This window comes from Carassius carassius, unplaced genomic scaffold (genome assembly GCF_963082965.1).
Source record: "Carassius carassius unplaced genomic scaffold, fCarCar2.1 SCAFFOLD_64, whole genome shotgun sequence".
Classification (NCBI taxonomy): Eukaryota; Metazoa; Chordata; class Actinopteri; order Cypriniformes; family Cyprinidae; genus Carassius; species Carassius carassius.
In genome coordinates this window covers 43,465-115,553 of record NW_026775161.1, presented here as the reverse complement: position 1 = coordinate 115,553, position 72,089 = coordinate 43,465, and the positions used below count along the sequence as shown (strand labels likewise).

Genomic DNA, 72,089 nt, shown 5'->3' with positions numbered 1-72,089 from the left:
TGTGATGTGATGATCTGAGATGTGATGATTGATTTGAGATGTGATGATTTGATTATATATGATGCAATGACTGATGTGATGTAATGATTTGTGATGTAATATTTGTGTTGTTGTGATCTGACACGTGATGATCGTGCAATGATTTAGGTGATGTGATGATTTGCGATGTGATATTTGTGATTTGATGACCTATGATGTGATGATCTGAGATGTGATGTGGTCAGATGGTGTGATACTCACCGTCTAGCTCTGGCTGAGACAGCTCTCGCTCCTGACAGAAAACACAGAGAGATCACATTAGTTGTGTATGTGGTTGTTATAAGTGCTGGTGATCTGATCCGAATCAATCAGGACACGTTCAGATTAAAGAAAGAAAAAAAAAGTTTTTTTTGGTTTTTCATTTTCCAATTTTACACAGTATAAATGTTGCTATTTTGCTATTTCATTGTGTTTTTACTCCATTTAACTCTTTTCATGTTGAAATTAGATACAATTAAAAATGTAAAAAAAAAAAAAAAAAAGACAAAAGGACTAAATTTCACTCAGTTAGTCGTAATATCACATCGGATGACAGCAACACAAAGAGAGACACTAAACTGAGTTCTGATGAGTTTTGCAAACACTCTTAACTGAGAATAGAGTACAGATAAAAGCCAGAAACTCTCAAAGACTGGAAATAGAGATGGTGACCCCCTAAATGTCAAACTGTGTATTAAATTAGCTCTTTAATCATCGTCAGTTGATCTTATTATAAAGTTTGCTAATTTCACTAACTGGGTAGAAATGAAAATATAGAGTTTGTCTATCAAAAAACATAAAACATTAAAATTTTAAATTATTTCCCAAGAATGGGAAAAGATTTAATATTTCATATAAAGTAATATGAAACATTTAAAACAGATAAAAACTCAAATTTCACATTTCATTTGTGTTTAACACTACAAGAAGGAATCAGAAATGAACGGCAGACAGGAAGCACACAGACACACGTTTAGAGCACGAGTCAGGTCATGAATCGAACAGCACCACTGTCCGTCCCATCCGCTTAAGCCCCGTTAAACCTCGTTAGAGTAAATGAAGAGTGACACTGAACTGCGTCATGGGCTATTATTACAGTCTGAGTGAGATTACAGGAGTTAACGAGCGTTTAACAGACCCACCACACACATCACGCTCTGAGACGCACAAAACACAATCATGAAATCAGCAGAAATACTGGTGTCATCAGTGCAACATCTCAGTTCAGACTTACTCTGCTGTGTCATACTGCGTGCACTGTCCCAAATAAACATTTCAGTACAATTAATCTCATCCCTTCGTTTAAGCATGGAAACTGCAGATATGTCACTAGGTTTGACTTCAGTGATGTTATTGATGTCTGAAGGTTGTTGTCTATTTAGTGATCATCATGAAGGGATGATTATCATTATAAACGACGACTTCAGTTCGGATCTGTTCATCACTCAGAGATATTAAATAACTTGGCATTTCATGGCCTTTTCTTTCTTTTTGAAGCCTGTCAGACAGTGATCACAATGAAGCGGTGTTAGAAAAGCAGAGTGAAAGAGGAAAATGCCTGTACGTAGTGGTCGTTCCTGCATGAATGATTGATTTAAGAGCTGAAGCAGGTGTAGTAAGAAGCTCTACACACAAGAGCAGAAGTGACGGAGTGTGAGATACCTGTCCGAAGACGCTGTTCAGCAGGTTAGTGTACACCTTGTTCATGGCATCCTCGTTGGATTTCTTGCATTTCTTCTTCTTGGTGGCGTCGCCGGATGCTGTCTTGCGGAGAGCAGATTTGGGGGCGGAGCCATCAGCTGTTAGGCTGGATTTGGTGGAGTTTAATGAAGAAAACACACAGATGTGTGAGAAACTAATCAGAACAGGAACATTTTCATATAACACTGTTTCAAATACAGATAAAGAATGACTGAATGAGTCTGGGTTAGGACATTCTGGATTATTCTTCACCGTTCTTCTTGGGTTGAGGTCTAGCATGAGTTACATCCCTCACCTGTCTGTAGATGGAGTTCTGTCTGCTTTCTGGGCCATTCTACAGCTGTTCATGAGAGACACAGTCAGAACATCAGTACACGTGTGACAACGATGGCATGCTCTTTAGAAAAGCATCACCTGATGTACAGAAATCAGTTCAAGCAATAACTTACAGACAAACACTTCAGAAGTGTTCATCTTGACTTGTTTAATAAACTACTGTCTCTGTATTTGCATAGTCTACATGTATTTCTTGGCCATTTTCTAAAAGTTAAAAGCATTAATATATATATTTGTCCTACATATTGATCAATCAAAAAAAAAAAAAAAAAAAAACATATTTATTTTACATGTTCAAAATAATGTTTCAAATCAAATCAAGGTTGAAACTAAATATTTTAAGCTTAATAAAAGTACTCAATTAAGCTTCACTCTTTACAACATATATTTAGCATATATTTAAATACATGTTTTGGACTGTTTTTTTTTCTTTTGCCATATAGGATTTCCCCCCAGAAACTACAGATTGAGTCTGAAACCACATTAAAGCTCAGTCTACACACTCAGACCCGGTTAAACTCGACACAAACCTCTACTTCACTGTCCGATCCCGAAGCAGTTGTTTCTCCAGACAGATGAAGATGAAGCTTCTCCAGCAGAGACGCTGAGGATCTGAAGCTCCTGCTCAGTCTGTGCCTCCGTCTCTGCGTCAGAAGACTTTAAAGGTGATTAAACGGCTAAACGTGTCCAGATTAAAACAGGAAACACGGGTGCAGCCAAAGAAAACACCAGAAAAACCTGCTCACGCAAGGGCTTTGCCTCAACACATGAAGAACAGAGAAGAGCAAACACGGGGACTGATTCAAACAGTTGCATATGGACCTGTTCATTTATTCGTTAATGATACTGGAGGTGTTAAAGTACACTAGAGTTCTCTCTCTGAACATCCTGGACAGAAAATCAATAGGTTTATAAGTCAGTGAAACAATGTCCTGACACTCCTCATTTCTCATGAACGTGTCTAATTAGGACAAAACTTTCTGTTTTTATTTTTTTATTTAGTGTTTTAGGTTGTAAGACTTCTGAGTTATTAATTGATTAATGGACATTAATGGACTGAATGTTTCCTTATCTGTCTGTAGATGGCGCTCTCTCAGATTTCTGTGCCATTCTGGAGTCACACAAAACACACTGTTCCCAAAGCTGACCATCAAACATGTATAGTGTGTATGATATACTATCATCAACATCTCATCATGCTAAACTCGTAATTAAATGTCTCGCAGTTCATCAATAAATACACTCTGCTCTTTCTCAATCATTCTTTAACAATCAAGAACATACCTGCTGAATAAACAAGACAAGATTTGGAACGGTTCTGCTGGTTATAGTGGGACTTGTATTGGTGTAATGGAAACTGTAATGGTCTCTATGGGTCTCCACTGGTCACCTTCTTTTGGTGGCTTGGTAAAACCACTAAATCAAAACCTGTCCAAAACACACTACAGAAAACCTTTTTTAAAATGGTTTTAATGGTCAAACGTTGATGGTTTGTAATGGTATTTGTAGTGGAAACCTGCAATGGGTTTTGTTGTTGTTTTTTTTCAGCAGGGATATGTAGAGCTACTGTATCTCTGATGACGGGTGTGTGTGTGTGTGTGTGTGTTATGGCAAGCCAAAAGGGTCAGAATTACGCTATGGATGAATCGCGTTTACAGCCATACGCCGTAAAATATCGTTTTGAACCGTTTTTGCGCCGCAAAATACACTGTTGTGATTGCAAACGCCGTAAAAAACGTGCGAAAATGTGTCAATGACGCCATATTTGACGGCGTTTTGGTGTCCATGAAAAACGCAGTTTTTTACGCCGTTCATGTTGCCATATGACGGCGTAAAAAACGCTGTTTTGGTTGCACAGAGCGCGCATCATTCACTGCGTTTTGCTAATAGTATAATTAGCCACGCCCACTGATTCCCACAGCCAGTATGTTTGAATGGTTTTCACCCAATCAATGGTAACTTAAAACAGACCAGACTAATTGAGCACAGATCATTCTAGCCAAATGAATTAATAGGATATTTAAGTACAATACCCCTTTCCTTTTTGGATATTTAATCTCTACTAACATTAAACAAAAAATTGCACCTCTTCATCATAGTGTAATGTAGGCTTATTGCTAAGATTATGTTCAACAATTATCCTACCTTCCCCATTTTATGTATTCAACTTACCACAGAGATACCTTTTACTACTGCGTTAGAAAATAAATGGACACAGCTTTGAGTAATGTTTCCAAACGAGAAAAAGTCCCTAGTTAGTGAGATAGTATTTAATAGTTGCACATCATATTATGGAGCCTGTTCAGGGCCGGATTAACCATACGGGCAACTGGGCAATTGCCCAGGGGCCCAAGACCTCTAAAGGGCCCAGGGAAGCAAAGGCACGAGCAAAATACTGTATCTGGTAATCTCCCGCTTTACATTAAACAAACTGTCAACACGGGCTTTTGCGCTGCACAGAGAGACGCTGCGCTGCCTATGACTTTGAACGTGAGTTGAGAGCGGTTGAGAGTCAGTCTCATGCAGAATGACCAATGAAGAGAGGGCCTCAAGTTAAGACCCTCTCCTCATTGGTCAGTCCGCATGAGGTGTGTCAAATGTTACGCCGAGCGGGTTACGTCAGGCGTTGCTACAACAGATAAAAATCTGACATGGAGAAGCTAAGTGGGAGCGCGAAGCGGAAATAAAAAAAGGAAAAGGACATCAGAAACGCAGAAAATGTAAAGTATATACCTAAAATAGGTCATTTCTTCACTCCTGTTAATGTTGCCGACAGTTCTGTTAAGTCAGCTTCCGTCAACGACGAGGACAACTCAGCTAACCAGGACTTTTCTACAAGATGCCAAATGAAAGCAAACATGCACTTCCTCATTATTTAGGATTAAAATTGTGTGTTTTGCCAGGTTTTGTAGTATTTATTTTTATCTTGTCTTCTAGAGAGAAATTGTGTCACAGACACGGCTCTGCACTTTCTATTTTAGCTATTGGACATGAACTTGTTAGTGGCCTTGATTTTGAAGATGTTATACTGTACACCAGTTTGCACAGTCAAAGTCCAGAAAAAAGCCATTGTAAGATGTGTTTGCCAAATGAAGGCATTTCAAATTCAAACATGCACTTCCTCATTATTTAGGACTAAAATTGTGTGTTTTGCCAGATTATGTAGCATTTATTTCTGTCTTGTCTTCTTCAGAGAAATTGACAGATTTCTAAATGTTTATGTAGCACTACAATGTTTAACTGGTTAATTGTGCTGTGATATGTTGTTGTTCTATTTTAAAACAAGTTAAAATGAGCTTAGGATAAAAATGTTTATGAGCAGATAACAGTGATACTGCATTTTATTTATTTATTTTTTCCTTGAGGTGCCAGCTTTATTAAAATGCTGTATATTGTTGTGGAGGGAAAACTGGCAGATTTCAAATTGTTTGTGTTGGACTAATAACTTGATTGCCTTGTTGAATTCTGAGGAAACAGGGTCACCCTGTCAGGGTGATTTCTGCTTAAAATGAGCTGAGGACCAAAATGTTTCTTGATGTGTTGTCTGTGGTCTTCTGTTATAGCTATATCAATTCAATACATTTCTATTGGGAATAAATGTTGTTAAATAAACAATGGTTTGAAAGTGGTTGCTTATTTATTCATTTTTGTGAAAATGGAGGATATTTCCCTCCCTTTCGATGTAGTGGGTCAATTTTACCAGATTAAACAGATGCTGATGTGTTTTGTTTTCATAGCATCATATGTGAGTGAATGTCTTTGATAGGGGACATAGTAGTGCATTTGTAGTTCTATGAGCATTTAAATATTTGTAAATCAAAATACACCTGATGACAGTTAGAATTTGAAGTATTGAGTATATTTACTGTATATTACAGTAATATATTCTGTATATGACCATATTATGGTTATCCTGGGGTCGTGATGATGGGGCCCTTGAATATTGTTGCCCAGGGTACAACAAAGTGTTAATCTGGCCCTGAGCCTGTTGATCACCTGCTTGTTAAAGTGCCAGACTCCCACCTCACCGAGCGCTGGTTCGTGTTCAGCACTTAGCAGGTCTAGCCAGCATTTTAGCGTTGATTAAACAGTGAATAGACGTCGGGTTCCATCATGTCCATAAGCCAGTCAACATTGAATTATGTTTAGATTTTGCAAATTGGATCAAGGTTAATATTTTGAAATTGTTTCACCGTCGTATACCTTTTCAACATGGGTGAATACACAACTGTACATTCAATTAGACCTAGTTTGCATTTAGATCAACCCTGTACATTCATAAAAGGTTAAAAAAAAATCTAATAACTGGCAGCAATGGCTTTACAATCAACCTCAAACTACCACATGCTAAAAATTTTTTAAACAAGTTTTATTTTTGTAATATTCTGTATAAAACTGATGAATATGATCCCAAACTTTAGCTTGCAGTGTTTGTGCATGGATGTATTGTTAAAAACCTGTAGAACAACAATCAAAAAAAAAAAAAAAACCTTGCACATTTTGCACTTGTACTTTGTACAAGGCACAGAAACCCTTGTACTTTTTTTGACTGAAACAAGTTGGTCTTTTATTTTGGTGAAAAAATATGGTTTATGTGAAAACATGTTATACTAATGGGTCTCATTACAAGAGATGCGTACATTTGTGCAGTGAAAATACTGAACTGTTTGAGAATGGAACCTGCAACAGAATCCGTGGTCCAAGACCAGTCTTGATTTTTGTCGACAGCCAGAGGTGGCCCTAAATTTGACAGTCACCTTAATTCTGTACGGAAGAACCCTACCTTGAATGAAATGCATTTAATATTTTAATTAGAACAGTTTCTTCAAATTGTGATAAAGTGTTACAACCAACAGCCTCGTTTTTGTGGTTGTGCTTTGGGTGATCCTTGAAAGAGTCCCAGCTCTAGGTCCTTTCTGATGCAGTCCTCTCCTCTCTCTCCCATGGGTGCGCTTTCTGTATGGTCCTTTACTAAATACTCAATATCAGCTCGTTAAATATCTTTAACTGAAAGCAAAACAAATCACATACAATATTTTCACTTTACACTTCAGTAACAGTGGGGTTCGGAAAAAGTGCACAAGGCTATTCATTAAACACTTAATGTATTCAGATGAAAGTTTGCCATATTAAATTATTCACAAGCAGTGTTTTCAGAGCCCCTGAAATCCTAACTATATAGTGTATTTTGTAAAACAAGTAAAATAAATTTTTTATTAAACTAGGTAAAATCAAAACATATAACAATTGGTCAATGCATCTCTACCAGAAGTGACAGTGGAATGTAGCAGATGTACAACTCCTTACCAATTTGCCAAGAATAAGCTAGATGTTTGATGACTCTACAAGGGGAAAGAAATGTTTACTGAAAAAGTTCTTAAAAAGTAGGATTTCATTTTATACCATTTCTTTAAACCAGTGGTTCTCAAACCTTTTATACCAACCACTTTAGAAAATATTTGGCTTTCCAAGTACTACCATAACGACCAACATTAAAATTTCAGCAGCATAGTTGGCATAACTATCCAGCTACAGCTCTGCACAGTTTTATACGAGCCAGTTTTATTCCTAATAAGAATATTTATTGTTGTCAGCCACTTCAACATTGTAAATACTCAGTTTTAACATTAACACTGTACTGTGTTTACATACTGTTAAATATTAAAAAAAACTTAAATTCAAATGTGTTGTACCATAAGTGAAACAATAACTGTACTGTATTTAAAATGGAAACACCAAAAAACAACTTTACTCAAAAGATCAAATTATAATGTATCAACATTCGTTTAGTGATTCCTCTGCGTACCACTAGAGGGAGCTAACTAACTAACTAACGTTAGTGCTACTCGTACCACACTTTGAGAACCACTGCTTTAAACAATCTTGAATTCATTCAAATTGTACTGACATTTGCAATTACTAAGAAAAACACAAACAGAGTATGTTATCTTTGAGACTATTGAACGATAAACAATATAACGCGCCTAATGCATGGCATTCAAATCAGAAAAATGTGCAAAGTCTCTAAAGGACAGACATTAACAAATTAGCAGCATCACACATCAGATGAGCTTCTAACTTTAGCTCCTGTGATACAAAATACAAATATACACACGGAAATATTTATCTTCTGCAGGTTACATGTCCTTTAGCCATTTACAAATTAACTATTTTGAAAGGTAAAGATAGCGATTTTCCTACCTGAATTTGCCCATTTATTTGCAGGACCTCACATCTGACCCATGTGCTTACATTCCATTCTAAAATTAAAACATTAACAGGTAAATATAAAATAATTCAGTTTTAGTGAGTAGTTTTAATGAGCAGCATTGCAATTGCCCGATTGGGTGAAAACCGTAGCTGTGGGAATCAGTGGGCGTGGCTCATTATACTATTAGCAAAACGCCGTGAATGACGTGCGTTCTGTGCAACCAAAACGGCGTTTTTTACGCCGTCATATGGCAACATGAACGGCGTAAAAACAGCGTTTTTCATGGACACCAAAACGCCGTCAAATACGGCGTCATTGACGCATTTTCGCACGTTTTTTACGGTGTTTGTAATCACAACAGCGTATTTTGCGTCGCAAATACTGCAAATGCTCTCTTCCTTTTTTCTTTCTTTTTTTTTGTTTAGAACTTAATTTAGTTATTTAAATAATGTATATTACATTTTATTTTATTTTAACCTCTAAAAAGTTTTAGCTAACAATACCAGCACTGCCATGCAATTGTATTACGTCACCCACATGCACTTCTCTCTGCTGTTTAAAAAAAAAAGTTTTTTATATTTTATTTGAGTGACTACAAAAAAGTAGTAAAGAGAAATGATAAACGGTTTGATTTTATAATTATTTGCCTGTTATTGTTGTTGTTATTTCGTTTTGTTTGAGAAACGGAAAAATGAAATTAAGCTAGGTTTTTTTCGTGGGTAAAAACAAATAAACTATGCATTAATAATTATTTTACATGCGTGGGCAGCATTAGGTCCAATTTAGTCTGATTATGATATATTATTGACTATAGATCACAGGTATCAGGTATCTTTACCTGAATCGTGTCCCACTTAACCATAATGTGAGCAAGCTAATGCTGCTGTCACCGCGGTCCTGACATAAAAGAACATCTGCACTCTGCTGAAATTATAAGAATACACTATTTTAAATGTATTGTAATATTTTTTACAATACCGACTCTGGGCTAGAAATGTTTCTTTATTTGAGTGACTCAAGTTTGATTTAACGACAAATCTAAATACGAACAAAAAGAAATAAAGATAAATTATAATTTGATTGTAGTATTATCACTATTATTATTATTATTATTATTATTTCGTTCTGTCTGAAGAACGGAAAAACGTTTTTTTTTTTGTATGTGGATCAAAAATGAGCTTAAGCATTTGTGCGTGAGCGCCCTGAAACGCCACTTTTCAACTCAGCATGTCTTTACTGTCTGTGCCATCAAGCAGAAAAAGAGTTCATCTGATGTACCGCTCTGCAAGTTAGACACAGCGTTTCTTCATATTGTTCGGCTATATTTCTTTTAAACATCTCATATAAAGAGCAACACTGCACTTCTCGGGTCGGGCAGTGTCTGATCTTCTTATCTGCATTGTCCTCGCCGCACACTCACGCTCAGCGCAGACTATTCCTTATAAAGCCTGGAATTTACCCCAGGCCCAAAAGAAGATTCCATGCGATGCGCGGCTCGATTCAGGTAAAGATAGATCTATACTCAATAATATATCATAATCAGACTAAAATGGGCCTAATGCTGCACACACATGTGAAAGAAATAAAGCATTGGCCTAGTCTAATTACTATTCACAAATGTGAAGTAGGCTAATTATTTAATATTTGTGACATTCTATTCAAGTCCGAAGTTAAATAGGCCTATTTTAGACAAGATCAGGAAATACGATTAAAACTAAACTTTGAACCTCTTATGCTGTACAACGTAAATTGAGCTCTTGGTTACATCCTAATTTGGTAGCAGATGGGTTGGGTTATATCGGGTTATTTGTCCCGCAGTGGATCTGGGCTGGATTTCCCGAATACTGAATACCCACTGGGCTTGCCCACAAAAAAAAGAAAGAAAAAAAAAAGAAAAAAGCCTTGTATGCATGTATGTATATTTGTATTTATATTTATATATTTACACACCCAGTCCACACCGTCCCCACACCCAGCCCACACTGTACCCATGCCCAGCCCACACTGTACCCATGCCCTCCCCACACTGTACCCACGCCCTCCCCACCGTCCCCACCCCTACCCACACCCAGCCCACACTTGAATGCATGCTCTCTCCACCGTGCCCACACCCAGCCCACACTGAACCCACGCCCTCCCCACCGTCCCCACGCCCAGCCCACAATGTACCCACGCCCTCCCCTCTGTCCCCATGCCCAGCCCACACTGTACCCACGCCCTCCCCACCGTCCCCACGCCCTAACCCACCGTCCCCACGCCCTCCCCACCGTCCACACACCCAGCCTACACCGTCGTCACACCCTCCACACCGTCCCCACAGTCCCAACACCCAGACCACATTGTACCCACGCCCTCCCAACCGTCCCCACGCCCAGCCCACACTGTACCCACGCCCAGACCACACTGTACCCATGCCCTCCCCACCGTCCCCACACCCAGCCCACACCCAGCCCACACCCAGCCCACACTGTACCCACGCCCTCCCCACCGTCCCCACAGTCCCCACACCCAGCCCACACTGTACCCACACCCTACCCACCGTCCACACAGTCCCAACATCCAGCCCACACTTTACCCACGCCCTCCACACCGTCCCCACAGTCGCAACACCCAGCCCACACTGTACCCACGCCCTACCCACCGTCCACACAGTCCCCACACCCAGCCCACACTGTACCCATGCCCTCCCCACCGTCCCCACAGTCCCCACACCCAGCCCACACTGTACCCACGCCCTCCACACCGTCCCCACAGTCCCAACACCCAGCCCACACTGTACCCACGCCCTCCACACCGTCCCCACAGTCCCAACACCCAGACCACATTGTACCCACGCCCTCCCAACCGTCCCCACGCCCAGCCCACACTGTACCCACGCCCAGACCACACTGTACCCACGCCCTACCCACCGTCCACACAGTCCCAACATCCAGCCCACACTGTACCCACGCCTTCCCCACCGTCCCCACATTCCCCACACCCAGCCCACACTTTACCCACGCCCTCCCCATGGTCCCCACAGTCCCCACACCCAGCCCACACTGTACCCACGCCCTCCACACCGTCCCCACAGTCCCAACACCCAGACCACATTGTACCCACGCCCTCCCAACCGTCCCCACGCTCAGCCCACACTGTACCCACGCCCAGACCACACTGTACCCACGCCCTCCCCACCGTCCCCACACCCAGCCCACACCCAGCCCACACTGTACCCACGCCCTCCCCACCGTCCCCACAGTCCCCACACCCAGCTCACACTGTACCCACGCCCTCCACACCGTCCCCACAGTCGCAACACCCAGCCCACACTGTACCCACGCCCTACCCACCGTCCACACAGTCCCAACACCCAGCCCACACTGTACCCACGCCCTACCCACCGTCCACACAGTCCCCACACCCAGCCCACACTGTACCCAAGCCCTCCCCACTGTCCCCACAGTCCCAACATCCAGCCCACACTTTACCCACGCCCTCCACACCGTCCCCACAGTCGCAACACCCAGCCCACACTGTACCCACGCCCTCCACACCGTCCCCACAGTCCCAACACCCAGCCCACACTGTACCCACGCCCTCCACACCGTCCCCACAGTCCCAACACCCAGCCCACACTGTACCCACGCCCTCCACACCATCCCCACAGTCCCAACACCCAGCCCACACTGTACCCACGCCCTACCCACCGTCCACACAGTCCCAACATCCAGCCCACACTGTACCCACGCCTTCCCCACCGTCCCCACAGTCCCCACACCCAGCCCACACTGTACCCACGCCCTCCCCATGGTCCCCACAGTCCCCACACCCAGCCCACACTGTACCCACGCCCTCCACACCGTCCCCACAGTCCCAACACCCAGACCACATTGTACCCACGCCCTCCCAACCGTCCCCACGCCCAGCCCACACTGTACCCACGCCCAGCCCACACTGTACCCACGCCCAGACCACACTGTACCCACGCCCTACCCACCGTCCCCACACCCAGCCTACACACAGCCCACACTGTACCCACGCCCTCCCCACCGTCCCCACAGTCCCCACACCCAGCTCACACTGTACCCACGCCCTCCCCACCGTCCCCACAGTCCCAACACCCAGCCCACACTGTACCCACACCCTACCCACCGTCCACACAGTCCCAACATCCAGCCCACACTTTATCCACGCCCTCCACACCGTCCCCACAGTCGCAACACCCAGCCCACACTGTACCCACACCCTCCACACCGTCCCCACAGTCCCAACACCCAGCCCACACTGTACCCACACCCTACCCACCGTCCACACAGTCCCAACATCCAGCCCACACTTTACCCACGCCCTCCACACCGTCCCCACAGTCGCAACACCCAGCCCACACTGTACCCACGCCCTACCCACCGTCCACACAGTCCCCACACCCAGCCCACACTGTATCCACACCCTACCCACCGTCCACACAGTCCCAACATCCAGCCCACACTTTACCCACGCCCTCCACACCGTCCCCACAGTCGCAACACCCAGCCCACACTTTACCCACGCCCTTCCCACCGTCCACACAGTCCCAACACCCAGCCCACACTGTACCCACGCCCTACCCACCGTCCACACAGTCCCCACACCCAGCCCACACTGTACCTAAGCCCTCCCCACCGTCCCCACAGTCCCCACACCCAGCCCACACTGTACCTAAGCCCTCCCCACCGTCCCCACAGTCCCCGCACCCAGCCCACACTGTACCCACGCCCTCCACACCGTCCACACAGTCCCAACATCCAGCCCACACTGTACCCACGCCTTCCCCACCGTCCACACAGTCCCAACATCCAGCCCACACTTTACCCACGCCCTCCACACCGTCCCCACAGTCGCAACACCCAGCCCACACTTTACCCACGCCCTACCCACCGTCCCCACAGTCCCAACATCCAGCCCACACTGTACCCACGCCTTCCCCACCGTCCCCACAGTCCCCACACCCAGCCCACACTGTACCCACGCCTTCCCCACCGTCCACACAGTCCCCACACCCAGCCCACAATGTACCCACGCCCTCCACACCGTCCACACAGTCCCCACACCCAGCCCACACCGTCCACACGCCTTCCCCACCTTCCCCACAGTCCCCACACCAGCCCACACTGTACCCACGCCCTCCACACCGTCCACACAGTCCCAACATCCAGCCCACACTGTACCCACGCCTTCCCCACCGTCCACACAGTCCCAACATCCAGCCCACACTGTACCCACGCCCTACCCACCGTCCACACAGTCCCAACATCCAGCCCACACTGTACCCACGCCCTCCACACCGTCCACACAGTCCCAACATCCAGCCCACACTGTACCCACGCCTTCCACACCGTCCACACAGTCCCCACACCCAGCCCACACTGTACCCACGCCCTCCACACCGTCCACACAGTCCCAACATCCAGCCCACACTGTACCCACGCCTTCCACACCGTCCACACAGTCCCAACATCCAGCCCACACTGTACCCACGCCTTCCACACCGTCCACACAGTCCCCACACCCAGCCCACACTGTACCCACGCCCTACCCACCGTCCACACAGTCCCAACATCCAGCCCACACTGTACCCACGCCCTCCACACCGTCCACACAGTCCCCACACCCAGCCCACACTGTACCCACGCCCTCCCCACCGTCCCCACAGTCCCCACACCCAGCCCACACTGTACCCACGCCCTCCCCATTACTTATTTTAACAAATAAAACTGCTTCCCAACTGCATTCCTCAAGTCCAATGCTGCTGCTGGGAAGTTGGTTATCACAGCATCTGCCAAATAATAATAATAAAAAAAGCTTTTTTATATTTTTTACTTTAATTACACTAAAAAAGGAATTTTCATTTTAGTACAAAATATATATAAAATATATATTCATATTTTTGTGTTTAACAGATGAAATGGAGGTGTTTAAATACACCTACCCAGCCCCTGCACCAAGGAACACAAGAACTACAGATGTTGAGGAATTTTGGCTTTAATCGCTCATTTATACCTTTAGTATTTTTTATAAAATGGATGTTCTTATGGAACATTTAAAAAAAAAAAAGGGCCAGTTCCAGTAAAGATTTTCTGGTGATGTACAACATCACAATGTAGGAACTTATTTTCAAGTTCGAAATGTGACCTTGCTATTTGCAGTGTTGGGAAGGTTACTTTGGAAATGTAATAGGTTACAGATTACAAGTTACCCTGTTTAAAATGTAATAGTAGTGTAACTTTTTCAATTACTTTATTAAAATAATGTAACTAATTACTTTTGAGTACTTTTTGATTACTTTTCTAAATTTGTGAAAATTAAAGAATAATAAATAAAAGCATATACATCAACTTAAATACAGTTATCTAATAAGCATGTGACGTATTCTGTGTAATAAACTCCTGAAACATTGGTGTTTTTTTTAACTGGTGTCTCTGTATATGATGATAGTTTTCTCAAAATAAGTAAAATGCACATGAAGTGACACAGAGCAGTTCTAGAAATTGTTTATGTGCTCGTGTACTCCTATATTGAGATGACAGAGGTTGAAAACACTGCGAGCTTCAGTAGGCCTATGTGTAGTAAATGAAACCATGTCTTTGCCATTAATTTACAGGAGGGAAGGACTGGGAAAAAAATTCAGACTGGAAAATCCAAACTCATACAAACAAATTCATGGACAAAACTAGTTTTTGTATGGACCTGACATAAAAAAGGTTTAAATCTTTAATTTGGGGACATGCAAAATAATTAAAAGTTCTCTCCTGAACTGCACCTTCACTTCCATTTTTCTCTTCAGTCTCTTTATTTTGCTCTGTTATCCATCTCTCTCATGACTTTAATACTCAAGATTGAACAAAACTATACTTTACAATACAATACTCTACAATACTACAATATCTTTATAGAAAAATCGTAATACTGTACACGAGTCATATTTTTCCCTTACAAAAGTTAAACATGCTTTTATTAGCCTATATAAAAGTAAAAAAAAAGTGAAAAAGTGAAAGTGACATGACATTCAGCCAAGTATGGTGACCCATACTCAGAATTTGTGCTCTGCATTTAACCCATCCGAAGTGCACACACTGAAGTGTATTTATTCATTTTTAAATAAATACATTTGTAAAATAATTTTATATTTTTGGTTACCACAGTTAAACAATAGTAACCATTTTCTCTGGATTTATAGTTAAATATTAAAATGTTAATTTTCGTAAGGGTTGTGTTGTTGTCTGTCGTAGCTCCCCCTAAACCTATGAAAAAATCTGAATTTTTTTCAGCTAAATTACTACTGTAACATTACAACAGATAATAATGATGTCCTTTATATAGTATTTTGAGTGATGACTGATGAGCAACGTGCTGCTGCTTGGTTAAATAAATAAAAAAACAAAGACAAAAAAAGCATCTTTACAGATGAAACTGACCCGAAACCCTGAACAGTAGTTCTGCTTCTGAAGATGGCGGACTGAGTAGTCAAGCTGTTTCGTGCTCTCACAAAATTTCCGAAGTTAGTTTAGCTTGATAAGTTTTTTTTCCACCTCCACCTGCTAATACACATACCCAAAGTTGTGGTGCCGATATGGAAGATCATTGTTAAGAAATGGAAATAGCTGTAGGTTCGAGCAAAAGGGAGAGAGGAGCTGATTCTGATCCACCCACACCGAGTAAACCCCAAAAAGGGAAAAAGTCTAAAAAACCAACAGAGAGTGAGGAAAACGAGGTGCCCAATTCGGCTATTCTGGATGCGATTAAAGCCCTTGGAACTAAGGTAGATTTAAAGCACGAAGAATTAAGCACGCAAATGAAGCAGCACAGTGCGATGATTGCAAGCGTTGCTAAGTCCGTCCAAATAAATGCGCAGGAGTTACGAGAATGCAAAGACAAAATTAAAATGATGGAGAAACAAATTGAAAATCTATCCGAAGTCAATAATGATCTGAAAATTCGTGTGCTGGAAGAGGAAAGATATAAGAGAAGGTGGTGTCTTCGCATAAAAGGTCTCAAGGAGAACTCAAACGAGCGCATAAGAGAGGATGTTATTCAACTTCTGGGCAAGATAACGCCTGAGTTTGCTTCTACTATGGAGGAGGCTGTGGATGTCGTGCATCGGGTGGGAAGAAAGGAGACCGGTCGTTCGAGAGAGGTGATCATTCTCTTTACCCGCAGATTGGTGCGGGACGAAGTATGGAAGAGAACCAAGTCGTCATCGGTGTGCAAAGAAGCTGGCATCCGTTTTGCCGAAGATCTGACGAAAGAAGATAGACTATTGAGACGTGAATTATGGCCAAGAATCGAACAAGCCAGGAAGGAAGGCAAGGCGGCTGGGTTTAGAGGTCCATTTGGATATATCGAGGGTAAACGTATCTCTTAAAAAGGGTATTGACTGCTTCTCTTTGATATGAGGTGAGGTGGGGTGATAAAGGAATGGGACTCTGTTTTTTCTATCCCACAAACTCTAAGCGTAGTCTACATCTTTATTTGGATTTACATTTTTAGTTTTTGTATTCAATTTTAAGTTTTATCTGTTTAATTGTTCATGTTCGTGTTAAAATCTGATATCTCATTTTCTTCTTTAAATTGTAGGGGTTTAAAGGACTCAGTTAAGAGAAAGGCAATTTTCTTATTTTGCAAAAGTCAAAAATCACATTGTTTTTTTCTACAAGAAACACATTCAGAGTTGGCAGATGTTACCTTTTGGAAAAAGCAGTGGGGGGATGTTATGTTATTTAGTCATGGTTCAAATCGGTCTGCAGGGGTCGCTATATGCATGAATAAATGCCCAGGCAAGATTATTACACATAAGGCTGATGTTAATGGCCATTGGCTTGCAGTGGTCCTACACTTAGACGAAATATTTTTCATTTTAGTTAATGTGTATGGGTATAATGTTCAAACCCAGAATAAAGGTCTGTTGGAGACATTAACAAATGTCATAAGTGACCTAAAAACTAGTTACCCTACAGATTATATTTTAATCGGTGGCGATTTTAACATGACACCAGATGAATACATGGATAGACAACCGTCTAAATTTGATATTTCTCATGTTAACAGTATTATTCAAAATTTCTGCTTATCCAATGGATTAATTGATATTTGGAGAAACTTAAACCCCACTGCCAGACACTTTTCGTGGTTCAAACCGAATGCCACTTCAAAGTCGAGAATTGATTATTGGCTCGGATCTGATTCTCTTTCAAGTAATGCGACTAAGTGTAATATTTCAGGTGCCCCCTTAACAGATCATTGTGTGATCAACTTAATCTTAGAACAAAGAAATAAATCTTGTAATACTAGAGGCTATTGGAAATTTAATGGAGACTTATTGAATCATACTGAATTTTGTACATATATTAAAAAAAATAATTGCTGAATTTAAAGTAAAAAAGATGCCAAGTGATATCAAATGGGAATATTTAAAACATAAATTAAGAGAATATTCAATGACCTTTAGCAAAAATCTGATGAAAAAGAAACGAAAAAAGAATTCCAGTTAATACAAGATATTAATAAATGCTGTTGTCAACCTAACATGTCAGATGAAGATAAAGAAAAACTTATTAAGCTTCATTCCATTCTAGATAATTCTATATTAAAAAGGCAAAAGGGGCATATGTGAGATCCAGAGCTAAGTGGCTGGAAGAGGGGGAAAAAATAGCTCATACTTCATTAATTTGGAGAAAAGACGACAAGAGAAAAATTCGATCAGTAGTTTAATTGTGGACCAAGTAGAACAATTAAATCATAACTTAATAGTAAAAGAGGTGTTTAAATTTTACTCCAATTTGTATTCCTCCTCTTTTTCCTCTGTTAATTCTAGGTAAACCTGGTAAATCACCGGGTCCTGATGGGTTAACAACAGATTTTTATAAATTTTTTTGGGATGACCTAAAATATCTTTTATTTGAAGCCTTACAAGAGTGTATAAATAATATTGAATTATTGCCAACTATGAAACAAGGGCTTATAATTTTGATACCAAAGCCAGGAAAAGATAAAAGGATATTAGATAATTTACGCCCCATAACACTACTTAATACTGATTACAAACTGTTTACTAAAGCACTGGCTTCCAGATTAAAAACAGGAATATCACAAATTATTAGTGTGACCCAATCAGGATTCTTAAAGGATAGGTCAATTCATAATAATATCAGGTTAGTTTTTGATTTGATTGAATATGGTCATTTAATTGAAGAGGATGGATTAATTTTATTTCTGGATTTCTATAAGGCCTTTGACATGGTGGAGCATTCTTTTATTTTTCAAACTCTTAAACACTTTGGTTTTGGTCCTAAATGTATTAGTATTGTTGGAATGCTTTATAAAGACATAAACAGTTCTGTAGCTCTTACTCAAGGTACATGTCCAAGATTCGAGGTTAGAAGAGGCATCAGGCAAGGTTGTGGATGTTCTCCTTTATTATTTATTATGGTAGCAGAAATGTTGTCTATTTTGCTCAAAATGGGAACCATATCTGGCATTGATTTTGAAGGTAATAATTTTATTGTCAGTCAATTTGCTGATGACACTACTCTTTTTTTAAGAAATGAACAGCAAATACCCCTAGCACTTCAATTAATTAAGTTTTTTTCAGAAGCTTCAGGTTTAAAGCTAAATATGTCAAAATGTGAGTTATTGGCCATTCACGACCATCCTAATGTAACATTATACAATATCCCAGCGAAAAATGAAGTCACATATTTAGGTATCTGGTTATCTAAGAGGATGGATAATTTAGAACATTAAAATTTTGATAAAACCTTGGATAATTGTAAATTAATAATGAATACTTGGCTACAGAGAGACATAACAATTTATGGAAGAATTTTATTGACAAAAGTAGAGAATCTTTCTAGATTCATCTATCCATGTTTCTCTTTATCAGTTTCTCCAAAAAGGATAAAGGCAGTTAACAAATTAAACTTTGATTTTATATGGAAAATGAAAAGTCATTATATACGTAAAAGTGATTAAAGATTATGAAGAAGGAGGTCTTAAAACGATTGACTTTGATATTATGAATGGGGTCATTAAACTTAGATGGTTGCAGTCTTTCATTAATGATAAGTCCTCTTTCTGGTTTGAGATTCCTACTATCGTATTCAATAAATGTGGTGGCTTAAGTTTTCTGCTGCAATGTGACTTTGAACTTTCCAAACTCCGTGTAACACTTTCTGCTTTCCATCAACAAGTATTATTATACTGGAAATTGATTTTCAAGCATAACATAATATGTCAATCTGGAACAGAAAATCTTTGTTTATTGATGAGTGGTGGCAGAAGGGCATATGGTCACTAACACATGTAGTGGACAATGGGGGAAACATACTGAGCCATGTTGCTTTTTGTGGTAAATACAATATAAGTTGCTCCTCTAAAATGTATGAAAAAATGATCAAGAATATTCCATTACAGATGCTTAAATTAGTAAGTGAACATCTGAAATATTCAAGTATAATACCTAAACTACAAGAACTTATTATAGAAAATGTAAGCATTGTTGACAGAAAATGTTCAAACAAATTCTTAAGAGACTGTTTAGTACATCAATGTTTCCCAGGACCGGTATTAAGGAATTATATTTTTCGTCATTATGAGAAGAAAGAAGTGTGTAAAATTAGGACCAATTTTCTTTCATTTCCTGTTAATCCTAAATGTAAAGAGATACACTTTAAAATTCTGAATCATATATATCCAACAAAAGAATTTTTAAGAATGAGATTTAATGTTGGGGATTCAAATTTATGTCAAATATGTAAGGTAGGGATAGAAACGGAACAAATTTTGGAATGATGCATTGAGATGGATGCAACAAAGAATACCTGTAAGGTTGATACTGTCGTGGGAATTTATTAAATTTGGGCTATTAATAAAGGATAAAAAGGTATCTTATGTAATTAATAATGTGTTGCTTTTGTTGAAATTTTATATACACAAATGTAAATCTTTCAAAATCCCTCCAAAATTAGTGGTTTTTAAGGAGGAATTTAAAGTATATTTGGAGACTGTGAGAAGGATGAAAAGTCCTAAAGCAGTGTATTTGTACTCCTTATTGGAAGACTTTGATTTTATTAATTGAATATTGTCCTACTCCCCTACTTTATATTTTTATTCGTTCATTTTTTCTTTTTTTTGTATTATTATTATTTATTTATTTATTTTTTATTTTTTATTTGCACCTTGGCTTCAATTTTTACTTGCCTGCTGATGAGAATATGTATATTGTAATGTAATATCTGTATGTACGCTCAGGTTTGTTTGTAAATCTGAAACTACGAATGCCTTTTTTGTTAATGTTCTATAAATATGGCAATAAAAAAAAAAAAGAAAAAAAAAAAAGTTCTGCTTCTCTGCTCCAGCTGTCCGCTCTATTCTTTCTTTCTCTTTCTCTTTCTCTTTCTCTTTCTCTTTCTCTTTCTCTTTCTCTTTCTCTTTCTCCCTCTCTCTCTCTCTCTCTCTCTCTCTCTCTCTCTCTCTCTCTCTCTCTCGCATTGATTACTCTGAGTCTGATCCAAAGCGTTTGGCGGAGGCGCGGAGAGCGCGCGAGTCATGACTTATTAGAGATTTAATTATCAAATGGCGGATTCACAAATGATCGCTTTAGTACATTCGGCAGGCAATTATACAACAATGATATTAAATAGTGGGGTAAAATCGGCTGCCAGGCCACCGGGAATTGTCCCGGTTCTCCCGGTGTCCAGTCCGCGCCTGATTTCCACAGACACGCAGAATGTGGAAGTCATATATTGCATTTTTGTGGCTTAATATTCACAGACACTAGTCCATGTCATGTTTTGATTCAAGTGTACTGACCTACTTTTGATTTAGTCATCCAAAATGTGGCATATTCCGTCCGCGTTAGGCATTCCGTTTTTATGACTGGATTCTACGAACCAGACTGTGTTTCCGCATCCCGGGAATTATTAGAGCGTATGTCTCAGAATAGTCAGTGCAATTTGGGAAAGAAATCAGTTAAATCTGTATGTGGATGTGTGTAAATATTCAAATGTAATCCCCTTTGTAATCGTTAAAAATTTCATAAGTAACTGTAATTTAATTACTCATTTTTTCGTAGTAACTGTAACTAATTACAGTTACAATAATTTTGTAATTAAATTACGTAACGCCGTTACATGTAACTAGTTACTCCCCAACACTGGCTATTTGTTATGTTACTTTAAAATGACACACCATCTTAAAGGGTTAGTTCACCCAAAAATCGAATTTGTAATTAATTACTCACCCTCATGATTTCCAAAACCTGTAAGACCTTAGTTAGACCTCAAAACACAAATTAAAATATTGTAGATTCAATTCGGGAGTAATTAGAAACAAATATCATTAAGAATCAAAGCTTCTTGAATCACGGTTCTGAGATGGTCCTTTACTAGATTGAAAAAGTCTGTTTTTGTGCACAAAAAGTATTTGTTGCTTTATGAAAGTCATTACATTTGCCAAGTATGGTAACCCATACTCGGAATTGGTGGTCTGCATTTGTCCCATCCAAGCGCACACACACACTTACATTGTATTCATTAATTTAGCAGATGCTTTTATTTTACACACAGCAGTAAGAAGTGAAAACACCATGAACACACACACACAGAGCAGTGGGCATCTATATATATCCAGCACCCAAGAAGCAACTGGGGGTTCAGTGCCTAGCTTGCAGTCACTTCAGCCATGGATCTTGAAGGTGACTCCTGCGAGCTTGATTCTGCTGCCCGTGCCTGGAGAATGGTTTCATTTGCTGGCCCAGCTGTTCTGCCAAAGATCTCTTCCATTGCAGTGGTCCACTGTCCTTTTTGTTCCAGGCAGCCCCGAACAAAAATCTGCATGGGTGTCTGGTGTTGTTCCGTTCTCAGCCCATGGTTATTCCACTGTCGAGTAAAGGCTGATAACATTTACATTTATTCATTTATCTGACGCTTTTATCCAAAGCGACTTACAATTGCTATATATGTCAGAGGTCGCACGGCTCTGGAGCAACTAGGAGTTAAGTGTCTTGCTCAGGGACACATTGGTGTCTCACAGTGGATTCGAACCCGGGTCTCTCACACCAAAGACATGTGTCTTATCCACTACGTCAACACCACCCTCATAAACGCCTGTTGATCCTCAGCACATAGACAAAGTGAAGAGCCCAGAGATGCATTTCATTATCTAGGTCCAAGATACCTTCAGCCTCCAGAAAGTGGAAGAGATTACAATAAACATTAGTCAACCACGTCACCCCAGAGCCTCTCAATTCTTTGGTTGTGAACGCTCCTGCCTCTTATTACGCTGCCTCTCTGTGAGCCCCTGAAAAGGTTCATCATCAAACAGACATCACTGTTTACTCCTCCATGATCTGTTCGGACCCTAGAAGGCACTCCAAGTCAAGTCACCTTTATTTATATAGTGCTTTAAACAAAAAAAAAAAGATTGTGTCAAAGCAACTGAACAACATTCATTAGGAAAACAGTGTCAATAATGCAAAATGATACAACCCGAATTCCGGAAAAGTTGGGACGTTTTTTAAATTGTAATAAAATGAAAACTAAAAGACTTTCAAATCACATGAGCCAATATTTTATTCACAATAGAACATAGATAACATAGCAAATGTTTAAACTGAGAAAGTTTACAATTTTATGCACAAAATGAGCTCATTTCAATTTTGATTTCTGCTACAGGTCTCAAAATAGTTGGGACGGGGCATGTTTACCATGGTGTAGCATCTCCTTTTCTTTTCAAAACAGTTTGAAGACGTCTGGGCATTGAGGCTATGAGTTGCTGGAGTTTTGCTGTTGGAATTTGGTCCCATTCTTGCCTTATATAGATTTCCAGCTGCTGAAGAGTTCGTGGTCGTCTTTGACGTATTTTTCGTTTAATGATGCGCCAAATGTTCTCTATAGGTGAAAGATCTGGACTGCAGGCAGGCCAGGTTAGCACCCGGACTCTTCTACGACGAAGCCATGCTGTTGTTATAGCTGCAGTATGTGGTTTTGCATTGTCCTGCTGAAATAAACAAGGCCTTCCCTGAAATAGACGTTGTTTGGAGGGAAGCATATGTTGCTCTAAAACCTTTATATACCTTTCAGCATTCACAGAGCCTTCCAAAACATGCAAGCTGCCCATACCGTATGCACTTATGCACCCCCATACCATCAGAGATGCTGGCTTTTGAACTGAACGCTGATAACATGCTGGAAGGTCTCCCTCCTCTTTAGCCCGGAGGACACGGCGTCCGTGATTTCCAACAAGAATGTCAAATTTGGACTCGTCTGACCATAAAACACTATTCCACTTTGAAATAGTCCATTTTAAATGAGCCTTGGCCCACAGGACACGACGGCGCTTCTGGACCATGTTCACATATGGCTTCCTTTTTGCATGATAGAGCTTTAGTTGGCATCTGCTGATGGCACGGCGGATTGTGTTTACCGACAGTGGTTTCTGAAAGTATTCCTGGGCCCATTTAGTAATGTCATTGACACAATCATGCCGATGAGTGATGCAGTGTCCTCTGAGAGCCCGAAGACCACGGGCATCCAATAAAGGTCTCCGGCCTTGTCCCTTACGCACAGAGATTTCTCCAGTTTCTCTGAATCTTTTGATGATGTTATGCACTGTAGATGATGAGATTTGCAAAGCCTTTGCAATTTGACGTTGAGGAACATTGTTTTTAAAGTTTTCCACAATTTTTTTACGCAGTCTTTCACAGATTGGAGAGCCTCTGCCCATCTTTACTTCTGAGAGACCCTGCTTCTCTAAGACAAAGCTTTTATAGCTAATCATGTTACAGACCTGATATCAATTAACTTAATTAATCACTAGATGTTCTCCCAGCTGAATCTTTTCAAAACTGCTTGCTTTTTTAGCCATTTGTTGCCCCCGTGCCAACTTTTTTGAGACCTGTAGCAGGCATTAAATTTTAAATGAGCTAATTAAGTGGATAAAAGTGTACAATTTCTCAGTTTAAACATTTGCTACGTTATCTATGTTCTATTGTGAATAAAATATTGGCTCATGTGATTTGAAATTCCTTTAGTTTTCATTTTATTAAAATTTAATAAACGTCCCAACTTTTCCGGAATTCGGGTTGTAGTTAAAGGCAGTTCATCAATTAATTCAGTGATGTCATCTCTGTTCAGTTAAATAGTGTCTGTGCATTTATTTGCAATCAAGTCAACGATATCGCTGTAGATGAAGTGTCCCCAACTAAGCAAGCCAGAGGCGACAGCGGCAAGGAACCAAAACTCCATCGGTGACAGAATGGAGAAATAAACCTTGGGAGAAACCAGGCTCAGTTGGGGGGCCAGTTCTCCTCTGACCAGACGAAATCAGTAGTTCAATTCCAGGCTGCAGCAAAGTCAGATTGTGCAGAAGAATCATCTGTTTCCTGTGGTCTTGTCCTGGTGCTCCTCTGAGACAAGGTCTTTACAGGGGATCTGTATCTGGGGCTGTAGTTGACCTGGTCTCCGCTGACTCCATACCTGGCCACAGCATTCAAAAAGCTATTCATTACTGTGCTGCTGCGGTTGTTGTTGTTCGAGGCACGAAGAAAAACTATAAGACGACTGTATCTATGCCATCTATACCACCGTGAATGACAATTCTCCATCTAAAAAATAAGAGAAATATAAATAAATATGACATTAAGACAAGCGTCAAGTTATTGAATTGCCTTACTTTCTAAAAGTTCACAGTATTTTTTTTTTTGGATACCATGAAAGCTACCAGCATTCTTTTTAATTCATTCTTTTGTGTTCAAAGAAAAACTCATACTGATGTTAAATAAGTTAAGAATGAGTACATGTGACTAATTTCATTTCAGTCAACCATCCCTTTAACATTTTTTCCAGAAACTCTTTAGTTTGCCTTAGCAACTGCAGGTAAGCAACTGCAAACTGCAGGTTTGCCTTATACAACATTAGGAAGATTAGACCCTTCCTGTCAGAGCAAGCAACCCAACTTCTTGTCCAAGCTCTTGTTCTCTCCAGACTGGACTATTGTAATGCTCTCCTGGCGGGCCTTCCTGCATGTACTGTCAAGCCTCTGCAATTGATTCAGAATGCAGCAGCGAGGGTTGTCTTCAATGAGCCAAAGAAAGCTCACGTTACTCCGCTCCTCATCAGGTTACACTGGCTACCAGTAGCTGCTCGCATCAAATTCAAGGTACTGATGCTAGCCTACAAGACGACCACTGGCACGGCACCAACTTACCTAAACTCATTGGTTAAATCTTATGTGCCCTCCAGAAGTTTGCGCTCTGCAAGTGATCGACGCCTTGTGGTACCATCCCAAAGAAGTTCAAAATCACTCTCAAGGACCTTTTCCTGGACTGTCCCCAGCTGGTGGAATGACCTCCCAATCTCAATTCGTACAGCTGAGTCTTTACTCATTTTCAAGAAACAGCTAAAGACTCATCTTTTTCGCCTGCACTTAACCAACTAACACTAGCACTTTTCCTTTTCTTGTCTTTTAATTAAAAAAAAAAAAAAAAAAAAAAAAAAAAACCTACCTATGCGTTCTATACTAGACTAACTGAGACTTGTCATGGCACTTGTATACTGTTGTTGTTCTCTTGTTGACCTGACTGCTTCTGTTGTTCTCATTTGTAAGTCGCTTTGGATAAAAGCGTCTGCTAAATGATTAAATGTAAATGTAAATGTAGTTTACACAGTACTCACAAAACACTACCACTGCCACAGTAATACTTTTCTTTAGCCTTAGAAAGGGCAGAATTATGAGGTTGATGTATCTTTTTGCCAGGGACAAAGTATGACAGGTTCATCATACACAAATCTTGTTTAGTTAATCTCTTTGAATGGATAAAAACTATGGATGTGCAATATTACATCAACATTTTCTTGGGTTTTATCTTTAATGATAATTAGATGAAATCTTACGGAGTGTGTTATTGTGCTGGTACCTTGACTTTTTTTCCATAATTCTCTTTAATTTAATCAAATTCAATTAGACACAATAGTGTTGTAAGTGAAATAAAGTAAAGAAAAAAAAAAGTTTGCAATGCAGAGGAAACGGATATCTACCTTATCAATTTGTGGTTGCCATCAAGGTGCCACAGGGAGTTTGGACAAGCAACACTGTACAGCCTTCTGTGTGGTCTTTGTGACATGGCCCGTAGTGGCGCTACCCTTGGGTTAATTCGAACCAAGCTCCTGCGTACTCTTGTCTTTGTACACACATTCCATCTGCCCGTAACTGCGCCCTGACAGCCTCCGATCCCAGCTTGTCATTTCCATCCACAACGTTGGTAATCACATTGAGGTCAACATCAGTTATTTCAGAATACAATTAACTTGTCTGCTTCTGGTGCAGTGATCAGCCTCCTTCTCACCCATGCAATGATTCTTTGCATTGTTTCTAGTCTTTAAAAAAAAAGCCACTTTTATGTACTGAATTTTCAGGATGCAAAAAGGTTCATCAATATAAAAATTTAGAATAGAATAAGAACATTCAATTTAATGGGCTAAAGAAAGCCCACAAATCTAAGGTTCAAAAACAAGGGTGTGTAAACTCAGTCCTAGAAAGTCACTATCCAGCAGAGTTTAGCTCAAATTGCAATAAACCTTCCTGGAAGTTTCCAGGATGCTGTTGAGGGCTTGATTATCTGAATCAGGTGTGTTTAATTGGGGTTAGAGCAAAAAGGTCGCAGGACAGCGCCCATGTTTTACATAACCTGAAACAAAGCAATCTTTACCTCACTAAAGTTGACTGTAAAACACCAGAATTTTCTGTCAGCTGTCGAGTACAATTGTTCAGCTTCTGTTAACAACGCAAAATAAAATTTCTCCTGGTCACCTTGATGTCAATCAACCGAATTATTAAAATGACAATCGAACTCGGAGATAAACTAGTCTGGTCTTAGTCAGGTCATCATTGATTGGATGAGAACAGTTCAAACTTATTGGTTACAGAAATCAGTGGGCGTGGCTCATTATACTATTATTCAAGTTTATTTGTATAGCGCTTTTTACAATACAAATCGAAGCAAAACACCGTAAATAACGCGCGCTTGCTCTTGAGGAGGTTGAGGAGGTTAGAGCAGGAGAGGCTCTTGACGGCAGGTGTGACGGTCTGAGAGATGGCAGAGGGAAGTGATGTATCAGGAAGTGAAATCGGAATGGAAGTAGGTGCCAGTGGCGGGGAAAATGAAAACGATGGTATATGGCATACTCAGAAAGTTAGGCAAAAACGTATAAAGACTAGAAAGTTAACTGAATCTTCCCAGTCTGATAAAGATGAGGTACACAGTGCGGGAGTAGTAGAAGTAACAACGGAGTTTAAAGTAGTTGTGAAATTGATTAAAGAGGGCGAGTCGTTTAGTAAATGGAATCTGGTTAAGCTTACAAAGGAGATAAACACACTGGTTGGAAAAGTGAAATGTGCGAAAGTCTTGTGGGACAGGTCTTTGTTAATCATCTGTAATGATGCCAAACACAAAGAGAGAGCACTCAGTCTGAGTAAAGTTTTAGGTGAAAATGTGAGTGGAAAATTGCTTGACAGTGAAAAGTATTTGCGTGGTGTCATTACAGGCATTCCACCTGAGGTCCCAGTTGAAGGAATTAAATCCAATGTATCGGGAGGAAAGGTTGTAGAAGTTAGACGACTAAAAATGAACAGAAATGGGGAAAGGAGTGATAGTTTTTCAGTCATGTTGAAGTGAGGGTTCTACCAGATAAAGTCTGTGTTGGTTACATAAGTTATGGTGTTCGGCTGTTTATTCCTCCACCACCTCCACCACGATGTTTTAAATGTCAAAAGTTTGGACATGTCGCGGCAGTATGTAAGGGGAAGCAGAGGTGTTGGAGATGTGCCGGGGATTATGAATATGGGAAATGTGAGGAAGGAGCTGCCTTAATGTTGTAACTGTGGAGGTGAACATAGCTCAGCTTACAGGGGATGTACAGTTAGCAAAAGAGCTGAAGAAGTTAAAGAAGGTTAAAATCCAAACTGGGGTCTCATTTGCAGAAGCGGCTAGGAAAATACCTGCTCCGCCAACTGTACAGGTGAATAAAAGCAGCTCACCTCGGTTTTAAAAATACTATCTGGGAATTAGTGGAAGAGAGATTAAATTAGTCAATTTTCATCCCAACCTCAAACATGGAGTGGTGCACCATCTGTCTCATGATAATTATTCTCCAGTGGAATGCGAGAAGTCTCATCAGCTATGGTCAAGAGTTTAAGAAGTACATGTCTGATTTGGGAGATAGGCCCCATATAATATGTATTCAGGAGACATGGCTCAAACCTCAGTTAGATTTTATTATTAAAGGTTACACGGCAATAAGAAATTATAGGAAGGATAGACAAGGTGGGGGAGTAGCAACATTTGTTCAAGATGGTCTGAGGTACAAAGTTGAAAATATGGGGCAGGAGTATAAATCAGTAGTTGTTAAAATCTGGATAGGTATTGATCAAGTTTCAGTGGTTAATTTTTATAATCCTAGTAAGAGGTTGAGTATTGAGGATCTAGGTGCTGTAAGTGGACAGATTCAAGGAAAGATTGTGTGGTGCGGTGATTTTAATTCTTATAATGTATTATGGGGAAGCCTGAATACAGATGCAAATGATGTGATTATTAAGGAGTTCCTTGAATTGAATTTGCTTGTTTGTGTTAATGATGGTAGAGGTACAAGATATGATTGCTGTAGAAACACAGAGTTATTTGGATTTAACATTTATATCGAGTGGAGTGGCAGATATTGCATCATGGGAGGTGTTAAGTGACTTACCTATGGGTAGTGATCACTTCCCCATAATTGTAACAGTGGAATTGATGTAATTAAAGAAGATGAAGTGCGGGTACCGAGATGGAGGTTAGATAAAGCCAACTGGGAATTATTTCAAGCTTTAGCTGAGAGGAAGTGTGATGAATGGCGCCGACGAGAAGATGGCGCCGTTGTGTGTGGCTTGCCGTTGGACGCCTGGTCCAGTCCTTAGTTTGTTTGTTTTATGCTGTTTGATCTTTTATCTAACACAATGCGCTTCCTCAATATTGATATATGACAGACTAACTCTTTTAAGTTTGCAAACTAGTACAAACGATCTGATATATCAAGCACGAAACGGCTCATCTCATTCATCTCCGTTTCTGACGTCCATACCTGGCTACCTGCGCCGCTGGCCGTGTTCTCTACCGGTGAGGAGGCGTAGGAGAAAACGCGGAAGACGGGGTGGCTTTGCCGTTAAGTTGAAGCATTTCCTGGCTCAACAACAACAACAACTAGAGTCGCGTCGATCCTTTCTGGGTTTCCATGTGAAGGGTTTGGTCGGCGATTTCTCCATTCGCTGGCGCTCTCTGGACCCAGTGTATCAATGGAATAAGAACACTTCAATGATTATGGCTGAAGCTGCTCCGCTACCTGCCTACGGCTCGCCTCGTTTTCACCGCGCTGGAGTTTGTGTGAGTAATCTTCAAAATTTTTCTCGGATTCGGAATTCGGAGTCGACTGAAAATCTACCTGGTCTAAGGATGGCGTTGCTAAATGCCAGATCAGTGGTAAATAAGACTGCTATTATTAATGACTTCTTCTCCTCGCGGGACCTTGATTTTTTATTTATTACTGAAAGCTGGCTTACAAATGGGGACTTAAGTCCGTTTTCTGATCTTTTGCCACAAAACTGTTTGTTTTTTAATGCACCACGTACAACAGGCCGTGGTGGAGGACTGATCTCTATTTTTAAAGACAGATTTTCTTGCAGCCAAACTATGTTTCATGCTTATCAGAGTTTTGAACTGCAGTTGTTTACATTTGATCTGAATGGTCCACTACTGGTTGCTTTGATATACCGTCCTCCTAAGCACAATATACATTTTTTAAACGAGTTTGCAGACTTCTTGGGGGAATTTTTACCCAAATTTGATAAACTGTTAATCCTTGGTGATTTCAACATCCATGTGTGTTGCACAACGGACTCATTATCTAAAGAATTTTCTAATCTGATAAATGCCTTTGATTTCATTCAGTATGTGAATGTCCCGACTCATCAGTCGGGACATACTCTTGACCTTGTGCTTTCTTATGGCATTTCACTTTACGAGCTTGAAGTAACTGAAAATGGGTTTTCTGACCATAAAACTGTTATGTTTTCTGTTCCCTGGGTATCAACTTGTACTAAAGTTACTAAATGTGTCCGTAAATCTAGAATAATTACTCCATCTACTAGCTTATCCTTTTCATTAGCTTTCTGTGATGCTGTTCAAACAGTTGACATAAGTCAGTGTGATCTGAGTCCAGATGAGCTCCTACTTAAATTTAACTCGACTTCTTTGATTATTTTGGATTCAATTGCTCCTGTAAAGACTTTAAAACTTAAACCTAGATCTGAACCCTGGATTGACGATAACGTTCGCGCCTCGAGGCAGCTCTGTAGACGGGCGGAGCGAAAGTGGAAAAAGGACCGGCTCCAGATTTCGCTGGAATTATTAAGAGATTCATTATTTAATTATCAGAAGGCACTGAAAGAATCAAAATCAAGGTATTTTGCAGACATTATCAATAATAATTTCCATAGGCCCAAAACTCTTTTTACTGTTTTTAACACTGTTGTCAACCCAACGGTATCAAAGTACCCTGCTGTGTCAAAAACAATGTGTGAGGATTTTTTGAGATTCTTTGTTGAAAAGATTAATTCTATTAGACGGGGGATATCTCACCCTGATTCTGATCCGTCCATCTACTCTGTTTGTTGTGCAGAGTTTAGTCAATTCAAACCTATTTCTTTTGAATATCTCCAAGAAATAGTATGCCGGCTTAAGCCGTCAGGCTCTACCGTTGACATCTTGCCTCCTTATTTCCTGAAACAAGTTTTTGATGTAGTGGGTCCATATCTTGTGACTTTGATTAACCGATGCTTTGAAACTAGTTCTGTACCTGATGCGTTAAAACATGCTACAGTATATCCTTTGCTCAAGAGACATAATTTAGATCCTACTGTTTTAGAAAACTATAGACCAATTTCAAATTTGTCTTTTATTACAAAGATCCTCGAGAAAACAGTGCTTCTACAATTGCAGAGTTTTTTAGATGAAAATAAGATATTTGAGGTTTTTCAATCAGGTTTTCGAAAATTCCACTCTACAGAGACTGCACTCCTGAAGGTTTTAAATGATATTCTACTTGCTGGCGACTCTGGAAACCATTCTGTGCTTGTGCTCCTAGATTTGAGTGCGGCGTTTGACACTGTTGACCATGCAGTCCTTCTTACTCGCCTGGAGCACTGCGCAGGCATAACAGGAAACGCTCTTGAATGGTTCAATTCATATCTTTTAAATAGACGTTTTAATGTTAATATGGGTGAACACTCATCTGAGTCAGCTCCTTTAGCATGTGGTGTACCTCAGGGTTCCATCTTAGCTCCGATTCTTTTTTCTTTGTATATGCTACCATTGGGTTCTATTTTTAGGAAACATGGTCTGTCATTTCACTGCTATGCAGATGACACTCAAATATATTTGCCCTTAAAAAAGAGTTCCAATGGCTTAGAAGCACTCATGACTTGTTTGACTGATGTAAAAGCCTGGCTGTCTTTAAATTTTCTTAATTTTAATGAGAGTAAAACTGAGATAATAGTATTCGGTCCTTCAGACTCTGTTAGTTCACCAAAAATAAATTTGGGTGAGTTATCTTCCTCTGTAAAACCTTGGGTTAAAAATTTAGGGGTTATTTTTGATGATAAGCTGAAATTTGACAAACACATCAATACTGTGGTTAGATCATGTTTCTTTCAGCTTAGACTACTAGCTAAAGTTAAACCCATTTTGACGAGTAAAAACTTTGAACAATTGATCCATGCTTTCATTACGACGAGACTGGATTACTGTAACTCACTATATTTTGGGATTAGCCAGTCAGCTTTATCCCGGTTACAAATAGTTCAAAATGCAGCAGCTAGACTCTTAACCAGGACTAAAAAACGGGAGCATGTTACACCAGTTTTACGTTCTTTGCACTGGTTGCCCGTGCGTTATCGAGTACATTTCAAACTTATTCTTTTGGTGTTTAAATCATTAAATGGTCTGGCCCCTCCGTATCTTTCGGAACTACTTACTGAGTATCGTCCTGTTCTTTCTCTCCGGTCATCTAACCAGAAGCTGCTATGTATCCCAAAGTCAAAGCTGAGGTGCAGAGGCGACCGGGCTTTTTCAGTAGCTGCCCCCAGATTATGGAATGCTTTACCTCTGTGTATTCGCTCTGTATCATCCTTATCTGTTTTTAAAACTATGCTAAAAACGCATCTTTTTGAATTAGCATATTCTAAGTGAGGAAGTGGTATTGAAATGTTTGTTTTATTATGATGTTTTTATTGCTTATTTGTTTTGTGCAATTGTCTATTACAATATGTGCAGCACATTGGACAACCTCGGTTGGGATAAATGGTGCTATATAAATAAATTTGACATTGACATTGACATTGACATGAATTAGATGAAAGATGTTTGAATGATGTGGATTACTTAACTCTGAATTTGTGTCTAATATTCTTCAGGTGGCTGAGGTCTCAATTCTAAAGACTGGGGGAAGAGGATTTAAAAAGTCTGTTCCATGGTGGAATGAGCAGTGTAGTGCTGCAATTAAATAGAGAAGGAAGGCATTTGAGCAGATAAGTAAGAATCATACACTTAAGGCTTTAGTCCAGTATAAGAGATCGCAGGCTGTTGTTAGAAAGACTGTTAGAGCTGCAAAAAAGGCTTTCTGGAGGGAATATTGTAATACAATTGGGAGAGAAACTAAGTTGTCAGATGTATGGGGAGTGATTAGGAAAATGAATGGTGTTAAAAGGAATTATTCTATGCCTGTTTTGCTTCGTAATGGTCAGACTGCTTTTAGTAATAAAGAAAAAGCAGAGTTGTTGGTGGAGACTTTAGTTAAAGTACACCGTTCTGAGAAATTGTCAGACACTGCCAAGTGCTGTAGAGAGGAGGCTTTAGCTGAAAATCCAGGAGTTATTGTTCGGAAAATAATTACAAGTCAGGATCTTGATGTGCCTTTTTCAATTTTTGAATTGAAGAAGGCTGTCTCTAATGTGAAGAAATCTACACCTGGCAAGGATGGTATTTGCTACTCTATGCTTGGACATTTAAGTGACAGGTCTCTTAATGTTGTCCTGAAGCTTTTCAATCTGGTTTGGGAAACAGGAAGGATTCCTGGTGTGTGGAAACAGGCAGTCATAGTGCCAGTGCTGAAGCCTGGTAAGAGTGCAAATGACCCTTCTAATTATAGGCCCATTGCGCTTACCTCACAATTAGGGAAAACGATGGAGAGAATAGTAACAGATAGGCTGACATATTATATGGAAAGTAAAAACTTGTTCTGCTCTTTTCAAAGTGGTTTTCGTAAGGGAAGAAATACGATGGACGTAATTCTATGTTTGGAGTCAGAAGTGAGAAAAGCCCAGACAAACAAAGAAATAGTGGTTGCTGTCCTTTTTGATATAGAGAAAGCTTACGATATGTTGTGGAAGGAGGGATTGTTGATGAAGTTTGAGAAACTTGGTATTGGAGGTAAGCTTTATAATTGGGTACTGGATTTTTTATTTGGAAGAGAAATTGAGGTTAGAGTTGGCACGGCCTATTCTAGTACATATGCTTTAGAGAATGGTACACCGCAAGGGAGCGTCTGCAGTCCAGTACTTTTCAACATAATGATAAATGACATTTTCGATCGAATTGATGGAAGTATAGGCAGGTCTTTATATGCAGATGACGGAGCCCTTTGGATGCGGGGACGTAATCTGAAGTACCTGGAAAAGAAGATGTAGGATGCAATCGTGGTGGTGGAGGAATGGGCTAATAAGTGGGGCTTTAGAATGTCCGTTACTAAAACCCAAGTTATTTGTTTTTCAAGACGACATAAAGGCATTACATTAAAACTTTATGAGCAAAAGTTGGAACAAGTGAGTGTTGTGAGGTTTTTGGCAGTTATATTTGACGAGAAACTTCCATGGAAGCAGCATATAGAGTATGTTCAAATTAAGTGTAAAAAAGTTAATAATTTGTTGAGGTGTTTGTCTGGTCAGAACTGGGGAGCTGCAAGAGGAGCATTGTTGAGGATTTACCAGACTCTCATGAGGTCTTCCCTTGATTATGGCTGTTTATCATATATGGGAGCAGCTGAAAGTCATTTGATTAGGTTGGACAGAGAACAATCACAAGGGTTACGTATTTGTTGTGGAGCTTTTAGATCGTCTCCTATTGCTGCTTTGCAGGTTGAGACTGGAGAACTTCCGATGCGGTTAAGGAGAGTTAAGCTAATGTATGCGTACTGGGTCAATCTCCAGGGTCATAGCTGTGTTCACCCAGCAAAAGCTGTGTTGAAGGATTGTTGGGAACATCAGAAGTCTTACTACTATAGCTTTGGCTGGATTTTAGATATTAAAGCCCAGAATGTAGGCCTGACGCAATTTAAGTTCAGTTCGACTGTACCATGTTCATCTATACCTCCATGGCTGTTTGTTATGCCAGTAGTGGACTTGCAGCTACAACTGGCATTGAAAAAGGAAAGTAGCGGTACCCCAGAATGGCTTGTTCAAAATTATTTTGAGCAGTTTAAAGAACACCTTGTACTGTATACTAATGGGTCTAAAGATCCCAACAATGGCAGAACAGGAGCGGCAGTGAATATTCCACACAATATAACATCAAAATTAAAAGAGGAACTTCTGATTATCTTGCAGTGTATACTGTTGAACTCACTGCCATTGCTTTAGCTCTTAATTGGTTGTTTATTAATTATATTGGGGCATAAACAGAGCTGTAGTTGCCTCAGACAGTCAAGCTGCATTATTGAGCATAAAAACAGGAAAGTCATGCAGACTAGATCTATTATACAAAATTTACCATATATTGTATCAGCTGCATAGTAAAGGTGTTCGTGTTCAGTTTGTTTGGGTCCCTGCCCATGTAGGTATTGATGGAAATGAAGAGGTGGATATTCTAGCTAAACAGGCTTTGAAATTGGATGAGGTTAACCTCAATGTCCCTCTATGCAAAGCTGAAGGGAAATCTATTATTCAGGAAAAAGTGATTGGGATGTGGCAAGAGCAGTGGGATAGTAATGACACTGGCAGACATCTTTACTGGGTGCAAAGAAATGTGGGAGGGGGTAGATCTAGGGATGGAAGTAGGAGAGAAGAGGCAGTGCTGACACGTTTAAGGATTGGCCATTCAGGTCTCAATAGATCTTTATTCCGTATAGGGAAACATCAGACAGGAAGTTGTGATTATTGCGGTCAGCCAGAAACAGTTGAACATATCCTAATAGAGTGTAATAATTATATGAAAGAGCGTAGTTGTTTAACATCAGTCCTTTATAAAGAAGGGAAAGCGCTTACTTTAGTTAACCTATTAGGAGATGTATCTAAAAGTGTTAAAAATCAAGTTATGAGGTTTCTCAAAAATACAGGGTTGCTCTACCGTATTTAATATGTACATATTTATATCATAAGTATGCGCATAGGTGAATAATTCCCTCTGACTATTCACGACGACCACACTCCTGTCTGGTAGATGGCGGTAAATGCACCTTAAGTTGGTCTGCCAACGGCCAATTAAACTCTAAAAGAAGAATAACGTGCACTTTTGTGTAATCAGAACGGCGTTTTTTACCGCCATCTTGCCGCCATCTTGTAGCAGAACTTCTCTTGCGTTAGCATCCCATTGACTCCCATTCATTTTGGCATTACTTTGACAGCGAATAACTTTACATCTGAGGCGTTTAAAGACTCCATTTGTCCATTTTTTTTTCTAAAGATACACGACAATGTATAAAGGGCTCCATTACCTTCTATGTTACATTATGGCCCCGTAGAAACAGTTTTTGTAAAAATAGGCTAACGATTGCGTCATAACCACTCGACTCTCTGTCGCACAGTAGAGAAATTAGGCTTGCAGGCAATTAACTTAATATGGCGTACTGGCGTTACATTTTAAAATACTATACAAAATAATTAATCAGAATACTTACTCCTGCTCACTCACGCCAAAGAACTCCCCGCTCAAGCTCGGCGTCTCTGCAAGATTAACGTTGGCAGTTTTCACGCACAGCTACTAGAAGATTTACATCTGTCAGACAGGTTGCTGACATCATCAAGCTTAGTTTGAGTCTGCGTGTCAGAAACGGAAGTGCTAAAAATAGCTAAAAATGGGCTTCACTTGTCTCAATTGAGTTCCAATGGGGTCGCTGTGTCCATTTCTTTTACTGTCTATGGGCAGGCCAAATGGCGTTAGAAGCAGCACTTTTTACAAACACTAAAACACCGTTAAATATGGCGTTTTTTATGGGTTACGCACGTTTTTTTACAGGGTTTGCCATCAGGATGGTGTATTTGACGGCGCTAATACAGTTTTAAACGCCGTAAAAAAAACGGCGTTTTGAATGTAAACGTGATTCATCTATAGCGTAATTCTGAACCTTTTGGCTTGCCACAGTGTGTGTGTGCGCGTGCGCGTGTGTTTTTTATTGATGGCCATAAACTAACGTTAAAGTGAAAATAAAACTTGAGGAAGAGCACATTTGGATTCGGACTGCTTTTGTTCTATTTTATTGTTCATATTTGACTCTGTTGTGTTGAACTCGTCTAGATCTCCAATGATCTGAACCAGATTACTCTGATTATATAGACGGACTAGTCTGTGTCTCCGGTGAGTTTGTTTTCTCATTAAATACAACAGTAGTGATCGAACTTGTCTCTCTTATCATTTATTCTGTAAGAATCTCCCTCAGAGCTTGTATTATTTGAGTCTGTCTGTATTTTCACAGGCATGATGTGGATTATTATCGCTTTATTGATGAATCTCTTCATAGAAACCTCTGGTGAGAACACCACAAAAACACTTGTTTTCCATGCAGACCTGATGGCATCAAAATGTTTGTATTTATTGAGCATGTGGTCAGTTTTACTGGGATATTACAGCATTAGATTGCTTTGAGAATGAGGAGATTTTTTTATATTAATCTGAGACACCTTCTCTTCTCTCAAACTTTACTCTAAGACTCACTGTGTAGGTCATGGGTCTAAAGGGCAAAAAGCAACACTGATTCGTTAATGATTGACAGTCCCTACCTGTATTTCTAATGTGTGCTGATTCTAAATGCTGCAGAGTTTCAATCATTATAGTGAATAAAGTAAATAAAGACTAATGTATAGTACATATACCTCTCTGTTTCTCAGTGTCGTTGACTTTAGTGGTTCCTGGTGATCCTGTAGTGGCTCATGTGGGATCTACAGTGATTCTTCCCTGCTGGATCTCTCCTGCTGAGAACGCTGAAGCTCTGGAGATCCGCTGGTATCGTCACGATCAGTTCAACAACCCTGTTCTGCTCTATAATCAAGGGAAGATCCAGGACGTCCAGGAGAAATCATACAGGAACCGAAGCTCACTGAAGCCATGGTCAGAGCAGTCTGGTGGACTGAAGGATGGAGACGTCTCTCTACGGCTGGAGAAACTCGCACTTCAGGATGAAGGTTTATTTCGCTGTTATGTGAGTGGAGACAGAGAATATGACAGCAGAGAAGTGGCTCTCAGCATCACAGGTCAGTAAAAACTACAGTTCATTAAGACATGTGCAGCATATTCTCTAATGAGTCTTTAGTAAACATACAGTAGCTTTCTGTGAAGAACCGACTGGCATTAAAGTTATTTTAGCATTTAATGCTGACGTTTAAACTTAATATCATTTATATATATTTTTTTCTCAACCCAACAGAATCATCAGGTCCATGGAAAGCTCTTTTCTTCAGCCTTCTCATCTGTGCTCTTCTGGGTTTGGTTGGGTTGATTCTCTACAAATACAGAGACAAACTAACAGGTACAGTCTGCTCACAGATGTGGTTTTAGCAGGTTTGGTTTTTAATGCATCTTATGTGTTGATAATTTTGATCTGCTCTGCAGGAAAGAAACCAGCTAAAGAAAGTAAGTGAACTTCATGTAACATCTGAACACAGGCATGATTTGATGTGGTTTACATGGTTTACATTATAAATCTTACATTCATATATTCTCTCTTTTTAGGTTGTGAGGAGGAAAAAGCAGGTATCTGAAGACATTGATTGTTCTGTGTCTATAAGAACTGTAATTAAATAAACATCCAAATGTTGTATTAGAAGGAAGCATGAATATAACAGGTTTGGTGGAAGGTAGAATAACAGAATAAATAAACCTAACCCTAATTATTCACACACACATCAACAAAAATACACTTTATTCCCAGATCAATGCCATTTGACTGCTTCGTTGTCTGCTAGATCTGTATACAGGGATCTGTTATATACTGATCACAACTATAGTTTCCTTTAAAACATTAAATTGTTTATTTTTTGTTTTAGTTGAGGGAGAAGCTGAAGATATAGTGGAACTGAGGAAATATGCAGGTTTGATGTCAATAATATATGCAAATATATGTTTACATAAATGCAGGTATGTATAAATATAATCTTACACACAAGTATAAGTCTATTAATTGCTGCTTTATTTGTTTGATTCCTCCCAGTTCATGTCACTATTGATCGTCGGCATGTTTTTCCAAACCTGACAGTTTCTCAGGACGGTAAATCTGTGAAGCATAATCCAGGATATAAACACACTGGAGAGGCATTTCCTTACAAATTATTTGCATTTGGAGCCCAAAAATATACGTCTGGTCGTCACTATTGGGAAGTAGAGATGGTACAAAAAAATGGACCAAAAAACTACTGGTTGATTGGTGTGGTGAAATATGAAAATGTTGGTGCAAAAAAAAAACCTGCTTTAACTCCGCCAAACGGTTTCTGGTTCTTGTGTTCAGACGGTCCTAATGGCTTTTACACAAACACTGATCAATCAATTAAACTCCTAAAAAGACCTGAGCGACTGGGAGTTCTGTTGGATTATGATGACGGACAGCTGTCATTTTACAATGTCACTGAGAGAAAACATCTCCTGACCATCAGCAGCAGATTCTCTGGATCAATCGTTCCTCTCTTCAATCCTGGAGCTGGTGATCTGAGTCCACTTAGAATCCTGGATTGTGCAAAACCTGCAGAACCAGCTGAATCCAGTCAGCCTTTACTGAGTGTGGTTTCTACACCAGATAAGAGCGACAAAGATCGACACGTCAAAAGCCAGCAGAACCCATCATAATCTTACTGTCTACACTAGATGAGACATGATGATTCACATCAGAAAACTGAAGTACACATTGAGTGATTGATTTCTATTGTTATTTTGATAAGACACAATAAATAAATCATTAATCGAAATATTGTGGACTTTATTCATCCACTAAAATAATAATGTTAAAATTACAAATGACCTGCTCCTTGCGTCAGATCAAGGCTGCATCTCATTTCTAGTCTTACTTGATCTTAGTGCTGCGTTTGACACCATAGATCATGACATACTCATAGATCGATTACAAAACTATACAGGTATTCAAGGGCAGGCTCTAAGATGGTTTAGATCCTACCTGTCCGATCGCTACCATTTTGTTTACTTAAATGGGGAGTCATCTCATTTATCACCAGTAAAATATGGAGTGCCACAAGGATCCGTCCTAGGTCCCCTTCTATTTTCAATATACATGTTGCCCCTTGGTAATATTATTAGAAAATACGGAATTAGCTTCCACTGTTATGCTGATGATACTCAGCTATATATCTCAACGAGACCAGATGAAACTTCCCAATTATCTAAGCTAACAGAGTGTGTTAAAAATGTAAAAGATTGGATGACAAATAATTTTCTCCAATTAAATTCGGATAAGACAGAGATATTAATTATCGGACCAAAAAACACCACACAGAATCTTGTAGATTACAATCTGCAACTAGACGGATGTACTGTTACTTCCTCTACAGTCAGAAATCTGGGTGTTATATTAGACAGCAATTTGTCTTTTGAAAATCATATTTCCCATGTTACAAAAACTGCATTCTTCCATCTTAGAAACATTGCCAAGCTACGAAACATGTTATCTGTTTCTGATGCAGAAAAGCTAGTTCATGCATTCATGACCTCTAGACTGGACTATTGTAATGCACTTCTAGGTGGTTGTCCTGCTTCGTCAATAAACAAGCTACAGGTCGTCCAAAATGCAGCAGCTAGAGTCCTTACCAGGTCAAGAAAATATGATCATATTCCCCCAATTTTACAGTCTCTGCACTGGCTACCTATTAAGTTCCGTATCAGTTACAAATTATCATTACTTACCTATAAGGCCCTAAATGGTCTAGCTCCTGTGTACCTAACTAGCCTTCTACCACGCTACAACCCATCACGCACCCTAAGGTCACAAAACGCTGGACTTTTGGTAGTTCCTAGGATAGCAAAGTCCACTAAAGGAGGTAGAGCTTTTTCACATATGGCTCCCAAACTCTGGAATAGCCTTCCTGATAATGTTTGGGGTTCAGACACACTCTCTCTGTTTAAATCTAGATTAAAAACGCATCTCTTTCGCCAAGCATTCGAATAATGTATCTCTTAAATTGTGAGTGTAGTTGCATCTGATCAAATGCGCATTTTTATTTTTTAGCTTGTGTTAAACTAATTAATTTTACTTGGTTGGAACACCAGCTATGCTAATGATGTCTCTATTTGTGTCAGGGTTTGGGTAGAGGGATGAGGCGAGGACTCAGTGATGCAGAGAGAAGGACTCTTTAATAGTAGTAATAATAAAATAAACAAAAACTACCCCTTAGGGGAAAACAGACAAAACTTGACAGGCAAGGCATGATAAGCAAAGCCAAATATTCGACGACGAACAAGCAACCAGACTGCAAACACAAGGACAATAAATAGGGAGCTAATGAGGAGGGTAACGAGGGAACACATGTAGGGAAAATTACATCAATAGTCAGGTAACAAGATGGGTGGGGTCAAGACAATTGACGAGAGCACATGGCACATAGGAACTAAGACAAAAGCCATGTGCTCACACAAAACAAAAACACAAGCACATGGCCAGCAAACCAATGGCAAGCCATGTGCTTGAATTAGACACAAACACGCAGCTAATGAGCAAGCTCATAAACCGTGTGTTCACACAAGACAGCATGCAGCCAGCAAAAACTAAGCTGCGTGCGACAGCACAAGACAAAATAGAACAAGAAAGCACACAGCCGATAACTCGAGCTGTGTGCAACAATACAAGACAACACCTTGAGTCCGCACGTTACCACAATAAAACAGAACATGGAGCGCAAGTGTCTGGTCCCCGACAGGAAACCGAAACTCAGCAAAACATGAGTGCCGGGAACCGAACACCACGCTTCAACAAGAAACAGGACACTCAGACAAGAGTGCACGGCTTGAGCAGTCTAGAAGTCACACGCTCACATGAAAACAATGACATGAGGAGAGTGTCAGGGCTCTGTCACAAAACCATGAATAAGACTAGACTGAAGTGACAGAACCCTGAAAATTTGTTTCTCTGTTTCTGCTGGAATCTTCATCCCGTGGTAACTAGGATTTACACAAGCTCCAGTCTGGATCCAGAACACCTGAGAAGAGATGATGCTGACCCGCAGAGGACCTCAGATGATGCTGACCCTGAATCAACAACACAACTAACAATTATTGCTACAATTGTGACTGCATCATATAATAATTATTAATTATTAATTATATTAATAATGTTCATCATCTGGCTGACTACGTCTTGTATAAATTTTTCTACAAATCCTGTCATACGTGCATAAACTGACAGTCACCACTTATAAGCTATTACTAAATATTGTAGAAACATAATTTTCTGTAAAGTTGCTTTGTAACGATTTGTATTGTAAAAAGCGCTATACAAATAAAGTTGAATTGAATTGAACTGAACTAAAAATGACCAAAACAAGCAAATTCACAATTTAAGAATAATATTAAGTGACCGCAGTTGGTTTTTGAGAGATTTCTGAAACCCCATATGTCCTGACCTGTCTGTAGGTGGCGCTCTTTCTGTGCTATTATGTATCTGTCAATTAGACAGAGTGTTGTGAAAATCAACATAAATGTGACACAATACCTCTGTAAATAGTTCAATGAATAGCATGCAAGGTTTTTATTTATTTTTTTATTTTATTTTTTTGTAGGCCTGATAATTTGCTAGTTAAAGCAACCCATCATTTATTTCAAACTCTGAAGAGCTCCCATATAGCACTTTATTGAATATAAATACAGATGTACAGCCTCGAGACTTTGGTCACGAATCAGAGTCCAGTCTCAAGTCATTTAATGGCTTCCTAAATAAATCGGTTGAAATCTTCCTAATTATGAAGCTGTTTTATATTTATAATATATATATTATATGATCCTATTTGTAAAAAAAAAAAAAAGAGAAAAGGTGTTAAGTCACAAACTACAAGACACCATCCCCTTGCACTGAGGCTAATCAACGACTTGCTAACGACCTGAATGAGTTTTATAGTAGATTTGAAACCCCCAACACCCACTCTGACCATCTCCCTACACAACCATTAACACCTCCTGCAATCCCCCTCTCCATACCTCCTGCAATTCAAATCTGTGAAGATGATGTGCGCCAGGTCTTCAAGAAAAACAAAAGAAGAAAAGCACCAGGCCCAGATGGCGTTACACCAGCCTGTCTGAAAACCTGTGCTGACCAGCTGGCCCCCATCTTTTCACAGATCTTCAACAGATCTCTGGAGTTGTGTGAAGTGCCTTCCTGCTTCAAACGCTCAACCATAATCCCCGTTCCAAAGAAACCCAAGATAACAGGACTTAACGACTACAGACCTGTGGCTCTAACGTCTGTCGTCATGAAGTCGTTTGAAAAACTGGTTCTGGCTTATCTGAAGGACATCACTGGACCCTTACTAGACCCCCTGCAGTTTGCGTACCGAGCAAACAGGTCCGTGGATGATGCAATCAACATGGCATTGCACTTCATCCTGCAACATCTGGACAAAACAGGGACTTATGTGAGGATCCTGTTTGTGGACTTTAGTTCGGCTTTCAACACCATCATCCCAACAACCCTCCAGACCAAACTGACCCAGCTCTCTGTTCCTAGCTCTATCTGTCAGTGGATCACCAGCTTTCTGACAGATAGGCAACAGTTAGTGAGACTGGGGAAATTCATGTCAAACAGCTGCTCCACCAACACTGGTGCCCCTCAGGGATGTGTTCTCTCCCCTCTGCTCTTCTCCCTGTACACCAACGACTGCACCTCTAAAGACCCCTCTGTCAAGCTCCTGAAGTTTGCAGACGACACTACAGTCATCGGCCTCATCCAGGACGGTGACGAGTCTGCTTACAGACAGGAGGTTGAGCAGCTGGCTGTCTGGTGCAGTCTTAACAACCTGGAGCTGAACACGCTCAAAACAGTGGAGATGACTGTGGACTTTAGGAGAAACCCCCCTGCACTTTCCCCACTCACCATCATGAACAGCACTGTGACTGCAGTGGAGTCATTCAGATTCCTGGGAACCACCATCTCTCAGGACCTGAAGTGGGACAATCACATTGGCTCCATTGTGAAAAAAGCCCAACAAAGGTTGTACTTCCTTCGCCAGCTGAGGAAGTTTAACCTGCCACAGGAGCTGCTGAAACAGTTCTACTCAGCCGTCATTGAGTCAGTCCTGTGTACTTCAATTACTGTCTGGTTTGGTTCAGCTACAAAATCAGATATCAGAAGACTACAGAGAACTGTTCGGACTGCTGAAAGGATTATTGGTGCTCCCCTGCCCACCCTCCAAGAACTGTACACATCCAGAGTGAGGAAAAGGACTCAGAAAATCACTCTGGATCCCTCACATCCAAGTCACCCCATCTTTGAACTTTTGCCATCTGGCCGGCGCCTCAGAGCCGCAAATACAAGAACAGCAAGGCACAAGAATAGTTTCTTCCCCCAGGCAATCTACCTCATGAACAGTTAAATGTTTCCCACTTAAACTTATGCAAAAATGTGCAATATCCTTATATTTATTTGTTACCCCTCCATCCTAGAACATTCCTGCATCTCACTCAATCCTATTCCATTATCATTTATAGCACAATTGTTTATACACTTATTTATTTGCCAATTTGTAAATCTCCTGTAAATTTTTTTTTTTTTTTTTTTTTTTTTTTTTTTTTTTTGTCTGTGTGTTGTTGTCTCTGTTTACTGGAAGCTTATGTCACTAAAACAAATTCCTTGTATGCGCAAGCATACTTGGCAATAAAGCTCTTTCTGAAGATGTAGGTTATTGTACATCCAGTCTATTATTTATAGGCTATTGTTTAATTCAGTACCATGTTTTTTTGTAATTTGATTCTATAAAAACAGTCCGATCTACCATGACACACCGAAATATGTGAAAGATATTATAAAACCATACAAATAAAGTATTTCTTTAATATATCAGTCAGGGGTATTCAATTACAGCTCCAAGGCACGGCCTCTTAATAAAAAAACTGGAGTATATAGCTCTGAAAGATATTTACTGTAAACACCTGAGCTCTGGTTATGATGTGGTCAGTCTGAAAAGATCCCTGGAGCTGTTCATTCATTCATCAGACGCAGAAGCAGAAGTCTATCGCCTCATCACAGATACTGAGCATCTGAACTAACAGATGCTTCATAACAGTTTTTTTTGTCGTAATGTTTGTATATACATAAGCTGTATATAGTCGCATAGCCTATACAGTTGCTCTAACAGGAAAAAAAAAATAGCAAATCGTTACACGCGTCACATGTCGAAACACACGCACACACACACACGCACAGAGACACACACCTATGTACATCACATCTCAAATATCATTACACAGAAATGACGGAATAACACCTAATATGAAGCGTTATTCCTCCGATGCAGTCTGTTTGCTGAAGGATCGTTAGACTGGTTCAGAAAACGAAAGTAAAACAGCAGGAAAACGGAGCACGGTCGGATTCTGTCTGTTTTATTTTATACCGAACACGTCTAGATCTGTTACTGATAACTGTGATTCTTTAACGGACGAGTCTGTATCTCTGGTGAGTTTGTTTTCTCATTAAATACGACAGTAATGATCGAATATGTCTCTCTTATCATTTATTCTGGAAGAATCTCCCTCAGAGCTTGTTTTATTTGTGTCTGTCTGTATTTTCACAGGCATGATGTGGATTATTATCCCTTTACTGATGAATCTCTTCATAGAAACCTCTGGTGAGAACACAAACACGAATTTCATTCAGTTTTAAATGTAGATATTTCAATCCACACAAGCCTGTGTGTTCAGCAAATGTTCTTATGTATCGACAGTGTTGGGAAGGTTACTTTGGAAATGTAATAGGTTACAGATTACAAGTTACCCTGTTTAAAATGTAATAGTAGTGTAACTTTTTCAATTACTTTATTAAAGTAATGTAACTAATTACTTTTGAGTACTTTTTGATTACTTTTCTAAATTTGTGAAAAATAAAGAATAATAAATAAAAGCATATACATCAACTTAAATACAGTTATCTAATAAGAGTGTGACGTATTCTGTGTAATAAACTCATGAAACATTGGTGTTTTTTTGAAACTGCTGTCTCTGTATATGATGATAGTTTTCTCAAAATAAGTAAAATGCACATGAAGTGACACAGAGCAGTTCTAGAAATTATGTTTATGTGCTTGTGTACTCCTATATTGTGGCGGCAGAGGTTGAAAACACTGTGAGCTTCAGTAGGCCTATGTGTAGTAAATGAAACCATGTCTTTGCCATTAATTTACAGGAGGGGCGGCCTGGGAAAAAAATTCAGACTGGAAAATTCAAACTCATACAAACAAATTCATGGACAAAACTATTTTTTGTATGGACCTGACATAAAAAAGGTTTAAATCTTTAATTTGGGGACATGCAAAATAATTAAAAGTTCTCTCCTGAACTGCACCTTCACTTCCATTTTTCTCTTCAGTCTCTTTATTTTGCCGTTATCCATCTCTCTCATGACTTTAATACTCAAGATTGAACAAAACTATACTTTACAATACAATACTCTACAATACTACAATATCTTTATAGAAAAATCCTAATAGTGTACACGAGTCATGTTTTTCCCTTACAAAAATTACCATGCTTTTATTAGCCTATATAAAAGTAAAATAACCTTGTTGAATTTTTTTATTTTTTTTTATTTTTTGCAAATGGATTTGTATTTATTTTTAAATAAATACATTTGTAAAATAATTTTACATTTTTGGTTATCACAGTTAAACAATAGTAACCCTTTTCTCTGGATTTATAGTTAAATATTAAAATGTTAATTTTCGTAAGGGTTGTGTTGTTGTCTGTCGTAGCTCCCCCTAAACCTATAAAAAAATCTGATTTTTTTTTCAGCTAAATTACTACTGTAACATTACAACAGATAATAACGATGTCCTTTATATAGTATTTTGAGTGATGACTGATGAGCAACGTGCTGCTGCTTGATTAAATAAAAAAAAAAAACAAAGACAAAAAAGCATCTTTACAGATGAAACTGACCTGAAACCCTGAACAGGAGTTCAGCTTCTCTGCTCCAGCAGTCCACTCTCTCTCTCTCTCTCTCTCTCTCTCTCTCTCTCTCTCTCTCTCTCTCTCTCTCTCTCTCCCTCTCTCCCTCCCTCTCTCTCGCTCTCTCTCTACCTCTACCTCTCTCTCTGACCCTCTCTCTCTCTCTCTCTCTCTCTCTCTACCTCTACCTCTCTCTCTGACCCTCTCTCTCTCTCTCTCTCTCTCTCTCTCTCTCTCCCTCCCTCTCTCTCTCTCTCTCTCACTCTCTCTCTCTCTCTCTCTCTCTCTCTCTCTCCCTCCCTCTCTCTCTCTCTCTCTCACTCTCTCTCTCTCTCTCTCTCTCTCTCTCTCCCTCCCTCTCTCTCGCTCTCTCTCTCTCTACCTCTACCTCTCTCTGACCCTCTCTCTCTCTCTCTCTCTCTCTCTCCCTCCCTATCTCTCTCTCTCTCTCTCTCTCACTCTCTCTCTCTCTCTCTCTCTCTCTCTCTCCCTCCCTCTCTCTCTCTCTCTCTCACTCTCTCTCTCTCTCTCTCTCTCTCTCTCTCCCTCCCTCTCTCTCGCTCTCTCTCTCTCTACCTCTACCTCTCTCTGACCCTCTCTCTCTCTCTGACCCTCTCTCTCTCTCTCTCTCTCTCTCTCTCTACCTCTACCTCTCTCTCTGACCCTCTCTCTCTCTCTCTCTCTCTCTCTCTCTCTCTCCCTCCCTCTCTCTCTCTCTCTGACCCTCTCTCTCTCTCTCTCTCTCTCTCTCTCTCTCTCCCTCCCTCTCTCTCTCTCTCTCTCACTCTCTCTCTCTCTCTCTCTCTCTCTCTCTCTCTCCCTCCCTCTCTCTCGCTCTCTCTCTCTCTACCTCTACCTCTCTCTGACCCTCTCTCTCTCTCTCTCTCTCTCTCTCTCCCTCCCTATCTCTCTCTCTCTCTCACTCTCTCTCTCTCTCTCTCTCTCTCTGTCTCTCTCTCTCTCTCTCTCTCTCTCTCTCTCTCGCATTGATTACTCTGAGTCTGATCCAAACCGTTTGGCGGAGGCGCGGAGAGCGCGCGAGTCATGACTAACACTTCATGACTTATTAGAAATTTAATTATCAAATGGCGGATTCGAAAATGATCGCTTTAGTACATTCGGCAGGCAATTATACAATAATGATATTAAATAGTGGGGCAAAATCGGCTGCCAGGCCACCGGGAATTGTCCCGGTTCTCCCGGTGTCCAGTCCGCGCCTGATTTCCACAGACACGCAGAACGTGCAGGAGTCATATATTGCATTTTTGGGGCTTTATATTCACAGACACTAGTCCATGTCATGTTTTGATTCAAGTGTACTGACCTACTTTTGATTTAGTCATCCAAAATGTGGCACATTCCGTCCTCGTTAGGCATTCCGTTTTTATGACTGGATTCTACGAACCAGACTGTGTTTCCGCATCCCGGGAATTATTAGAGCGTATGTCTCAGAATAGTCAGTGCAATTTGGGAAAGAAATCAGTTAAATCTGTATGCGGATGTGTTTAAATATTCAAATGTAATCCCCTTTGTAATCTTTAAAAATTTCATAAGTAACTGTAATTTAATTACTCATTTTTTCGTAGTAACTGTAACTAATTACAGTTACAATAATTTTGTAATTAAATTATGTAACGCCGTTACATGTAACTAGTTACTCCCCAACACTGTGTATCGAGATTCGAGTAGTAATTCATTTATGTGAACACTTTGTTTTGGACACTATGGCACTGGATCACATATGATATATGTCTATGGAAGGTGATTTAAGGTGACATGACAAGGTTATATTATAGGTGAAGCAGATTACTTTCTCTCTGCCAACCAATGCACTGTAACGCCAGAATGACTACTGTCAGTGTATAAGAGCTAAAAGAACAGTGGTTCAGAGACATTTAAAGAGAGAATTGCAGCCTGCCTTGTTGATTGATTTGTTTTACCTCTATAGACAGGGTTTGCCATTATCTGTTCAGATCTCTCGATTTGATTTAATTCTTGATTTGATTCTCTCTCTCTATCTCTCTCTCTTTTTAAATTACATTCAGTGAATATAGTTTTAATACAAATGCAATTGATATTTCTGAAATAATGAACATTTAACATCTGTTTACAAATGGTGAAATTATATATAAATAAAGAAATGAAGAGCCACGGGTCTGAATTTTAATCCTATAATTTTTTGACTGTGAGTCAGAAGCCCTGACTGTCCTTGTGAAGTTGTTATTGCCTCACTTTATAGAAACAGACACCGACAATGAAGACAACTCTCAGAGGAAACAGTCTTCAGTAAAATGTGCTGCACTCATCTGATTATTTGGGTTGACCTGTTCTGGAACAGTGTTGACATACATCTTAATCTTAACCACTGATTTCTAGTCCTGTCCTCTTTTGGAAAACCAAACAAAGTAGTTTTGCTTTCACAACGAAACACACAGCGTCTCCACAACATGACACCGGCAGCAACAGAGAGAATAAAAGTTACTCCTTGTTTCTTTGTATGAACATTTGGGTGATGTTATGCTAATCTTCCCACACAGTGATGTAGAGATGTGGGTTGTGTTTAAACGAGGTGTTTAGGGCGATGTGGATGAGTCTTAACTTTGATAAAGAATATCTCTTTGGATTTGAGACTCTTAAAGTCTTTGCACATAGCTCTTGTCGTGGGAGGAAAAACCTGTGGCGGCGGGCTTTGTGTTTACATCAATGACGCGTGGTGCTGCGATGCGGTTGTGATCTGCAAACACTGCTCACCCCTGGTGGGGTTTATGATTATTAAGTGCCGGCCGTTCTATCTGCCGAGGGAATATACTGGTCATCTCAGTTTACATTCCTCCGAACAACATCATCAGCAACAGGAACGACGCACTAAATGAACTGTACCAGCACATCAGGGAGCAGCAGACAGCACACCCCGATACTTTTCTCATCATAGCTGGGGATTTCAACCATGCTGACCTAAAGAGTGTGTTTCCAAAAATACACCAACACATTAACTTTCCAACACGAGGAAATAACATTTTGAACTTTGTTTACACCACACAGAGAGCAGCTTACAAAGCCCTCCCCCTCCCCCACTTCGGAGCCTCAGACCACATCACTGTTATGCTAATGCCTGCATACAGACCGCTCATTAAAGTCGCCAAACCAGTTTACAAACAGATTAAAGTGTGGCCAGAAGGATCATCAGAGGTTCTTCAAGACTGCTTCCACACAACTGACTGGGACATGTTTAAGCAGGCTGCCACATGCAATAACACCACTGACCTCCAGGAGTACTCAGAGACTGTCACTGCCTACATAAACAAGTGTATTGATGATGTAACAATCACAAAAACCATCACTGCCCAGGCCAACCAGAAGCCATGGATGACAGGGGAGGTCTACAAACTCCTGAAGACACGGAACGCTGCCTTCAGAGCTGGAGATGAGGTGGGCCTGAGAACAGCTAGGGCCAACCTGTCCCGTGGCATCAGAGAGGCTAAGAGACAGCACTCCAGGAGGATAGCTCATCAATTCAGCGACAGCAGAGACACTAGGAACCTGTGGCAGGGGATACAGACCATTACGGACTACAAGCCCCCACCACGGACCTGTGACAACAGCATCTCTCTGCTGAACGAGCTAAACGCTCGCTTTGAGGAACAAAACAGCTCCACTGCACAGAAGACTCCACCTCCTCCCGGCGACCAGGTGATGACGCTGATCCTGTTCAACAGGATCAATGCACGCAAAGCTCCGGGTCCTGACAACATCCCTGGGCGTGTACTGAAAGACTGTGCAGCAGAACTTACTGAAGTCTTCACAGACATTTTCAACATCCCACTGAGTCAGGCTGTTGTTCCCACATGTTTCAAAACTACCACCATCATTCCAGTTCTGAAGAAGCCATCTCCATCCTGCTTCAATGACTACCGTCCTGTTGCACTTACTCCCATCCTCATGAAGTGCTTTGAATGGCTAGTCATGCACCACATCAAGCCCCCCCCCCCCCCCCCCCCCCGGACCCCTTCCAGTTTGCATAGCGGTCCAACCGGTCGACTGATGATGCAATCGCCACTGCTGTCCACTCAGTGCTCAATCTGGACAAAAAGGACTCATACGTCAGAATGCTGTTCATAGACTTCAGTTCAGCATTCAACACAATCATCCCTCAACAGCTCATTTACAAACTGGTCCGCTGTGCAACTGGCTGTTGGACTTTCTGACTGGAAGACCTCAGGCAGTACAAGTTGGCAGCAACACATCCAGCACCATCACGCTGAACACTGGGGCCCCCCCAGGATGTGTGCTGAGCCCCTTCCTCTTCCTCTTGAGCCACCCGCCTGGGTGAAGAAGAACGTGAAGAAGATGAAGGAGATTGTTGTCCTGAAGGGAAGGGAGAGAGTCACCAATGATCTTCTCAGCTGCTCTCACTATGCGTTGTAGAGTCTTTCGGCAGGACGCGTTGCAGGCGCCATACCACACAGTGATGCAGCTCGACAGGATGCTCTCGATGGTGCCTCTGTAGAAGGTGTACATGATGGGGGCCGGGGCTCTGGCTCTCCTCAGTTTGCGGAGGAAGTAGAGATGCTGCTGTGATTTCTTGGCCAGTGCTGTTGTGTTTTCAGTCCAGGAGAGGTCCTCTGTGATGTGCACACCCAGGAACTTGGTGCTGCTCACTCTCTCCACAGTCGCACCGTTGATGGTCAACTCAAGTCAAGTCAAGTCAAGTCAATTCAAGTCACCTTTATTTATATAGCACTTTAAACAAAATACATTACGTCAAAGCAAATGAAAAACATTCATTAGGAAAACAGTGTGTCAATAATGCAAAATGACAGTTAAAGGCAGTTCATCATTGAATTCAGTGATGTCATCTCTGTTCAGTTTAAATAGTGTCTGTGCATTTATTTGCAATCAAGTCAATGATATCGCTGTAGATGTAGACTAAGCAAGCCATAGGAACCAAGAATGGAGAAAAAACCTTGGGAGAAACCAGGCTCAGTTGGGGGCCAGTTCTCCTCTGTTCTCCGCATTGAAGTGAACCTATGAGAGGGAACTTTTGTGCTCACAAGTCACTGTGGCTAGTAGTTTTCCAAATTTAGCCTCTCAGAATTTTCATTGGCCACAATTTTCTTTTTTGAGACATTTTTTATGACTAAAGTTACTGCATACTAAAATTAATTTAATTAGATTTTGTAGGCTTATTTAGGGGTATTTTCTTAATCTATCATATAAATGTTTACATTTTATTAATAGTTGAACTTAATATAATAACACCTTATAGGGCTTTTACAAATCAAATGAAATCAGTATGAACAAAATTGATCTTTCCACTGCCGAAGAAACAGAAGCAGGTGAAGTAGTATTTGGATGCATTTACACAGTGAGTTTAATATAGCTGAAATGTAGCATGGATGCATAAAAGCCCCTTATACTGGAGAGCAGCCACATGAGTGTCTCTTGGAGGTTATAGTACATTGAAGAATGATCATTTGAATTTTTACACAAGCCATTTGTCCTCTAAATGTGGAAAAATATGTTTTTCTATTGCAGTTTTGTGAAATATTCCTTTTTCGGATTGCTTGAAAAACCACCTAAACATTTGAGCAATATTAGGGCAATTTACCACACCTTAAACCACACCTTAAAAATATTAAATTAATATATAGACTAGGGATGCACCAATACCACTTTTTCCAGTACTCACACAATACCAATACTTTTATTTTTGGTACTTTCGATAGCGAGAACCGATACCAATATTTTTATTGGATTTGTAGATTTTTTAAATATTGGGTACATGAACTAAAAGATTATATAATGTTAGCTTGTTAACTTAATTTATTAAATAGATACATTCAAACCCAATTTATTCAGACATTATTTATTTCACATTATCACAGATTATTCTCTATAGTTTAGAAGATGGTAATAAAATATGATAGGAACTCATAGTTAAATTGTGTCGGAAAAAAATAATATTGATAATGTTAGATAACTTTGATAGAAAGGTATGTAATGGATTACAATCAATCAAAAACTATTAAGACAGCTGTTAGTATGACACAGCATTTACACAACTGTCAATACTTAGTCGGGCAACCCTTAGCCTCAATGACTGTCTGTAGTAAATGTATTAAATGTATTTTACAAGTTTTTGTTACTTTTGCTCTATGGTTCATCATCTGTAATTTAATAGCATTATAGATTCTCCATTGCAGCAACTTAGTACTGTAATGATGCACTTTGCTGTAATAATGTGGTGGGGTGGTGTTGGCGCAGTGGATAAGACACATGCCTTTGGTGTGAGAGACCCGGGTTCCAATCCACTGTAAGACCCCAGTGTGTCCCTGAGCAAGTTGCTTAACCCCTAGTTGCTCCAGAGGTGTGCGACCTCTGACATATATATAGCAATTGTAAGTCGCTTTGGATAAAAGCGTCAGCTAAATGTAATGTAATAATGCAGCGAACCACTTGTTATAAATCTCAATTTTTCACAAATAGAAGTTGCGTTTTTTTTGTTTTTTACCTGAAACGTGCTGCGATTTATATTCCGTAGCCACTCATATAATGCAGAAGCACCTAAGGTTGAAAGTAAATGATTTTTATAATGAATGCCCCTATAAATTTTCTTTTTTTACGATATACACAACAGAAGTCCGCGAGTATGCTCTCTCTGTCTCTTTCTCCCTCCTTCCAGTTAAGTAACTAGTGCATTGTTTTACTTGTTTTACACTGGTTTACTTGTTTTTGACATATCGGACCGAACTACAAACTTTGCAGTGATGAAATGTATATTCATTCGACAAGCTTGCGCAACTCCGCCATTGTGCACTCAATCCACTCAGCGTGCCTTATCAGCTCACACACATCAGCTATACATGCGTTAATTAAGAATGTTTAACAGTATATTCATTGCATAAATATCCTACATAGACAACCTTAATCTAATAATTCCATTCTGCTGTCTGTTGTTCTGTTGTCTGTGTTTCTTTGTCTGAATATGGCACTTATCACATGCTTTGTTATATCTGCATAGTGTACTTAATTCAATGTGTACATTTAATTAATACATAGTATATTTAACTCTCTGTCTTTCAGTGTCATTGACTGTATTGGTTCCTGGTGATCCTATAGTGGCTCCTGTGGGATCTACAGTGATTCTTCCCTGCTGGATCTCTCCTGCTGAGAGCGCTGAAGCTCTGGAGATCCGCTGGTACCGTCACGATCAGTTCAACAACACTGTTCTGCTCTATAATCATGGGAAGATCCAGGACGTCCAAGAGGAATCATACAGGAACCGAAGCTCTTTGACTCTGCGGTCAGATCAGTCTGGTGGACTGAAGGATGGAGACGTCTCTCTACGGCTGGAGAAACTCACACTTCAGGATGAAGGTTCATTTCATTGTTATGTGAGTGGAGAAAGTGCATATGGCAAAGAAGAGGTGGTTCTCAAAATCAAAGGTTAGCAAGCATCTACATGTTCATAAAGCAATATTTCAGCCAAACATTAAATACATCTAAATAATATTTGTTTCTGTTTGATTAATGAGAAGAAATCTTACTGTTTAAATAAATAATGATGTAATGTACTTGTTCAACTGCTTCAAGATGATGGATAGAGATTATCTGAACATCTTTCTCTTCTCCAGGTTTAGGATCCACTCCTGTGCTTATTCCAAAGCTTCTTGATGATGGGCGTGTGAACATCAGCTGCAGGTCCAGTGGCTGGTATCCAGAGCCCAACATCAAATGGACATCAGCTGATGGAAGGGTTCTTCATCCTGGAGGATCATCTCACAGTCTTGGAACAGACAAAATGTTTTCTGTCCACAGCTGGATGGCCATCTCTCACTCAGATGCTCATCTGGTCTCATGTTCAATGTCCCTTAGAACTGGAGAGTTACAAGAAAGTAGGATTGATGTACAAGCCATCATATCTTCAGGTTAGATAACTAATTATCTTGTCTCATGCCAGGATATATGTAGTTTCCTTATCAATATGGTTGCGCATGCAGGGCACCCCTGCATACCTCGGATAAGCATGTTGAGTGTGTGGCCTCTATGGGGGAAAGCTTATGCAGAAGTCATGCTCACTGAGACAAGTTGCTCTCACTGCGAGAGTATGCTCTCACAGCTCCACTCACGGATCTCTTTCTTTAAAGAAGGCATTCCCGCCCCTCATGCTCTCCTGTTGTCTTCCTCCCAAAAGCCTTGCAGGAAGAAAAAAATGGTTTAACAGGCTGGTGCAATTGAGTTCATGGCAATGCAGGTCCTGTGTGCCTAAATGACCCCACACTCTTCAGGAGTCTGTGAGCACCACAAAGACAATGGCCAACTTGGTGGTCTTTGAGCACCACCTATATTTAAATCTAAGATCAAGGCGGCTGACAAAGCTGCCTTCCTCAACTTCCTAGTCTCCCTCACTGGTCCGTTTGTTCAATTGGTGGAAGGTTTTGCTGAGCAATTCACTGCAGGCCAGAAGCACTTTTCTGCTTTACTTCCTGCCCAAGCAATCCAGCTCAGTAGCTGCTTAAAATCACCAGAGGCTTCCACCAATGAAGCCCACGATGCCGGCACCATCATCTGCTGAGCCTCAACCCAAAGCGACATATACTGCCTACTGTTACATTAAGGGTGAAAAGAAGAGTGCTATGTCCCACTGTGGCTGGACCTCCCTCTGATAATTTTCACGTTTGATTTCAAACCAACTGTTACATGTCAGGCTTTGGACGCTTTGTGTTTGTAGTAAACAATGGGGCTGCCCCACTAAATGTGCATAAAGCCATGCTGCCCAGTGCTTTTAATAGCAGACAAAATAATAATAAAAAAAAACCTTTGCAAAGAGAGCACTTCTTCACTTCACAGTAACATCCAAGTCAACTTTCTGCCTCAGTGCAGCGATCTGCTGTTCAAAACACTTTGGCCCCTCGACAACCTCAGTCAAGCTTGGGAAGCCATTCCAGATGTGTTGAGTTAGGTCCTGTAAACAATCAAATGAAGTTACTCTCTGCTGATCTCTCTGCTTAAGGGGCATGGTCCAAACTTTAGTGTGGGGCAGGGATGCTCACATTCTACAGACTAAAGTCAAGTCTAGTCACCTTTATTTATACATTACAGATTGTGTCAAAGTAGTTTTGGAGTGTTCAACAGAAAATCAGTGTGTTACTAATGAAGTAGAGAATGCTAGCGTGGGAAGACGTGGAGACAGTCCCTCCAGCTCATAGTGCTACAGATGCTAATACCTCATTCCAAAAATATATGATGGCCTCAGGCCATCCTCCATCTAAGACTTTTGAACCATGGCCTGATAAAGCATTCAGAATGTTAACACTGAAACAATTCCTTTTGCAGGTTTGCCCAAAGGTTTGTTTTTTTTGTCAGTTGGTATGAAAGATCCCTAATATAAGACTATTCCTGAGTTTTACATTCAAAATGCTGGATTGCCAATACCCTGTCCTTCCGTTCAGACTGTCCCCGGCACTGCAGACTTTTGCAAAGTGTGTGAATGTAACCCTCTCCCCCTCCGAGATAGAAGGAAGTGTGCATCCTGAACAACTTTGATGAATGACTAATTTTGGCTAGTTTGTGCCTGTATGACTTTGCTCCCTCAAGTCATCAAATGAGTCAGGGAGGACAGCTGCTCAGTTCTTCTAGTGCCCTCACTCTGGCGTAACAAGTTGTGTCTCTGTGAGATGGCACATTTACAGTCAGCACCCCCCTGGCCATTTCTCGTGAGAAAGGACCTCATTTCCCAGGCAAAGGGAATATTTGCCAACCCAGAATATCCACTGGTGACATCTGTGCAGCAGCCAGGTCGTATAACTTGGACATCCCTGCCCTTCAGGCATGGGTCTTCTCCGTCTAAATAGACTTGTTCTCAGACCTTGTGGCCTGAGCCTCTTGGTCCTGGTCAAGTTGTGCTTTCACTCTAAAGCCGCATTTCCACAGCTGGAACCTTACCCAGGAACTAGGGACTTTGGGCTGGTACTCGGTGTGTTTCCACTGCAGGAACCAGGATATAAATAAAGTTCTGGGTAAAAAAATGCCCCTTAGAAAGTCCCTGCTGGCAAGGTAGTACTTTTTCAAAGTTTTGGAACTTTTGTGGCAGGACTTGGGTGTTAAACATGCTGATTGGTTGAGTTCACGCAGCATTGTGATTTCAACCACCATTTATTTGGATCATTTTCAAAATATTACAGTTATTATATTGCTGGAAAAGCAGAAGGCAACAGGTCCGGGGGCAAAAATAGTTCCTGGGGGAAAAAGTTACTGGTACAATTGTTCCTGGTAATTTCAGTGGAAACATGGCATAATGTTACCCCATGCTTCCTGTTAGGGTCCTCATCTTTGAATATCCTAAGCTGGGACTAGTAGGACAGTTTCCATTCTTCGCTTTTAACATGGCACAATAGCATTGCACTGGATTGCATTCAGAGCTGGCTTATATAGACAGATGGCCCATCCTGTTTTGGTGGGATGAAATGCTATTTGACTGTGCAGTGCACAAGACAAAATTCAATCAGCTTATATAAAAATTACTTTAATAAAATAGCCTTTTTTGGAGGAAAAATTATTTCCCCATTGTATCAGTTAAAATGGATGCAATGCTTGTTCCAATTATCTCAGAGAACCAAGGATACATTAGTAACCAAGTCATTATCAGATGCAAAGTGATCAAGGTTGCTTGAACTTCAGCCCTATGATAGTTTCCAGCATGTTTTTTTAGTGACCTTAACTTGGGGTTTCTTTAATTTACTTCTTTTGTGAATATAATTAGTTGTAATATATATATTTTATAATAAATCAATATACTTTTTAAATAGTTATTTTTCCTAGTTCTGTTGTTCCTGATACAGTTTTTTACATCAGCATTCTCTCTTATTTTCAAACAAACAAATTAAATCACATCCATTATATTTATTTTGGATGATCTTGTTTTAAATGGAAAATAGGTTGCATATATATATATATATATATATATATATATATATATATATATATATATATATATATATATATATATATATATATATATATATATATATACAGTACAGACCAAAAGTTTGGACTCTCATTCAAAGAGTTTTCTTTATTTTCATGACTATGAAAATTGTAGAGTCACACTGAAGGCATCAAGGGCTATTTGACCAAGAAGGAGAGTGATGGGGTGCTGCGCCAGATGACCTGGCCTCCACAGTCACCGGACCTGAACCCAATCGAGATGGTTTAGGGGTGAGCTGGACCGCAGACTGAAGGCAAAAGGGCCAACAAGTGCTAAGCATCTCTCGGGGAACTCCTTCAAGACTGTTGGAAGACCATTTCAGGTGACTACCTCTTGAAGCTCATCAAGAGAATGCCAAGAGTGTGCAAAGCAGTAATCAAAGCAAAAGGTGGCTACTTTGAAGAACCTACAATATGACATATTTTCAGTTGTTTCACACTTTTTTGTTATGTATATAATTCCATATATAATTCCACATGTGTTAATTCATAGTTTTGATGCCTTCAGTGTGAATCTACAATTTTCATAGTCATGAAAATAAAGAAAACTCTTTGAATGAGAAGGTGTGTCCAAACTTTTGGTCTGTACTGTATATATATATATATATATATATATATATATATATATATATATATATATATATATATATATATATATATATATATATATATTAAAAGTGTTTACATTCGTCTGATTTTGATTCTCAGACTCATCAGGTCCATGGAAGGCTCTTTTCCTCACCTTTCTCATCTGTGCTCTTCTGGGTTTGGTTGGGTTGATTCTCTACAAATACAGAGACAAACTAACAGGTACAATTTGGCAGAATGATTTTATAATCAAAATATCTAATCTAATTTATCCAAAATCTTGTCATTTCATGATATTTTGATCTGTTTTGCAGGGAAGAATCCAGCAGATCCAAGTAAGTAAAATTAACTTTTTTTTTTTCACCCAAGCATAGTCACTATGTCAATGTCAATGTCACCTTTATTTATATAGCGCTTTAAACAAAATACATTGTGTCAAAGCAACTGAACAACATTCATTAGGAAAACAGTGTCAATAATGCAAAAATGAGAGTTAAAGGCAGTTCATCATTGGATTCAGTGATGTCATCTCTGTTCAGTTAAATAGTGTCTGTGCATTTATTTGCAATCAAGTCAACGATATCGCTGTAGATGAAGTGTCCCCAACTAAGCAAGCCAGAGGCGACAGCGGCAAGGAACCGAAACTCCATCGGTGACAGAATGGAGAAAAAAACCTTGGGAGAAACCAGGCTCAGTTGGGGGCCAGTTCTCCTCTGACCAGACGAAACCAGTAGTTCAATTCCAGGCTGCAGCAAAGTCAGATTGTGCAGAAGAATCATCTGTTTCCTGTGGTCTTGTCCTGGTGCTCCTCTGAGACAAGGTCTTTACAGGGGATCTGTATCTGGGGCTCTAGTTGTCCTAGTTTCCGCTGTCTTTCAGGGATGTAGAGGTCCTTTCTAGGTGCTGATCCACCATCTGGTCTGGATACGTACTGGATCCGGGTGACTGCAGTGACCCTCTGATCTGGAGGCTACGGTGACCTCGGAATAAGAGAGAAACAGACAAATATTAGCGTAGATGCCATTCTTCTAATGATGTAGCAAGTACATAGGTTGTAGTCACTAATCAGATGAACCCTTTCATTTACATTACATTTATTCACTTAGCTGACGCTTTTATCCAAAGCGACTTACAATTGACACATATGTCAGAGGTCGCACACCTCTGGAGCAACTAGGGGTTAAGTGTCTTGCTCAGGGACACATTGGTGTCTCACAGTGGATTCGAACCCGGGTCTCTCACACCAAAGACATGTGTCTTATCCACTGCGCTAGCACCACCCCTTTCAGGCACAGTAGTTAGTGGGAGAAAAAAAACAACTCTAATTATTTAATCATATTTGCTTAAAAATACTTGAAATACTTAAAAATGCTAGGTACAGTGATGTTAAATAAATCAATAAATGTTAAAAGTGATAGCTCTTGATTATACTGTAATCTTGAATGGCTATAGTCAATGATTAAATATTAGGGAAAAAATATATATTTCATAGAGACATCAACACCTTTATTTTTATATAGCGCTTTAAACAAAATATTGTGTTGGTTTGATTAAATCAGTAGTAGTGGTATGTCATTAAAAATATGCCATTAAACAAATATTAAAATGATTGAAATAAAACAGCATGTGTGGTCCGTATATAGTCGTTTTTTGATTCAATATTGAAAACAGATTTTTTTTTTCAAAAACATAAAAATATAAGAATTCATCTCTCTCTCATGAAACAACCAGACTAACAAATTGACAAGATTTACTTATGTGTAGGCATTGTTTCTCTATGACAAATATTAGGTGCTTATTGCAGAAATATGAACCTCAGATCTGCATTAATTACCTGGTAAGATAGCTTGATATTAACAGTAAACCCATACTGCTCTGTGCTTCACAATAATGTAAAGATTTTGATAACTGGACAGTTAGTCTCTATGTCAAATAGGCACCTAGTATTTGACATAGAGAAACAATGCCTATAGAGAAGTAAGCCCCGTCTAAGCCCCAGTATGGTTTGTGTCAAGCCAAGGTTGCTTGATGAAAGGGAGATGACAGGAGTTGCAATAAACACTTTAACAGTAGAGGACTCTTAATCTGTTGCACAAAACTGAAGACGACAGTTGATGGCACCGTTTGATGCTCGCTTTACGAATCAGTGAAAAGGGGCTTTTCATTTCCACACACACTTGGAAATCAAAGTTTCAAACTGTTTATCCATGTCATGGGTTGGCAGGTGTCAATGTCAAGCCCTGATATATAGAAATTATTGCAATAAAACATTATATGTGACCAGAATTCAGTATCAGGCAAGAAATCCATATGAACCATGCATGGATACACTCTTAAAAATCAAGGTGCTTCACGATGCCATAGAGAAGCGGTTCTCAAACCTGTCGTGGAGGACACTCAGCACATTCTGTATGTGTCTCTCATCTATCATGATTCAACTCAGCAGCTCATTAGTGGAGACTGCAAGACCTGACGTGGATGTGTGTCAGATATAGAGAGACATACAAAAAGTGCAGTGATGGGGGTACCTCATGGAGAGCTTTGAGAACCCCTGCCATAGAAGAACCTTTTTTTGTCTAGACAGTTCCATAAATAACCTTTAAACATCTAAAGAACTTTTCTGTTTCACAAAAGGTTCTTTGTGGCAAAAGATGGTTCTTCAGAATATAAAAAGGCAAGAAAGAGATGGTTCTTTGACTGAATGGTTCTTTGTGGAAGCAAAAATGGTTCTTCTATGTGTGACCTTAGAGAACTTTAACCAGATCTAGGCTTAATGGTTCTTGACTACACCACCTGGTGCCTCTCACACCAAGATATACTTTGCATATTACCTGCTGTATACCTAACCTAAGACAAGCAGGTTCATAGAAATACACCAAAGATACGGTAGCTGCAGAGGGACAAACTTCACCCAGACAGTGACTACTCTGCCCGTTACATATGGCATTGCTTTATTTCAGTGTTGCCACCCTGTCCATAAATAATTTCCTAGATATGTCCCTACTGGAAAGAAGAAATTGCTGTTTTAAAACCATCTAATGCATAAAAAGGATGAATACTAGTTGCTGGATTGACTGAATAAACTGACAAAATAGTTTTACACAAATGAGCTGGGCTCCCTTAATGTGTAATGTCCAGAAATGACCTTTGACCCTGAGCCTAAAACATTAGTTCTCAGTATATAGTTTGTTAAACATTAATGGCACTAGAAGTGAATATGTGAAAGAAAATGTGTCCCTCTAAGTCTTGTGAAGCAGATTGATAATAAACCCCTCCAATGATATTTTCTGTCATTTTAGATTGTGAGGAAGGAACTATGGATACACTGGGAAAAAAAGGTATTTTGGAGAAGTTCTTGCAACTCTATTTGCTGAAGTGAACCAGTAACTGTTACTATTCACAAACACATTAAAAATGGTTTGCTTAATTTATATCACAATGCAGATTTCAGTTTGGTATCAGATTTTTGGACCTCGCCGTTTAATTTACAAACTATTAGAAACATAATTTCTTATAAATGTCTACTAGAATGAAATGTACAACCCTCCATAAGTGGAAATATTTCATAAAGTTTTTATGCTTATTCTATGTCCCCTTTTACAACTGTAGTTGTCTTTCTAAAAAAAAAAAGGTTTGTTTTCATTTTAGTTGTGGAAGATATGATAATAGAAGAATTGAGGCAACATGCAGGTTTGGTTTATTTTTTTAAGCATATATTATATCGTCTCAGTAACATATGCATATAAGTGTAAGCATCAACTCGCACACAAGTTAATAGTTGTTTCTAATGTATTGTTTCCTCACAGTTGAGATCACTATTGACCGTAAGAGTCTACATCCAGATCTGAAGGTTTCTCAGGACTGTAAAACCGTGAGGGACAGTGCTGATTATAATCACACCGGAGAGGAATTTCCATATCAATTATGTGCATTTGGAGCCCAAAGATTCACATCCGGTCGTCACTATTGGGAAGTAGAACTGGCACAAGAAAACACACCTCCCAAAAACTATTGGTTAATTGGTGTGATGAAAGAGGGATGTTTATTTTCAAGAGACAAACCTGCTTTAACTCCATCAAACGGTTTCTGGTTCTTGTTTTCAGACGGTCCTAATGGCTTTCACACAAACACTGATCAATCAGTTAAACTCTCTCTGACACCGAGACCTGAGGAACTGGGAGTTCTGTTGGATTATGATGACGGACAGCTGTCATTTTACAATGTCACTGAGAGAAAACATCTCCTGACCATCAGCAGCAGATTCTCTGGATCAGTCGTTCCTCTCTTCAATCCTGGAGCTGGTGATCTGAGTCCTCTTAAAATCCTGGATTGTGCAAAACCTGCAGAACCAGCTGAATCCAGTCAGCCTTTACTGAGTAATAACAGCGCAGACGCCTGACTGACCACTGCAGTGTTTAATCAGAAGGAATCATTTCATCACCCTGCATGGGCAAAGCATCGTTACACACAAGAGTTTATCAGAGCGGAGACAAAACCAAGATGACTGAAAGAGAACAGAAACACCATAAAACACAGAGACAAATGGCTGAAAATACTATGATTTTCGGCCTTCATCTGATCGGCTGAGATCTCAAAACACTTTAGTTTCTACTATAACCTGTGTAATAATCCATCAATAAACTTGGAGATGTTGACAGCTTTCATTTCACATTTCCAGTGATGTTCCTCATTTGTAAGTCACTTTGGGGAAAAAGATGTATAAATGTAAAAGCAATGCTTAGTCACTTTAAAGAACACAGATGCAACAGAACACATTCCATAATGACCAGCTCAATCTACAAATTACCACCTGCTTTAAAACATGCCTTTTGGACATGAAATAATGGTGCAAATACCATTAAATTGATGAGCGTAAACATTAGTAAATCATGTCATTCCTTTTAATACTCTCCTCCCATAAATGGGAATTTGGGTCTGGAAAGGAAACTCCTAGAAATATTAATTAAGGTCAGGTGCGAAAATAACTTGTGTCCTTGCGTTTCCAGCACAAATGTTTCACTGTGCATCTTTAGTAAATCCAGACTGTACAATTTTAACGCCAGAAGATGGTTTGAAGATGACTTACTCATTTTTAGTGCAATTTTTCCTCAAGTAAGTCCATTTGCCTCTACAGTATATTAGTTCCATTGTCAATAAACACCATTTCTGTGGAAGCTCTCATCTTGTGTTTTTCTGTTTTGTGAACAACAGCATGAACAGTATGAATTTATCACTTTATTATAAAGGGTCCCAAAAATATGCATAAAACCTTTTTTTTTCGCTGTATATTGATTGATTAATGTTTGATTAAAACTCTAGATGCCTTATCCAGACACTTTTAAAAATAGATGATTGTTGTACTTTGGGGTCTTTGGAATAAAGTTCTTAAAAGAAAAACAACAACAACCACAAAACATTTAACTGACATTTGAACTAATTAACTAACCAGTTATCAAGTTCAAGTTGATCTTGTCATTCTGCTACATGTGTGGACATACAGTGGAAGGAGATGTTGTGTCTCACAGGACCACTGTGCTACATAAATACAGACATACAACTATGAAGTTAAACAGTGTATGGTGTTTCATTGCTGTTGCTGATTAAACCTACTGTACCACAGATGTGTCATCCTCAAACTCTATGATGTGGTTTGAGCTGAACTTGGCAGTGCAGTCATGGGTCAGAAGTGTGAAGAGCAGCGGGCTGAGCACATAGCCTTGTGGGTCACCTGTCTCAGTGTGGTAGTGCTCGAGGGGTTGCGGCCAACATGGACTGACTGAGGTCTTCCGGTTTGAAACTCCAGTACCCAATTACTGAGGGAGGTATTTAGGCCCAGCAGGTTAGTTGGTTGATAAGCTGTTGTGGGATTATTGTGTGGAACGCTGAGCTGAAGTCGATGAACAGCATTCTAGCACAGGAATCTTTATTTTCTAGGTGGGTAAGAGCCAGTTGGAGGGTGGAAGAAATGGCATCGCCCGTGGAGTGGTTTGGAAGGTATACAAACTGGCGTGGGTCAAGTGTGTTGGGGAGATTGGGAAGTTTTTGTGCTGGTGTGTCATTCTGCATGTCGAACCGTGAATAAAAGTGGTTGAGTGCATCTGGGAGGGATGTGTCATCATCACAGGTCTGTGGCAGGGGCTTGTAATCAGCTGCCTCTTTAAACATGTCCCAGTCTGTGCACTGAGACATCATCTGGCCAAACTGAGAGGAGGGTTTGAACCAGTTTGGCTAGTTTCAGAATTGGTCTGTTTGCTGATATTATCATAACAGAGATGTGATCCGGGTACCTAAGGTGGGAGCGGGCCCTTAGCCTAGCTCGTGTGCCTCCACGCTTGCCGTGCTTCTGTCTCCTCTCACACCGCCGGCGTCTGTGTTTGGTGTGGGTAGCATCAGTAGGCTAGACCGCGGTCTCAAGGTTCGGCTTCAGCAGCAGACAGAGGCCTGTTAGCTTCTCAGTAGTCTCCGGTGAAAGCTGTTGTTTGTGCACACTGCCGATTTCGAAATTCTCTGTTAGTGCCCTAGGAGAGATTTTAGATTAGATTTTATCTCTATATTGATATTTTTCTGCTCCTCTTCTTCGTGTCGCTTTCTGCCTTGTGTCCCTAATAATTTTCTTTTTTTCACTCATTTTTTAGAAATTATAGTTTAAGAGCAATAATGCATTGTTATAATGTATGTCATGACAAAGTGTTTAAATTAGTCCAACATGACATGCTGTCAAATCTTATGATTTTTAGTTGATGTCAATTTTATTTTATTCTAACTTTATTTTAATCAGTTCGATGATCGATCAGTTCTTAAATTCTGTTAACTGTCAGAAATGATTTTACTTTGTCATTAATTACTCACTCTTATGTCGTTTAACCCATAAGAACTTAATTAATCTTCTATCATATTTGATACACTGCAAGATAAAATTGGCTTATAAGTGAAAAAATAAATGTCATGATGATTGTAACTTATCATAATTATGGCTGACCAGGACAAAACATTGAAGGGTTGTGACCAAACTACTGTACATTGGATTTATTAATTAATACATAGGAAAATACATAATAAATCCCTCCCAAACCCCAGATCTAACCCTTAAACAACAGTAAAGCTCCAACAGTTCACTTACACAGTTTGAAACTAAATGCAAACTCATATGTTAAAACCCAAAAGCTGTTCATTCAACATCCTCAGAAACAGCATTATGAAGCTTCTGTCCTCCACTGGAGATGGCCTTCTGAGGATCTGAACGTCCATACTGTCGTACTATTGACCTGTATATCGCATATTCCATGCCTTTTCCTCTTGGTGTTTTGTACAGTCAAGCCGACACTAACAGACAAATGGACAAATCCTGACGTCACGTGTCACTCCAAGATCTGTTTTATTCTATTCAATCTTTGCGCATCATAATAACACCTTACACACGCACATGTTTGTTCAAGCCCTAAATAGTATTACACAAATTCACATTTAACAATCACATCGAGTATTAGGGGTTTTTCGTATGACGTTACTGAGGCATTGTCTCATTATTTCAGAAAGTAAAACAGAAAAGTAAAAGCGAAAGTAAAACAGAAAAATCGGGAGCACGTTTGGAATCTCACTGACTCTGTTGATTATATCTGACTCTGTTGATTATATTTGACTCTGTTGATTATATCTGACTCTGTTGTGCTGAACGCGTCTACATCGAGTCTAAAATAAGCAGATTACTGTGATTTAACGGACGACGCATCTCAGGTGAGTTTGTTTTGTTCTCGTTGAATACACGACAGTCCGACTGATTGTGTCTCATTACCATCACTTATTCTGCAAAACATCTCCATCAGAGTATTTTATTTGTATGATTTGTGTCTGTATTTTCACAGGCATGATGTCGATTATGATCGCTTTACTGGTGAATCTCTTCATAGAGACCTCCGGTGAGAACACAAACACGCTCGGATTTCATTCAGACTTTTGGTTTATTACTATTCTACACAATCCAAAGCTCTTCATTTAATTTGTACTGCGGGAAGAATCAGAATCAGCTTTATTCGCCAGGTGTGCGCAAACACACGAGGAATTAATTGTTGTTTTTTAAAGGTGCTCGTGTACACACACACACACACACACACACATCTGATATGAGCGGGAAAGCGAGAACGAAACAAATGGTAAGACCTAACAATAAATAATGTGTATGAATCTGGAACAGTGGATTGATCTATGTAAAGATTTGTGCATTTGTTTACTCCATATAGAACGGTCTATATAAAGATATATGCATAATATGTTTTGACATAATACTTTGGAAGGCAGTAATTAAATATGTATAGGCTAATGATTAACAGAAGTGAATTATAGCACACAGGTAATGATTGATAGGATATGTTAGCTGTTTGAACTGGAGATGGCATGGGGAAAACTGTTTTTATATCTAGATGTTCTAGTGCCCAGAGATCTCAGGGTTTCCCACACATTGATTTATTTTATTTCACAATATCTAAACTGACCGTCACAAATAGATTTGATTAAACATGAGCACTGCAAGTCTCAAAATCAAAAACCGTGTTTTTATATAACTGTATTTCAGAAGGAAAACGACTGTATTTAGACAACTTTAGATGTTATTTTAATTTCATCTTGAATGTAATGCCCGATAAAGCAGCATTTGTGAGCACAGGGGTCTGTGATGATGTTACCTGGGCCGGGTTTCCCGATAACGATTGATCTTAAGAGCGTTTTCTTCGAGTAATTTTGCGATCGTTCATTACTGTTTTACGTGCGTTTCCCAACAATGCACGTAAAGCAATCACACGTAGCTGTGCTTTAAGAGCTACTTAGGAGTCGCTGTCCGTTTGTCAAGTGCTGAAATCTCACCTTATAGAATGACTCCTAACTTTAGTATACAATCGTTTATTGATGTTAACCTAATGCTTCGTTACAGATAGACAACTTGGATATAATAACTATAATACAATACAATAATATATTATAGTGTATAATATTATACTTTACATAATAATATATCATATACATTATATACAGTATAGAGAGAGAGAGAGAGAGAGACGTTATTTACGGGTCCAATACACAGCTGGTTTTCGTGCACTTCAGCAAGTCATTGACAGATCCCCACCCCCCCCCCCCCCCCCGAGTCTTTGAAGCACTTCTTTTATTGTTTTTTTCTCTTTTTTTCAGTCATTTAATTTAAATATGTATTTACATTTTTTCTGCCCCTTTTTAACTATTTATTAATTCATGAATTAATACAAAAAGTAAAGAAAATGAATCATAAAGTGTACAATAAAGCACAATCAAATGCTTATATTATAATCACATTGCACTTGAATCAAGTTAAAGGTGTAATCTGCTGATTGTCCTGCAGGTGACTGCATAAATCTGTCTTCTTACGATGCATTTAGGGCTTAACGATTACTCCAGAGCACCCGTAGATCTACGATGATTTTCAAGTGATACTTAAGTTACGATGCTTTTGGGAAACAGTAATATTAAGATCAGTCGTACAATCGTTTTTATAAACTTCTAAGGCTTACCAAGCTTTTGGGAAACTCAGCCTTGCTCGTTTTTCACTTTGGAGTTGTACAAGTCCTGAAGACTGCAAACATAGCAAACGGACTTGCCCCACATGTGGACTCAAGCTGGCACTGCTGGCCTCCTGTCGGGAATGGCATGTACCCTTTCAGCCAGAGCTGGGCCATGTGTGGCAATGACGGCACAGTGGGGATCCGGCAAACAACATGGGGGCCGATTGTTGGTGGGAGGAGTGTGGCCCAGATCTGTCCAGTGATATGTGACCCAAATCAGGCTAAGATCTGGCAGCATATTATGTGACCCATGATAAACAAGATAAATACAATATTGCATGATAATGGTTAAATGATCACATACATTTGAATGAAGTGTAGTATTGTTAAAATGGAAAGTCAAAACAGAATAAAACATTATCATTTCAAAATTAAGCAAATCAGTCAAGTGCATTAAACTACACTTAATTATAATTTTATTAAGTTTTATATTATTATGTTTGGTACAAATAATATTAAAATCCTTACATGAAAAGAAAGACAAAGAGAGAGAGTATTTAACCGTTATCATGTAATATTTATTTGGTTTACTATGGGACACACACTGATCTATGATACAGAGTGAGGGCACATTTTTATTAGTATGTTGTCATCCACAAGCATTAAATCAAATGATCATGAAAGTATCTTATTTTTTTCTTTAAATCCTCTGTATCCATGTGATGCTTGGTGTGAGGAACATCAGAATAGTATTTTCACCGTTTAACAACTTAAATTATGCCCTGCTCCTCGCACTATTATTACGTCTTTCTTGCAGTTCACAAACCACAGTTTGTAGAGCAACTTCTTTATGATTGTCATCATATTGGTAGGCAGGTCCAGATCATACATACAATATATTGCACTTGCTGCATAACATTAGCACAGTATCTAAGAAAGAGACTATAATCTTCTAAGGCATTAACAGCTTTAATCTGAGGCCATGAAAGAGCTTTATTTATATAAGCAGATGCAACTTTCTGTTCATTGCCAAAATGTTCCTGCAACAAAGCTTTACCCTTAACATATCCTCTGCATGGATCAATATACTGACATCCAACAGTACAGATACGGACGTCCAGCAGTATAATGCTGAAGGAAATACAAGCGGTCACTATAGTTGTCAATCTTGCTTTCGACAATGCTTTCGAAGGCTCTAATAAATGCATAATATTGGCTTTTTTCCAGGATACACATTGTCCTGCACTGATCCATTTTCTCATGAAGACATTTGAGGGACCAAAGATTTATCACTGGCATTAAGACTTTGTATTTTCTTTTGTTCTGACTCTGTCTCCCTCCTGAGCGACTAGATCTACTGCTTGATATACTCTCATATTCAGTTTGGCCATTTTTAATTTCTCCTTGCAGATTGAGTCCTTCTCATTAGGTCTGATATTGTCATCTTTTAAATTATCTGACCTAACAATGGATGAAGCATGGACTGTGACTTGAGGAACAACAGGAATAATATTCTCCAATGATCCTTCTGGACCGTTCAACCAATGTCAACAGCATCTTTAAATGTTTTGCTGTATTTCATGATACTCGAAAACCATTCATTTTGTTTTTCCTGCTTGTCTTCAGGACGTAAGTAAATCAGCAAATCATGCAACTTGTTGTTTTCACAAAGCTGAACAAGAGTTTTAAACCGCATTTGCACCTGAGAGGCAGCCCAAAGGAAAAATTATTGCTCAGTGTTTGCTTTTCCAAAGATCAGGAGACTTAAATGAGATTCTCATATATCTCTCATTTTAGTATCAACAGCATTTCAGATGTTTCTCCTAAAATTCTCTAGGAGAAATGGAAGTAGACACAAGGATTGAGCCCCTGCCTCTTTGAGGTCCGACACTAAAGTGCTCTCGTGGTCTGGTCTGCCCTCGGTCCACGATTTGTTTCGAGGGAAGGGGTGTGCGCTATAAAGATTTACGATCGTGGATGATAAAAATGTGTCCATGATTTGCTTTTGAAGAGATATTGTTGTATTGTGCTGCAGCGCACCTCATGTTTGAATGCAAATGATCATAAACGATGGAAAACTTTACATGGGAAAAGACAACAGTAATCCGGCGGCGAGATAAGGTAAAGAAAAAAAGCCCAAGATGAGACCCGTGCATCACTTTTAGGTACTTTTATAATCCTGTTAAACTTTTTTGGATTTTGATAACATTAAGTTAATAACGTGTCTTAATGTCAGTGATAATATGAGTTTCCATACTCCTGGCCTAAAATTAACCATAATTTTACTACGAAAAAAAAAAAAAAACATGGTTTTTGTAGCAATGGTAACTACAAATTAACTATGGCTTTGATACTTCAAATTGCTTCAAATAATAATTTACAGAGTATTCAGATAATATTTTTGTGGTAATAAAAACAGACCTAAGCCAACAACAACCTTTTAAAATCCATTATATAAAAACAATGAGACAATAATGATTGGATAATTATTAATAATTGAATAACACTGTTAAAATACATAATGTAATACAAAATAAACAATTTATGTATATTACATAGGCTTACAAATGCCTGCAAAGGACACCAAAGGCCTGATAACTGATTTAATTCAAATATCCACTTAATATTTCATTTTTGGCAACCTTTTTGTGATAGAAATGCTAGCCACTAGATTTTTTTTCAATGTAATTACAATTGAATTATTTAGTTTCATATTTTATTAAAGTTCTATTTTGACCCGTATAGTAGGTGTTCTCCCCTATAGTGAAAAATCTAAGCAGTGTGTGATGTTGAGATCTCTATTAAAGCCTTAAAGAAGACCATTGTGAGAGTGTTAGTGTTTTTGTCTCAGGAAACAAGTTTGAGAAGCAGGAGACTCAAGCTAAAATCTCCGTTCAATCTTAAAGTAACTTCATTTCTGTCTAGGAGAAATATTTGAGATGTAAAAGAGATCTCTGTTACGAATGCACACAGGAAACGAGAGATCCAATCGCAGTATTTAATGGGGAATCCAAAATCACATGCAAAACCAGGCAAGAGATCATAACAACAAAATCAGTCCAAAAATAAGAAACAAGAAAAACACAAGGGAACACGGGAAAGCCAGGTGACGGAAAACAAGGACTCCATCAAACAGATAGAAACAAACCGGTTTATATAGACAGGTGAAAACGATGAAAGTGGAGACAGCTGAGTGCAATTAACAGGGATGAAAGGGACAAAGGCTTTGTGGGAAATGTAGTGCCTGCAGTGGGGTGACTATGGGGAAGTGAGACCACTAGTGGACACCCAGGGAAACACAGACCAGACACTGCGATCTCACCTTTGATTTTTCTTTCCTATGGGATTTTTTTTTCTTGTCAGACATTTCATCTATGAAATCAGTCCTTTAATTTTATTTACATCTTTCTTTTGTTAACTTTAAAGACTTTACATTTTGTTGGCTAAAGCATTTGCGGTGAGTTCTCTTTTACCATTTCAAAGCCAGTCACATCATCCACACTCTCTTCATTCATGTTTGTATGTTTACCAAAAACTCAACAATATTCATTCAATCATATTTGCAAACATCATAGTGACATATAAACAAACTCTATAAACAGTGTGACATTAGTTTCCACACAAACAGACTGCCAACAACAAACTACCAACACCAGAACTCTGGACCAAACCAGCTGAAGCCAAATAACTTAACAATAACACAACCGCAAAATCTTGGCTAATCAATGGATAAACAGTGTACCAACTCAAACAGCCTACTTTCCAAAACAGCACAGCTGAATAATAAGTCCTGCACGCTTACCCATGCAGTGAGTGTTTGCTTGCCTCTCCTCAGAGCTTTGCTGATCAGTTTTCATTGGCTTTTCTATTTCTGAGGCTGAATTCTCTTCTTTTCCTAATGAGCAGAATCCTGTACATCCTTTCGATGTGTTCGCCAAAAATGAAAAAAAAAAAAAATATATATATATACAGATATCTGGAACTTATTGGTGTTAAACTGGCACCTGTTGCTAATTTTCTTAATTTTATGACAAACCCTATTTGACTGGCAGAATTCCTACAGTTCGTAAGATGGCAGGCTTCTCTAAGGTGGCTGAAACTTGCAACAGGAGGTTGTCCATAAGAAGGCCAAAGGGATGACCCTTTCAGCCAATGCAAGAGAAGTTGGTCCAAATCTGTGATTTCTAGAATATTGCAGGTTTACAATTACACAAATTCATTAAAGTCCCCCAAGAAGATTGGTGGTCCAAGTAAGACAAATGCATGAGAG

General features: G+C 39.7%; 4 protein-coding genes across 5 annotated transcripts in view; 3 read left to right on the top strand and 1 right to left on the bottom strand.

Moving 5' to 3' along the window:
- si:cabz01076231.1 (calcium-binding protein 2) overlaps positions 1-2,682 on the bottom strand; it is a 5,305-nt gene extending 2,623 nt beyond the window's left edge. The window contains exons 1-4 of the mRNA XM_059547502.1: positions 2,586-2,682; positions 2,015-2,059; positions 1,681-1,825; positions 241-271 (exon numbers count right to left, since the gene is read on the bottom strand). Of these exons, the coding sequence (XP_059403485.1) occupies positions 241-271; positions 1,681-1,825; positions 2,015-2,052 (214 nt within the window). The 5' untranslated portion in view covers positions 2,053-2,059; positions 2,586-2,682. The remainder of the gene's footprint in view (positions 1-240; positions 272-1,680; positions 1,826-2,014; positions 2,060-2,585) is intronic.
- Positions 2,683-36,736: 34,054 nt separating this feature from the next.
- Positions 36,737-58,675, top strand: LOC132137485 (butyrophilin subfamily 1 member A1). Of its 2 annotated transcripts, XM_059547504.1 has the most exons (7): positions 36,737-36,902; positions 45,203-45,234; positions 45,353-45,406; positions 53,805-54,167; positions 54,356-54,649; positions 58,416-58,517; positions 58,610-58,675. In XM_059547504.1, exons 3-7 carry the CDS (start codon positions 45,355-45,357, stop codon positions 58,636-58,638), a joined length of 840 nt encoding a protein of 279 aa, XP_059403487.1. In that variant the 5' UTR covers positions 36,737-36,902; positions 45,203-45,234; positions 45,353-45,354; the 3' UTR covers positions 58,639-58,675. The 2 variants fall into 2 exon arrangements, with proteins under 2 accessions (XP_059403487.1, XP_059403486.1); XM_059547503.1 differs by having other exon boundaries at positions 58,416-58,663.
- LOC132137487 (erythroid membrane-associated protein-like) lies at positions 36,846-39,413 on the top strand. Its single transcript, XM_059547506.1, has 9 exons — positions 36,846-36,935; positions 37,054-37,107; positions 37,466-37,834; positions 37,881-37,886; positions 38,002-38,103; positions 38,187-38,207; positions 38,307-38,327; positions 38,621-38,665; positions 38,785-39,413. The coding sequence occupies exons 2-9, from the start codon at positions 37,056-37,058 to the stop codon at positions 39,411-39,413; spliced, it is 1,245 nt and encodes a 414-aa protein (XP_059403489.1). The 5' UTR covers positions 36,846-36,935; positions 37,054-37,055.
- A 3,081-nt stretch (positions 58,676-61,756) lies between the features above and the next one.
- LOC132137486 (E3 ubiquitin-protein ligase TRIM39-like) lies at positions 61,757-62,879 on the top strand. Its single transcript, XM_059547505.1, has 2 exons — positions 61,757-61,985; positions 62,102-62,879. The coding sequence occupies exons 1-2, from the start codon at positions 61,883-61,885 to the stop codon at positions 62,692-62,694; spliced, it is 696 nt and encodes a 231-aa protein (XP_059403488.1). The 5' UTR covers positions 61,757-61,882; the 3' UTR covers positions 62,695-62,879.
- Positions 62,880-72,089: the final 9,210 nt, after the last annotated feature.

Coding starts and splice junctions, on each gene's coding strand:
- LOC132137487 (XM_059547506.1), top strand. CDS start 37,056: ATGATGTGGATTATTATCGCTTTATTGATGAATCTCTTCATAGAAACC. Junction 37,108..37,465: donor TCTCTTCATAGAAACCTCTG/GTGAGAACACCA, acceptor TCTGTTTCTCAG/TGTCGTTGACTTTAGTGGTT. Junction 38,104..38,186: donor ATACAGAGACAAACTAACAG/GTACAGTCTGCT, acceptor TCTGCTCTGCAG/GAAAGAAACCAGCTAAAGAA.
- LOC132137485 (XM_059547503.1), top strand. CDS start 45,355: ATGATGTGGATTATTATCCCTTTACTGATGAATCTCTTCATAGAAACC. Junction 45,407..53,804: donor TCTCTTCATAGAAACCTCTG/GTGAGAACACAA, acceptor TCTGTCTTTCAG/TGTCATTGACTGTATTGGTT. Junction 54,168..54,355: donor GGTGGTTCTCAAAATCAAAG/GTTAGCAAGCAT, acceptor TCTCTTCTCCAG/GTTTAGGATCCACTCCTGTG.
- LOC132137486 (XM_059547505.1), top strand. CDS start 61,883: ATGTCCCCTTTTACAACTGTAGTTGTCTTTCTAAAAAAAAAAAGGTTT. Junction 61,986..62,101: donor AGAATTGAGGCAACATGCAG/GTTTGGTTTATT, acceptor GTTTCCTCACAG/TTGAGATCACTATTGACCGT.